Source organism: Gossypium raimondii, chromosome 13 (assembly GCF_025698545.1).
Source record: "Gossypium raimondii isolate GPD5lz chromosome 13, ASM2569854v1, whole genome shotgun sequence".
NCBI lineage: Eukaryota > Viridiplantae > Streptophyta > Magnoliopsida > Malvales > Malvaceae > Gossypium > Gossypium raimondii.
In genome coordinates, this window is record NC_068577.1 from 7,423,484 (window position 1) to 7,490,906 (window position 67,423).

Consider the following 67,423-nt stretch of genomic DNA (forward strand, 5'->3'; position numbering starts at 1 on the left):
TTCGGCTTTTGCCGTTCTACAGTTACAATGGCGTGGTTACACACTTGATGCGATTTGCGGATTCCCTTTGTTCCGAACACTCTTATTTCAAAAATCAATGATCATCACACCCTTGGTCCCCAGGCAATGTGCCAATCAGCCTCGACCACCACCAGTTAGGAATGGAAGCAATGCAGGTTGGAGAAAGCGACGAAAACCTTGAAAACCTCACCGATCTCCCATCGAGAATAAGGAACAAATGAGATGATATATATCTCTCCACAACAACAACCTCCCAAAATTCCAATATTCTCTCCTCAAATCTCTCCAAATATCCCTCCTCAATTCTCTCTATGACCAGTTCAAACTCCATTTAGCAATATTTCAATCCAACTCTACCACCCATATGAATTAGGCAGCAAAATAAATACTCCCTTTCTGATGAGCCACCACTCAAACCTTAGACCCCATGTACACTCCACACACCCCTTACCACTAGACCAACAACTCATTTGTATCATATTTTAACCACAATAATTTAAGAACCAACTATCTAGATCCAAGGATTTTATTCACTTAAAATAAAAATTTTGCATAAGCCAAGGGCTTGAACCCTTGACTTCTCAGACAGTTCCAATCACTCCTAAATCACTTAACCACTGAAGCAGACATTCATTTACGTCACTTCCTTGCACAACTAAATATTTATGTGCAGTCTCCTAACTGTTCCCTTGTTCAAAACATATTTCTTCTCGGCCTAAAATTCAGGGTGTTACAATATGTTTTGGTTGGAAACATGTGAATAAGTACTAAATGTGTTAAGTTTCCAAAAACAGGGGCAATGTCGCGACCATAAGATCCCGACGTCTCAACTTAGTTCGATAGTGAATGGCGTCACGACGTAGAGGTGTTTGACATCACAACGTGACTCACTGATTTCTGTAGTCGGAACGAGGGACTTATGAAGTTGCGATATCAACCCAAGGTTTTAAAAGCTTTACAAATTGGTCCTAATTCAACCTCGGGTTAGCAAAAGAGCTTTCATAAGCTTATATAATCCCTAGAAATGAATATGTTGCATAGTATGAATGTGAAATTGTACTTAACTGCATATTTTTATGATTTTATGATTCTTATTTGATGTTATTTTCATAGGTAATGGCCATGACATTCCACAACTCGGACCTAGCGACCAGGTCGGGCATAGGGTGTTATTCTAATACTCGTTTTTTAGTGGTATCGAAAATGGTAGTTTCGGAACCTCAATTTTGATGTTTGAGTCCAAAAATATTATTATTTAATATTTTCTAGGTTAGTATAAAAACATATTAAAGTTTGGTCCTTTAATTTTGTCAAATTGATAGTTAATTATGGTACAATGACTAAATTGTAAAGTCTATCATTATAGATTTTAAATTGGTCAAAGGCTTAAGAACTTATAAAGTAATTAAACTAAGGTCTAAAATGGAAAATAAGCCATTTTAAAATTATAGTGGATGGTTTGGTAGGATATTTGTTAAAATAATATTATAATTATAATTATAATTATATTAATATATGTATATAAAATAAATACGAAAACATAGAAAGAAAGAGAAAAAATTTCTCTTTTATTTTTCATGCACTGAACCCTTCATTGTTAAGGAGAAAAGAATCAGTCTTAGGATTCTAAGCTTTAGTCTCTCAATTGGTGAGCTCAATTTAGTCATTTTCTTGTAATTTCTATATTTTTGAGCTCGTGGGAGCTTGATTTAGCTAGCCCATGTACCAATTTGCAAAACTGTTAAGTTTTTAAAAGTTTCCATTAAGGAGTTCTTAAATAAATTGGAGTTAAATTGATAGATTTTAAGTTTAAAAGTGAAAATAGACTAGTTTTTTAAAATTTAATTGCAAGTTTTTGAACTTAGGGACTAAAGTGTATAAATTTTACAATTGATATGAAGTTTCTATAATTTTAGATAATATAGGGTTATAGAAAGATTTAATTGATATCGATTTCAAAATCGAAGCTCAAACTTGAAAGTTATGATAATTTTAGTTTTAAGGACTAAATTGTAAAAATTGCAAAACTTTAAGGGCATTTAAGTAATGAAATTGAAATGTTCCATGCATATAATTGAACAATATAAGATGGTTGAAATTGATAAATTGAATTGAATTATTGTATAGATTGGGATTTGAATAAAACAGAGGATAATTGGAGAAAAGATAAAATTATCGATTAGTCCTTGCACATTTGACTTAATTGCTGATTTTTTCAGGTAAGTTCATATGTTATGAATGTATGTAAATTATTATATATTTTAATTATGAACTTGTGTATATTTGATTAAAATTTGAATTGTTTGCAATTTGGTACAAAAGGTAAGATATAGACTAAATTGTAAAGAAATGATTATATGTGCTAAATGTACCTGAGTGTGTGTAATAAAGGATAGGATACGATTGCCATGCCAATAGGATTATTTGTGCATTGGAATGGGATATATATGATGGTATGGTGTTTGTGATTGTGCAAAGTTTATTACTGATTATCTCGAAATCCAACATTTGTTACGGATTACCGAGTTTTATGTCTCTACAAAGACCCTGATGTGGTGAAGGGACGTGTTGTTGTACAATTATAGGAATGATAGCCTACAGGCTTTGCACTACGGTACTTTAGTGTGGTTTAGTTACTGCTATGATGATTAAAACATGGCTTTGAAAATGTTAATTGCTTTGTTAAATTGTCATGCTTTGGTAAATAATTGAGTTGAGCTTGTGGCAAATGAATTGGTACAATTGGTGATGAATATAGTATTGGTAGGTTGGTATTTGGTTGGTTTGAATGACATTTAGACAATGTGGCAATAGTTGAACTCATGTTGATTTGATCTTGTTATGTGTTAGTAAAGATATGGTGAGTATGAAATGTTAAGCATTTGGCATGCTTTTGGTGTTGTTTGAATCATGGAAAATTGGCATTGAATGGTATTATAGACAGGTTTGTTTAAATGGTTTGGTATATGTACCATTTGGTTCATTTTTGGCCAAAACAGCATGTCACATCACGACATCAAGCGATGGTCGTTGTGACGAGCTTGAACTCCAGGCCATGACGTGACGAAGAGCCCATTTAGTCAATTCAATATGTTGCGTCACGACATCAAGTTGAAAATTTGAAATTGTTGCAAAGTGGTCCTCGTTCGATCGAGTTAACTTTAAAGCATTTATGGGCTCGTATAAGGCCTGGGAAAAGTTGTACATGAAATGCAATGTTTGTAATGCTATTTTCTACATGAATAATGATTTGAAATGATTATTTTACTATGAATTTGATGGAAGTTGCTCCGACAATGACTATAGCATCCTATAGCTCAGACACGGCAATCGGGTTGAGCGAGGGGCGTTACTGTTACAGTCTCGTTCAACATTGCTTTGATTTGTTTGCCCTTTGACCTCATTATTGGGACTTGAGGTAGTGTAAGCCCATCACATCCATGGGCCTGAGATTGGGCCTTGAGTGTATATATGAGCAATGGTGAAACATGTGGAAAGAAAGGTTCCAAGCATGAGGGAAGTTGGAGTAGTGGACTAGAGGAGAAAAATGAGAATTTTAATTTGATTTGGATCGACCAAAGGTAAGTACCCTTGGATTTTCAATATTTTCCTTAATAAATATGTGACTTTAGTAGAATAATTAGTGTAATTTAATAGTTGAAATGAATAATTGTGTTTAGAATGGAAAGTATGGCTCAAAATGTTGAAGTGAGTAAGAAATCTTGAGAGTTGTTAATAGATAGATTTTGTTGAAAATAGGTGAAAATGTGTTAAGAAAATGCTATGTGAACTTTGGTGGCATGGTATACTGATGTTTTTAAGTGCTAAAATATTAAATGCCATGAGTAAAATACAGTAATTTGATACAAGGAAGCAATTTAGCGATAAAAATGAAAAATATGGTCATAAAGTGGAAAATAATGTTTTAAATATTATAATAAGAATATTGTAGAATGGATATCCTTAGTGTTGTAAATATATTAGGTGATGTATTTGGCATTTACTAAATGTTGGCTAAGTGAAAATTTCATATTAAGATAAGCATATACGAAAGTGAAATGGTGACATGATCACCTTAGCATCAATTGGAAATGTCAATAAGAAAAATGCATGCATGTGTGTATGAAACTATGATGTGATTTTCAATGTTTTTAATTGTCTTGACAAGCGATTACATGAAAAGCTAATAAAGTGATAGTGGAATAGTTTAATGAGTATTTAAAGGTGTATGAATGAGTTATTATCAAGTGAAATATCTAATAACTTAGTAGAATGGCTAAGGTATAGTTTGTTGGACAAAACACATTAGCAAACAAAAAATATATATAAACAAACAACTATTTATACAAAATAAAATAAAATAAATGTATTTAAAATATCAAATACGAAAAACCAATAAATAATATTAGAAAACCGAAAATCGAATAAAGAATCAAATTTTACTAGATGTTGAGGCTTGTTTTACACAGTTTCCTTAAAGCAGATTCGACCGCTCCTACGATACTTGGAGAAACGTTGGTCGACTGTCTCCCAGGATATAACAACACGATGATCGGAGCAGTAGCACCGCTGCAGAGATCAACGAACAAACAATGCCTTTTTCTATCACCAAACGTTGGAAAATATGGAGAGGAAAAGAGAAGAATTTTGGAGAGAAAATAATATCGGTGAGAAAGATTGAGATTGAGCAAAAAATTCTAAAGAAGTCTTAGCCTTTTATAGGCATTCAAAGTGGAGGAATTTTGGAAATATCCATGTATAAGGAGACAAAATATGCATTAAAGGGGAAATTAAATCAATTTGATTAGAATTAAATCAAATCAGGATATATGTCCTTTTAAATAAGATTTTGTATACATTTGCTGAGGAAAAATAAAATTCGTGTTTGGCTAAAATATCCGTAGGCCCATTTTGAGCCCAATCGGTCTGAACATTTTGCGTCGCTCACGTCGTGCGGGTGCACACCAACCCTGAGAGGTTAGGACCTACAGCCCCCTACGCACGAGGCAAGGTTTCAAGCTTAGTCATTCAATCACCCTTCAAGTGGGTTCTCATATATATACACATCTCACACTTGGTATTTAACTAATGTGGGATCTAAGCTTTTCTTTTCCTCAATAAGTATTTCCAACTAGCTTACTTTGAGCATCAATTTCTCATTCATCACTCAACTATTTTGAGCATATGATATACCATTGTAAAAGTCTCATGGAGTAGAATATAAAACCATAATTTTATGATTCAACTCTCAACCTTTACCAATTAAGAATATGCCTCAAAGTTTCCATAAATTACAATTTTTCCAACAATCCCCCACATGAATGAAAATTTGTAGTTTTATCAAAAAACAACATTAACTCGATGTGGTGATAGAATCTACAATCGATAGTTGCGTAGGATAGGTAGGTATCCACCCTTAAACCTTCCCTTGTGAAAGTATATTTACTTTACTAGCCGACCCAGTAGAAATGATGTCCTTGAACCATTCTCATGGTTATGTTCATATAGCCGTGAACATCTCCTAGTTCTGTAAGAGTTTGAAAGAACTATGCCTCAATAGTCTCCTCAAAGCGGCCCCACTTCACTCTCACATAGGTGACTTATGTTGTTCGGCTCACCGAAACACACAATGGTCATTAAAAGCATTGCTTAACCTATCTCATTTTTTAGTCACTGTTTACATCATAGGAACAGATTTGGGATAAGAACCCCTACAGTGGCTTCACAAGGTCTATGCAATTAGGTTGTCCCTTTGAACCTAGATCTTGGGATCTCTAGTCAACTAGGTAAGGTTTTCCTTCACATAACGCCTTTAATTTCCATGGGCTTTATCCCCATTCCTTTTAATGTTTTATCAACATGATCTCGATTTAAACCTTTAGTTAGCGGATCTGCAATGTATTTTTTGATTTTACAAAATCAATAGAGATAACTTCATTTGAGATCAATTATTTTAACGGTATTGTGTCGACTACGCATATGTCTCGACTTACCATTATACATTAAGTTAACAAGACACCCCCACACTTTCAAGTGGTTTGTAGGATGGTTTTCTACCTTTCCCTGACTCATATGGTGTCTTGTCTTTTCTTGTAGGGCACCTTATTTAAAAGGTAATTAACTCATATAGAGTAGGGGTGAGCAAAATTCGATTCGACTCGAAAAAATCGAAAAAAAATTCGAATTTCGAGTTAAACGAATCGAGTTATTCGAGTTAATCGAGTTATTCGAATCAACTTGAATTTTTTTTTTCGAATTTCGAGTTCGAATCGAGTTGAGTTTTCGAATTCGAATAACTCGAATAATTCGAATAATTCGAATATCCAACTATAATATTTTACAGTTTTACCCTAAACTCCCAAACTTTTTTACTTTTCCCTCAAAACTTTTACTCCTTCTCACTTTTCCCCCAAAACTTTTACTCCCCTCCCCTCCCAACCCCCCAATCTACCCAAAATCCATTTTCCACCAAAATTTTACTCTTCCATTCATTTTTTTTTCAAAATTTTACTCTCAAAAACCCTCAAAACCTTTTATTTTCCCCCAAAATTTTTACTCCCTCCCACTTTTCCCCTAAAACTTTTATTCTCTTCCCATCCCACCTCCCATCTACCCCAAACCCTCCCCTCCAATTTTTTTAATATTTTCCTCCAAAATTTTACTCCCCTATTTACTTTCCTCAAACTTTTATTCCCAAAACTTTTATTTTCCCCTAAACTTTTACTTCTCACCCTTTACTCTCAAATAAAAATCAAAATTATCCAAAAAATCACTAAACATAAATAGTAATAATTTTATTTATATATACTATTTATATTATTAAATTAAATTTCACGTTTTATATTATTTATATTATTGAATTGTTTAGTCATATTGAATATTTATATTAAAATTGAATTCTTAATTATGCCATAAAATATTCGTGTTAAAATTTTATATTGGTATCAATTTCAAATTTTATTTTAAAATAAATTTTATTAAAAATCATATTTTTATATTTAATATATTTTTAATTCCAAAATACATAGTGACAAGAATCCGAAGATAATTGAAACAACTAAGCAAACAAATAAGCTAACCAGTATATAAAAAATTAATAAATAAATTATGAGGTGATGAAAGTTAATAAAAAATTTGATTAAGGTGGACAAATTTTATTACGATGGGTGACAATGGTTACAAGGACCCAAAATTATTTTTTAAAATTTAACTCGAACAAATATATTCGATTCGATTCGATTCGAATTCCATCTCACTCGACTCGATTCGAGAAAACTTCAAATAAATTTAGGATGATAAAATGAGATTCGAAAACTCGATTAATTCGAAAATTTTCGATTCAATTCGATTCGATTCGATCGAATGCTCACCCCTAATATAGAGGCTCCCCCACATTTCTGTGATAATCCAGAGCTTCCTAGCAATGCGTTCATCTTTTCCTTTAGAGTCCGATATTTTCGCTCGACTACTCCATTTGAGAAAAGTATGGTGGTGTTACTTCATAAATAATGTCTTGTTGTGTACAATATTCAAATGGTTCAGCATATTCACTGTAACACTCCCTAACCCTAAACTGTCACCAGAACAGGGTTACGAGGCATTACCGGACATATCAGATAATTTACAAATAATTCTTAAATAAATAACAAATATATTAAAATAAAATAATAAATTCATATAATATTTTACTCATTGACTTCATTCATTTTTTTTAAATTTCGGCAGCACTTCTACTTATTTTTACATAAAACCCCCTGCAATTAAAAACCATATAATTTTCAAATATAATCAAATCAACCAATTCATGTCAGATTCTCATTTTTTTTCTATTCTAAATAAATTCTAATCAAAATCAATCAACATAATATCAATTTAAATTTAACAATGTACTAATTAAATAAAAATAGATAAACTTCTTTCATTATAATTCATAAACTTATAATACTACTAACATTTTTAACCATTTATATTAAAACATAATAACTTTTATACACATCCTATGTACATGCCACACTGCCAAAAGAAAATATACATCACCAAAGTTATGCTGAAGTCGGGATTGATCTGGATGCTGAACTGAAACCTTTGACTTTTATCGACCTGCGCACGGAAACAATCGTACGCTGAGTATTTCAACTCAGTGGTATTACCATAATTCAAATTATAATAATAACAATAAAACATAAACATCAAACATACAAGTTTAAGCTCAATTTTCATATTTCAACAATAGCAATTCATCGATTAATATCATATATCCACAATTTGAACTTGAACATATCATGACCCTTAGGTTCATTCCTCAATCTCATATAATATTTCAATTCACAATTCAACTTTTTCATCTTATTTCAGTAGTTCGATTGATCAAACTCATTAGGATTATCATTTCATTATTTACCCCTATTAACAAAACTCGGACTTTGGCGGATACACGGATCCAACCAAACACACCAAATTGGCACCCAGTGCCTCATCGAATAGTTCGAAGCAATAGTTGACACCCAGTGTCTCATCAGCAAAGCCGAAGAAAGTTGGTACCCTGTACCTCATCGAATCTATCCGAAGAAATATAGTGACACCCAGTGTCTCATCGACTCGAGGTCAAAGTATCCCTAAACTCTTCCAATCCTATGGCATGCCAACTATATCCGACTCAGCCCGACTAGTTAATAGGGTATTTAAATCACATATAACCCTAATTCAATCACAATTTCTCACATTTTCAATTCAATCATTTTTCCACCTTTCAATCAATAATTAATCCACAAACTCACACATTTTCACAACTCAATACATTTCCATTCAATTTAATCTCAGTCACAATTCGATTCAAATTCACTTCCCGCTTTCAATCAACAAACAATTCAAATATTAATTCATATCAACTATTCAATGTAATTCTCACTCATCTTAATAATAATAATAATAATAATAATAATAATAATAATAATAATAATAATAATAATAATAATAATAATAATAGTAATAGTAATAGTAATAATAATAATAATAATAATAATAATAATAATAATTACCTCACATTTCCTTTACCAAACACATAAATTAAAATTTAACATTTAATAATAAATAACTTGAATTATAGTAATACAAACCGTGATTTTCTCGAGTTTACTCCTCGATAATCTTCTCTTTTCCCTTCCGTGCCGATGCTTCTGGTTCTTTGCTAGCTACGAAAATAATAATAATTTATACTATTAATTTCAGCAGTAATTATGATAAATAATTGAATTTCTATTCAATTTCTTCCTTATTCTCAATTTAATCCTAACTAAGTTCACTTACTTTCCTAATTCAATTCACACTCTATTTTTATTCAAATTTCATCCAAACTCAAATGTAACTATTAAAATTTCAGCATATTTTCCTAATTTCGAATTTCCTCAATTTAATCCCTAACACATAAAACTTATTGTTCCTTTTACAATTTAATATTTTTCAATTCTAACTTGAAATTCATTCAATTAAATCTCTAATTCCACAATTTGTTCAACATGAACCATGCTTAAAAAAAACTATAAACTTCCAAAACCTCAACTTAATTTCAACAAAACTCTATTCTAAGGCTTCTAAAACATCAAAATTAAAAGAAAAGGACTTGATTGACTTACCAAATTAAAGCTTAAATCCTTAAACCCTAGTTTTTCCTTTTTCTTTTCTTTCTTTCTTTTTCCTTCCCCTGTTTCGAATGGTCTCTGTTTCTTTTCTTCTTTTGTTTCTTTTATTTTTTTTATTTTATTCCTTTTATGTATTAGTTAATAATAATAATAACAATATATTATAATAATCATATAATAATATTTTATTCACAAATATATTTTACTTAAATTATAAGAAAATGTTTTATTTTATTACAAGTGTGTTTTATATATTTTACACATGTATTATTTTATCACCATACAATTGGCACCATTTAATTTATTTATTTTATATTTAATTACTTAATATTTATAAATATCTTTATACTTAAATTTTAAGTAATCATACATTTATTTACAAGTGTAAAAATATATGCATGACACATGTATAATTTTACACACTACATTTATTTATTTATTTTTTCTTAATTTATTACAAAATATGATGATAATAATAAAAATAATTACAATAATAATTTAATTAAATAATTTAATAAATATCTATTTAATAATTAATTATAAGTATTACAAATATATGTATTTTATTAATACATTTGCACTAGATCATCACCATACATTTGTCTTTATTTTATTTATTTCTTAATATAATATCTTAACTTTAATTAATATAATTTATAATGTTTTAATTAAATAACATTTTATAATATTAATCAAGAAAAATCTAAGATTTTTTCCATGTATTGCCGCCTAATCTTAAGCCATTGGCTTATTTACCTATTTAGTCCCTTTTATTTTCTTTTGATCTATAATTAAACTTTTACCCTTTATTCATTTTAATCCTTTTTCCTAATTACTCTTAATTAAGCTAAATTCACCTATCTAAAACCTAATTAAACACACAACTAGTCTAGTAAATATTTCTAATAATTATTTTTAAACTCAGTTTACTAAGACGGAGGCCCGATATTATATTTTTCCGATGCTCGTGAATTTTGGGTCATTACATTCACCACCACGATCATATCTCACCATCTTAATATTTTTATTAAGTTGGTTTTCAACTTCTTGTTTATAGAGAATATATTTCTCTATAGCATCGTCTTTTCTCTTAAGCAAATATATGTAGCAATATTTTATGTTTTCATCAATGAAGGTAATAAAATATTTATTCCTCCTCTCGTTTGAACAAATTTTAAGTCACAAACATTGCTATGTATTAGATCAAGTGGTTTTTGACCTTGTTAAATTTGCCTCAACACATGTTTCACAATTATAATTATAATTATTGTGAAACGAAGGAATGTGCAATAAGTTAATTAATGTACGTAAAGTATCATAATTAATATGTCCGAGCCTACTATGCCATAACTTAAATGACTTAAGCATATAAACAAAAAAAAAAGTAACATTTTTATTCATAGTTTTGCTTTTACATATATTGCATTTAGTTTAATACATATCCCCTTCCCACAAACATTCCCCCTTTAGAAAGAACATTCTTATTCATAGTTTTTGCGTATGTTAGGCATATAAATCCATATCAGACACTTCCTTGGAAATTTCTTCTACAGTATTGGTCTTGTTAGCTCTAACTTTTTTTTTTGGATCCTACAGTCGGATGACTTGTGCCCCCATCTTGTTGCAATTGAAGCATTTTTCTTGAAATTTTTGCTTCTTGGAAACGCCACCTTTTGGTCCCAGTTTATACCCATTTTGAGGTTGTTTTCCCTTCTTTAAGTCTTTATTGACTTCTACGATGTTTGTCCTAGCACCATTGTCATTTGCTGCTCTGTTGAGCCTTTTTTCCGTACCTCTATTGTCTTCTTCAATCCGAAGTCTGATAATTAAATCTTCCACTGACATTTCCATTCTTTTGTACTTTAGGTAATTCTTGAAGTCATTCCAAGCAGGAGGCAGCTTCCCAATAATGGCTTCCACTTAGAAGGATTCACTTATCATCATCCCTTCAGTAAGAATTCCGTGAATGATTACTTGAAGCTCCTGCACTTGATTCACAACTAATTTAGAATCAACCATTACAAAATTCAAGAATTTAGCAACTAAAAACTTTTTAGCTGCAGCATCTTCGACTTTGTATTTATAGTCCAATGATGTCCATAATTCCTTAGCCTTTTTCTTAACACTATACACTTTGTAAAGTGCATCCGATAATCCATTCAGGATGTAGTTTCGGCATAAGAAATCAGAGTGTTTCTAAGCTTCAACAGCAGTGAAAGCAGTAACTTCATCAACCTCGGCCTCTTTAACAGTAGGAGGGTCATCTTTCAAATTTTTGGTCAAGTTCAACATGGTCAAATAAAACAACATTTTCTATTGTCAAGTCTTGAAATTCTGTCCCGAGAATTTTGCAGGTTTCTCGTTGTGGCTTACAGCAGCCGCACTGACAACACTGAGTTTTGGATCGAAGATTGTGTTTGAACCAAAGCTTCAGATTGCGAATTGACTGAATTGGTGGGAGTTTCCATTTTCTGTTAAGAAACAAAACCAGAATCAGAAAAATTATCAACTCTTTTTAAACAACAGGAATCTAATAAAACTCGAAACAAAAGTTTATACGGTTTAATAAAAAATACAGTAAAATAATGCACCAGGTAGGTAACCCTAAAAGAGAGGTGGTGCACTCAGCATGCTTAAATACAAAGTCTTTCAAAGAACCAATCCTAGACATGCATTCTCATATTGTCTTTTTAATTCACCGTTGATAAATTTCCTTTTTCTTTGATGTCACAATTTTGAAGCTATAATTTAAGCTTTCACAATTTAAAGCCACAACTAAGGCCACAATAAATAGAAAAATTTCCCTTTGATTTATTAAACGGCAGAATTAAAAATCTGAAACAAAATCAAAATCAATTTTATTAAACGACAGAATTAAATCCTGAAACAAATTTATTTGATTAAGTCTTTGTTTGGAAACAAAATTAGGATCGAATAAAATCTGTTAAACGGCGAGAATAAATCTCGAAACAGATTATTCAATTTAATTCTAATTTGGAAACAAAATCAAAATCGAATAAAATCTGTTAAATGGCGAGAATAAATCCCGAAACAAATTTTATTTCATTTTAATTTCTCTTTTGGCAATAAAATAAAAATTGGAATAAAATATGTTAAATGGCGGGAAAAAATCCCGAAGTAGATTTTATTTAATTTAATTACTCGCTTTTATTTAATTTTAATACTGTTTTAGAAATAAAATCAAAATTGGAATAATACATGTTGACGGTGAAATAAATCTCAAAATGATTTTATTTAATTTAATGTTAATTTTGGAAATAAAATAATTTTATTTAATTTTAATACTTGTTTTGGAAATAAAATTAAAATTGGAATAAAATCATTAAACAGTAGGGATAAATCACAAAATATATTTTATTTAATTTAAATACTGTTTTGGAAATAAAATAAAAATGGAATAAAAATCATTGAACGGTGAGAATAAATCTTGAAACAGATTTTATTTATCTTTAATTCTCGTTTAGAAATAAAATCAGAAGTGGAATAAAATCCGTTAAACTGCAGGAATAAATCTCGAAACAGATTTTATTTAACTTTAATTTTTATTTTCAAATAAAATACTTTTTTTTCTTTTCTGCCTTGGTGTCTCATTTGTCTCGGATTAGAGAATTGCAAAATACTAAATTATGTCTTAAGGTTGATGGACGAAACACGTTAGCGAACAAAAAATTATATATAAATAAACAGTTATTTATATAAAATAAAATAAATAAAATGTATTTAAAATATCAAATACGAAAAACCAATACATAAGATTAGAAAACCAGAAATCGGATAAAGAATCAAATTTTACTAGATGTTGAGGCATGTTTTACACAATTTCCTTAGACGGTGATCAAAGCCGTAGCACCACTGCAAAGATCAACGAACAAACGATATCTTTTCCTATCACCAAACGTTGGAAAATATAGAGAGGAAAAGAGAAGAATTTTGGAGAGAAAATAATATCAGTGTGAGAGACTGAGATTGAGCAAAAAAATTTAAAGAAGTCTTAGCCTTTTATAAGCATTCAAAGGGGAGGAATTTTGGAAATATCCATATATAAGGAGACAAAATCTGCATTAAAGGGGCAATTAAATTAATTTGATTAGAATAAAATAAAATCAAGATATATGTACTTTTAAATTAGATTTTGTATATATTTGCTGAGGAAAAATAAATTTCGTGTTAGGCTAAAATATCTGCAAGCTCATTTTGGACCTGACTGATCCGAACAATTCACATCACCCACGTCGTGCAAGTCCCCCCTTGCGTGCGAGACAATGTTTCAAGCATAGTTATTCAATCACTTTCATATATATACACATCTCACACTTGGTATTTAACCAATGTGGGATATAAGTTTTTCTTTTCCTCAACAAATATTTCCAAGTAGCTTACTTTGAGCACCAATTTCTCATTTATCACTCAACCATTTTGGGCCTGTGATATACCGTTATAAATGTCTCATAGACTAGAATATAAAATCATAATTTTATGATTCAACTCTCAACCTTTATCAATTGAGACTATGCCTCAAAGTTTCCATAAATTACAACTTTTCCAACACAGTTAGCATGCCATAAGGACTAGTGTGTGTGCTTTTATTAGAAAACAGTGTTTAGTGCGAAGACAACGATGTATGCCTTATGCCATAACACATAAGTGTCCAGTACAAGCCCCAAGTGTTTTGGTTGTGCTGGTTGGATGCACTTTTAGTGCAAATTAGCTTATTATGTTTTTGTTGGAATCACAAATATTCGAGTCATATTTTACTAAGATTTACTTGAGGTGAAGTTTTTAAAAAAGTTGTAACAATAAATTATGTTAATGAATATACTCTATCATAAATGTGACTTAAATGAGCGAAACTATAGAAAAGTGAAACCGCAGGTTGAATCAATGATGACAAGTGTTAAATGATTTAGTCACAAGGTGAAGTAAAGGATTAAAACGGTAATAAGTGAAATTATATGTGAATAAAAGATAATAATAAGGTACTAAAATAAAATTTAATATTGAGATGCCTTGTAAGTAATTAGTGAAGAGAAATTTCGTAATACTTTTGTTATCACCTTGATTTAGTAAAGTGAAATGTTATAGAGGCCAGATAAAGAGTGTTTAGAGCCTTGGTCAAGAAATGATAAATGAATGGACCTAACCCCCCCTAAATGAGCAGCATAACGTGAAAGAATGACTAATTGATTATAAGTAGATTCATATGACTAATGGAACGAATGACTTTTAAAAAATAATATATAAAATCATTTAGAGTTTCTATAAAAGATTATTATTTCTATCTTTCGTATAATATATAGTATTATATATAAATAATATATAAAATCATTTTCAACTATCATCCATCTATTATGAATTTGTTTTCAAATGTCAAATAAAGAAATTCTAAAAAGTAAATAGTGAAGAAATTGACACCTATTTATAGGATAGTGCCAATGCAACATATACATGACATATCATTGCTATATATATATATATTCCTTGGATCAAAAATCTACCATACAAATGGCCACCAGTTTCTAGCAATTACATCAATGGCTGCTCACGAAGCAGTAACTTGAGCCAACCAAGGAAGCAACTTTTGATGAACTAGGTCAGGTTTGTCATCATGGGGGCAATGCCCTACACCTTCCAACATATAAAGGCTTACATTCGACGATTTCGAAGGTAAGGAAGAGAAGTACTTACCTACAGGCCCATCTATAGGGGTGAAAGGATCTTGATCACCCCATAAAACTAGGACAGGTAAGTTGATTCTCGGCATCAATTGCACAGGGTTTGGCCCTGGTGGACCAGTTATAATCGAGACAAAGGCATCGAGAGCACCTTCATCGTTTGCTGGTCCATTGATGATCTGCATTGTAAAAGAACATTATTATCAAGTTTCAATGGTTCGTGTTAATAAGGAACCGTCGGCGGTAACTCAAGGAGATTGATTGCTGTACCTCAACTAGTTCATCATCAACGGACTCTTTATTTCCATAAACAGATAACAAAATGTTCCTTAGATTATCTCTGCATTAAAGACAACTGGATGAGTAACAATGAATTTCAGTACAGGAAAATGGTTGAACCGAATGGAATACCTTTGCTTGGCGCGCTCAAAGACGGCCGTGGCGATTCGTCTTTGCTTCAATAAGAAATCAACCAACCAAAGCAAAGGTAAGAGGAGTTTGATCCTCCAATCATCAACAATTGCCTTGTTGTTCATCCCACCAGCACAATTCAACAGCACAATCCCTAGAACCAGGTTTTGACTAGATTCTTGTTCCACACAATATACATGAGAAATTTGTAAGTGGAAACACAATCAAACGCGAGATCAACATGGAATACATGATACGCACAAGAGATAATATTTAGCATGGTCCGGTTCTGGTTGCCTACATCTAGGGATAAGAGAAAAACTCCACCATAAACATAAGGATTACAAAGAATTCAGAACACCCAATGGACAAACACTAAACCTGAGCCCCAAAAACATGCCCAGTTTTCTATGTTCCCTAGGTTTATGCACATGGAAACACATCATCCCATTAACCCGATATTTTACCAAGCTCTTCCTCACGACCCTACAAAAGTCATTCCTATACAAACATGCCACAGAAATTACCAAACTCTTCCTCACACCCAATAGACAAGCACTAAACTCGAGCCCAAAAACAAGCGCAGTTTTCTATGCTCCCTAGGTTTGAACACTTGAAATACACTTTACCCCATTAACCCAATATTTTACCAAATTCTTCCTCACACCCCTACAAAACTCATTTCCTATACAGAGACCCCATAGATATTACAAGAGATGATTCGGTTCCGGTTGCCTACATTGAGGGATGAGGGAAAAAAATTCCACTATAAACACAAGGATTACAACGGGTTCAAAACACGCAATACACAAATACTAATCCTGAGCCCCGAAACAAGCCCAGTTTTCTACGCTCTCTAGGTTTAAACACATGAAATACACTTTGCCCTATTAACCCAATATTTTACTAAACTCTTTCTCACAACCCTACGAAACACGTTTCCTATACAAATATGCCATAGAAATTACATCTATCTCATAATTCTGACCTAACATCCTATTGCTTGATCATCAAGAAATCTTATTCTCTAAGATTTCTTACATGATATAAATATTTACGTATTAAATAAACTTAATTAGCAAGTAATCATTGATAACTAATTGCTAAGTAGAATTTGGTTCGATATCTAGCAATATAATCATCAAAAAAAAATTATATATGGATTTAAACTATGTTTTTTAACTACCTGAGGCAGCTATCACACAAGCAAGACTTCCCACAGAGTTTCCAATCAACACAGTAGGCTTCTGAACAACTTCATTCAAGAAATCTAGTATCAACTGTGAACAATAATATTGAGATTAGAAGGATTAATTTTGATTACAACAGTTAAACGCCATGTTATTGTGAGCTTGGGGTGTAGTGAAATATACCTCAGCCCAAGCTTCCATGGAATATGAAAAACCTTGGGGCTTATCTGATGCACCAAAACCCAGAAGGTCAATAGCATAAACAGTGTAATCCTGAGCCAATGTGTCAATATTCCTACAACAATTGTTAACCCAGTTCAAATACTGCAATCATTTCAAAATAAATGAAAAGCAACGATATTTCCAGTTTGGGTACCTCCGCCAATGGGGAATGGAGGCACCAAATCCATGAACGAGAAGCAAAGGAGGGTTGGTAGAAGATGAGGAGGAAACAAAGTAATTGATGGAGTACCGACCTTTCCATTGCCACTTACTGCATTGCTCCTTTATCTGACTCACCCCTAACACGCTGACACGAGACTCGGTGGATGGGTCAACATAGCAAGTGATGAAACTACGGTTACCAACACCATAGCCACGACCGAGAACGGGAAGCTTGTTACCGTAAAGGTGAGGGAAAGCAAGTCCTGGTCTGAGTCTGGGTTCTTTAGCCGTCGTCCGCGGCAGCGAATGCGGCGGCCGGAGACAAGCCGCCGCCACATCATGAAGAACCGTGGCAGCCGCCATCTTTATGCCCATCACTCAACTGTTTGTTATTTTTGTTCCACTCAAATTTCATTCCTTTGCCATATGGGGGGAGTTGTGTGTGGTATTGGTTGCATTTGGACTTCGGATTGCTCTCACCTCTCACTATCTTCAACACTGTTTTAAATTTTACATAATTGATAAAAGCTAAAATATTTAGATATTATATTTTTTTTTCGAAAAACAATTATTCTATTAAATTTTAGTAATCTATAAAAAAATATTTTTTATTGACTTTTTATACAATGAAAGCTTACATTAAATTACTTTTATTTTCTAAAAAGAATATATATTCATACATTAAACAAAAATAACCAAGTTTAGTGTCCATTAAGTTTTAACTTGATTAGTATTAGTATTGTTACTTGAGTTCGAGTGAGTTAAATTATTAAAATATTAATCAAAAAATTTATGAGATGATAGTTTCATATTCTCTCCCTTATACTAAAATTTATTAAATTTTTCCTTAGTATTGTGGACTCTCCCATTCAATATTTTAATATACCAAAATTTCTAAACTTATACCAAAATTATTTGCAATTTATCAAAATTTCTAAAGCTTTTACTAAATGTCACAAACTCAACCCATTCAATATTTTTAAGGATTTTCTTTAGAATTTTCTATCTACCTAACTTTCTAATGATGTACAATTTTAAAGGATTTACCAAAATTTAAAGGTTTATGAAATTTTAAAATTCCTAAATATTTATCAAAATATCTAATGTTTTATCAAAATTTTAAGATATTAAAAAATATTAAAGTTTTCCTTTTAAAGTTTTGAACTCGATCCATTCAATATTTTGGCATACCATAATTTTAAAGTTTATATCAAAACTCCTTACAATCTACAAAAAAAAAAAACAAATTCTATACCATACCAACATTTTTAAAGATTTACCAAAATTTCTAAAGTTTTTCTAAGAGTTTCAAACTTGACCCATTGAACATTTTAATACATCATAATTTCTAAAGTTATACCAAAATTTCTATGGCTTTTCTTAAGAATTTTCTATATACCAAAACTTAATTGTACTTACCAAAATTTCTAAAGCAATATCATTTCTAATGGTTTAAAAGATAATCTAAGACTTGTTATAGAAAAATTTAAGGATTTACAAAATTGCTAAACATATATTAAAATATCTAAGGTTATATCAACATTATCAAGGGGTTTATCAAAATTTCTAAAGCTTTTCCTTAGGTCTCGAACTCGACTCATTCAACATTTTGGTGTACCAAAATTTCTAAAGTTAACTTTTGATAGGATTTACCAAATTGTTTCCTCAACCCATGCACCAGTGTTATACCTAAATTTCTAAATACTTATAAAATATTTAAAGTTATAGCAAATTTTTAAGGATGTATCAAAATTTTAAAGTTATATCAAATTTTCTTAAACTTTTACTTACCCATTTAACATTTTAATATACCAAAATTTTTAAAATTATACCAAAATATCTACAACTTTGTTAAAATTTTTAAGGATATACTAAATGGTTTACCAAAATTTCTAAAAGTTTACTAGAATTTCTAAAGTTTTTCTTAAGGGTCTTACACTAGATCCATTCAACATTTTAGCATATCAAAATTTCTAATTTTACACTAAAAGAGTTTACCAAAATTTCTATGCATTTTCCGTAGAATTTCTTCTTACACCAAAATTTGATTTTTTTTATAAAAGTTTTCAAGAATTTACCAAATTTTTTTAAGATTTACTACTATTTTTAAGATTATACCAAAATTTCTAAACCTTTTCCTTGGAACTTTTGTGTACCAAAACTTGATTAATCTTACTAAAATTTATAAGGTCACACCAAAATATCTAAAACTATACCAAAATTTCTAACGATATACAAAATTTTTAAGAATTTGCTAAAACTTTTAAGGTTATACCAAAATTTCTAAATTAGGGTCCCAAACTTGATCCATTCAACATTTTGATATACCAAAAATTTAAATTTATACAAAAATTTCTTAGGACTCACCAAAATTTCTAAGAATAGCATTTCCATAGGATTTATCAAAATTTTCCTCAACCCATGCGCCTGTCTTTTTATAAGTTATACCAAATTTCTTAAGGCTTTACCAAATATTTTAAGGTATATTTTAAACTTTTCCTTAGAGTCATAGATTTACCCATTCAACATTTGGGTATATCAAAATTGTTAAGGTTATATGAAAATTTCTTAAACTTTTCTTAGGGTCCGAACTCGATCCATTCAATATTTAGTATACCATAATTTTTAAGGATTTATTGAAATTTCTATAATTTTTTGTATACCAAGATTTTTAAGAATTTACCGAAAATTTGAAAGATTTATCAAATTTTATGAGGGTTGCCAAAATATTTTAGGTTATACCAAAATTTTAAAAGAAAACCTTAAGAGTGTGTTTGGACGAAGAATCTTAAAATTTTGAGATTTTAAAATACATTTTAGAATTCATCAGTTCAAAATGCTAAGATTTGCAATTTTTTGTTTGGATAAATAATTGATTTAGAAAAGATTAGGTTAATGGAATTTTACAAATTAAAAATAATTATAAAAGAGGAATAATTATATTAAAATAAATAATATAAAAATATTCAATTTGGATATCATTATATTCGTAAGAATTTATAAATAATTTTAATAAAATAAAATTTAAAGTATATACTATAATTAAATTAAATAATTTTTGAAGTTTAAGTTTTCATCTTATAGCGAAATTATGTGTACTTAATCAAATAAAATTATGAGGAATTTTTAAAAACCACCTTTTAGATGAAATTTAAAATGAATTTGAGCAATTAAAATTCTCTATTGAAATTTACTCATAAGTTTTGAAATTCTCCAATATATTTACCCAAAAAGTAAATTCATTTTAGAAATTTGAAAACCTGGATACAAATTAAATCTCTCCTATAAATTTCTCAACCAAACAAACCATAAAAAATTGATATTAAATTGGTAAAAGCTTTCCTAAGTTTCAAGCTCGTTCTTGACATTTTGAAGCCTTAGTCATAACAATAAATTAGATTCCTTTTAAAAAATTTTAAAATGTAAATACAATAAAAGCTAAAAAAATTTAGGCACCTGAGAGATGAAGCATTTATGGTGAAAATTGAAAACCCTAGGCATTTAATAAATTTATTTTAATCTGAATTTCTTCTTTTTTATATTAAAAGTTGAAAAAAAATATTTTCTTAAAGCCCTTCTAACTTTGGGCCCTGAGCGATTACACTCTTAAACAATCTGCAAAGTCTACTAAATTATTTTTAGTAGAGTTTTAAGATAAAGTTGCAAATGAAAAAGAAAAAGTGAAGAATTCTATTCATTTGTTGTTTGTTTTAAAGTTTTAGTCTTTTCTTTTCAAAGGTAAACACAAAGAATTTGAGCTAAAATTTAAAACAAAATTGGGTTGAATACATCAAAATTAAAGAACCATCCAAAACTTTAGCTACATTTGGTTTAAACAATTTCAATCATCCATTTTTAATGAATAGTAGCAATTCAATCAATATCTCAACTTTTAGTACTGGTCAAACAATTGGATTATTCTTTTAGTTTGATCCATTAACTCGATCTTATTATGAAAACTATGATTTTAAAGGTTGAGTCGAATTGGACTTAAGTGTGATATTAACATAATATAAAGTATTATAAATGTGTTTGTGGGTCGAGTCGAGTTATACTTAAGCATGATATTAACATAGTATAAAGTATTATAAATATAAAAACAGGCCGACTCGAGTCAAGTTTGGGCCTTGAATGTTCAAGTTTGAGCCTAGCTTATATTTTGAATGAGCCTAATATTTTCTCAAGTCCATTTTGGGGCTTAATATTTTTTCCTAAATCCTCCCAAATTTTGGGATGACCTTCGAACTTAGACGGATAGCCTGTCTCATAAACAAGTCTATTTCAGATTCTCATCATCACTTTGTTTTGTGCAAATTTATTAATTTGTTCTTGGTTTTATCAAATCAGCCCTTAATTTTAGCTTTATGAAATTGTCTCAAGGTAGTGGCTCTTAGAATGAAGTCAAAAAAAAATTTAGAAGGAAACAAAAGGGCAAGGCTCCTATTTGTCCTCTTTAGAACCATCCTCAGCTGTTTTGTTTAGGCATGTTGATTAATTATTTCCGGATGTGGTGGAGTGGATTGGTGCTTTTTTGAGGTAATGGAATAGGTTGGTGGAAGTAACTTCTTAGAGGGGCGTTGGAGTTTGTGTTACGAATGGTTCTTTTTTATACCTAAGGGTGAGTTTGGATGGGCGGTGCGTTTATCTGCTATTAGTGTAAAAATAGCGGTAGCGGTGAGATTAGATACTGTAGCGATACTGTAGCATGAGACAAAAAGTAAACTAAACGCACAGCACCGCACCCAATCGTCCATCCAAACTCACCCTAAGTCAATATAGGTGTGATGAAGGAGAAAGCAAAGAATTTCAATAAAAGTTTGAGAGACTAAAATATTAAAAATACTATAGAAGTAGAAAGATTAAGATTCAAGTTATTGAAGAGTAGAGAGACTTCATGCATATAACTGTGATATTAAACCTCCAATGAAATTTTAAAGTGGTAAACACTTTTTAGACTTGAACTTGTTATCAAAACTTAATACTTTCTTTTTGCACTTTTAGCATCCATTATTGTCATGTTCACTGATCAAATCGAGTCCAGATCCGATTCTAAAAAAAAAAAATTAGACTCAAATCTGAACTTGATTCCATCCATCCAAATAGTTCTTTGTATTGTCTGAAAAATAATTTTTAAACTAATATTTATATTTTATAATAAAATTTAAATAAAAATAATTTTAAAATTATTTAATTATAATTTGAACAGAATCAAGTCAAATTAAACAAGGTTGATCTAAAGTAAACCGAAACAGACAAATGACTCAGCCTATGAACAAGTCTATTGTCATGAAAATTTAAGCTGTTTGTTTTGGGTTTTATTTAACCATGGGCGTTTCTAGGGGTTTGGTAGGGGACCCAGCCTCCCCTAAAATAGAAAAATTTTCAGTTATGCACTTTAAAATTTTTATAATTTTAAATTAATAAAGGTAAAATTACACTTTGGCCCCCTAAAAATGATAAAAATTTAATTTAATCATTTAAAAATATATAATATAAACTAACTAAATGGTAAAATTATATTTTTACTATAATAAAAATTACAATTTAATTTCGATCTACTAAAAAATTTTTGTAACTCCACCCCTACATTTAACCCAAACAATGAAGTACCCTTCGAAGCAAATTGCATGGAAAAAATAAACTATACCCAAAGTAAAGCGAGAGGGGAAGGCGACCAACCCCACGAGGAAGTCTAATGCCATGGAAAAACGAGTCGTTTGTGTTGGGGTCTCGGTGGTTTAGCGTAAACAATTATTACCCTTTGAAATTGCACGAGTTCAACTTCTCGCTCTCCTACTTGCCTTTGATCACGGAATCACCATGAATCTCTATTTACGTTTCTTTAAACTATAACTCACCCTTACCCCCTTTTTTCATCTAAATTCAGTCCAATTTATTTCTTAAATAAAACAACAAACTTTTTTGTGTATTTCATTTTTATTTTTAAAAAATTAGGTAAATTTCTTCAAATTTTAATGTCAAGATTTGTAATTATCCATCCATGAAAAATAAAACAAAATAAAAGACAGGTATATTGAAAGCACGCAATGAAGCATGTTATGTATGACAGAAGGTTAAAAAAGAGAACAAATGAAGGGTCATGAGATTGCCTAGGGACACTCACAGTCACGTTTAAGCGCCAAATGACAAATTGATCAATCCTTGGACCATGATTTTTTATTTCAATCATTGTGAGTGCTTGTTTAAAATTTTTTTTATAAAACTATAATTTTGATATTTTATTAATTTTTAGAACACCTCAAAAATGAGTCTTGAAAATTTTTAAGAATTAAACTGTGACCCGAGTCATGAACAACTCTACCTACAATGTAGTTGAGACATTTTAGTTTTTCAATATTAATAGTATGCCAAATTTGAAAATATTGTTAGTTGCAGGTTATGTATAATGATAAAATTATTTCATTCTACAGCTTAAAGTTATGCGTAAGTCTAATCATATTCAACTAATAATCTTAAATTTAAAAAATTCATCAACAACAATCAATAATATTATTAATTTGTATTTATCAATAACCATTATAAGTTTAAAGATAAAATTAAATCAAAGTTTAAATTCAGATACTAAAATCATAATTAAATTATCCCCCAAAAAAGGTTATTGTCTGGCTCTCTTGGCAATGTTCTTTTATAGTGACAGGAATAATGGAAGGATCCTAATGTACACATTCTCATGCTGATGCCACTAATGAATGTGACCTCCATTTTCCTTTATCATCATCATCATCGTTTTACCCTACCTATAGTTGGCATCTCTTGGAAGCTTCACTTTCCTCCTCATTTACGTTAAAAAAAAGAAGCATGCTTCAACCTGTCCTATACATATATATATGAGTTCATATATAGTTGAAGATACAACACTTTGCTTCAGCCTGAAGGATAATACCTCCTATGGCTCCTTCATCATCAACCCTTTGTTTTCTGTTTTTGTTGGGGATATTCAGTTCTACTTTTACGTCGTCGTTCACCGAGATCGGGGCTCGAGTCGAGGGTTCGGGTAGGATTAGAAGGAGGACTCTGATGGATAATGGGCTTGGTTTAACTCCACAAATGGGGTATGGATGTGTTGTATGATGTCCTATTCTTATCCTTTTTCTCCTAATCTCATTTTGTTTATAAGTTCAAAAGTATAGTGAATGGTATTCTAATGAGCAGGTGGAACAGTTGGAATCATTTCCATTGCGATATTAATGAGACATTGATCAAAGAAACTGGTATTTAGACTTTCATAATATACTTTTTCTTTATTATATATTTTGTTGATTCCTTTATTCATTTTAAGTTCTGATTACTTTAGGTTATTTATTAATATCATTATGGGTTTGAGTCGTTGTTGTGCCGATAATTATGAAATAATGAAATTTCCTTTGCTCTATGTTGCAGCTGATGCAATGGTCTCAACTGGTCTAAGTGCCGTCGGCTACATCTATATAAATTTAGGTGATAAATCGAATCCAAAATTTGATGTCAATTAAGCATTCCAACATAAATCTTTTATTAACACACCACTGAATTAGTTGACAACATTATGTTTCTTTTCCTCTCAAAATAACATTAGATATTGCTTCACAACATTGGTTTCAATTAGTTTCTTATTGAACCGATTTGCTTGCTCAACTTAATCAGATGATTGTTGGGGAGAACTCAACAGAGATTCTCAGGTGCCATGTTCTTAACTCTGGGGCTCTTTTGATTCTTAAAAACAAATAAAAAGCTGTGCAGTGACTAAAATGTAAATTTATTTTTCCATCAGGGAAATTTGGTTCCTAAAGCTTCATCATTTCCCTCTGGCATCAAGGCTCTTGCAGATTATGCTCATAGCAAAGGGCTTAAGCTTGGGATTTACTCAGATGCAGGGTAAATCCTTTTTCATAAATTGAAATGGTTTACTTCTGATTTTAGTCCCTCTATTATGCTAAAATTTGAAATTTAATCCTTCTAATCCAACCTAATTTACTGTGGCTAAAGTAAGGACATGAATTGTGTTATTGTTATTTAGTCACATAATAAATTCACATGTCAGTCTAATGTTTAAAGCTTAAAAACAATTTTATGCAATCACTTTAATGATAGCAATTAAAGGTGCTATCAATTTGAATTTACTAATAATTAAGAATAAAGAGATCAAATTATATTTATTCCAAATTAAAGGAGGATTTTAAATCTAAATTTCAGCATAGTAGAAAAACTAAAATCAAAGGATGAAAGCTTAGACTTTCATACACGAGGGTGACTTTTTTAATGAATTATTTGCATTTTCAGGACTCAAACTTGCAGCAAGACCATGCCTGGGTCCCTAGGACATGAAGAACAAGATGCAAAAACCTTTGCCTTATGGGTATACATGATTTTGTTTGCCTTATCTTGTCATATTTATGTTATTTTTCGTATTATGATTACGTTTATATAAATATGTTAATAATTTATTTTAGGGTGAATTGCATCAAACATCCTCAAGTTATGACTTAGATTTTATAATAAGTCTTCAAACTTTAAAATGTCCTAATTAAGTCCTAGAAGTATAAGTACTATATTAATATGGTTCTTCCATTAGCTTAACAGTTTGATATTAATAGCAGCTCAGATATGACCTGAAACATATTTAAAGTATATGTGTCTATTACATAGACAAGTTATTAAAATTTATGTTAATTTTTTGACTAGGTTAACTTAATAATACCATACTCAAGGGCAAAGGAGGGAGCAAGTAGCACCCCTCCTTTTCGTATTTTCTTGGAACTTTTCAATATATATGTATTTTTGCATATGTACATTTATTTTGGCCCATAAAAGATATATATATATATATATATATATTAGCATTGTTCTTAACTTTTAGAACTTGATCAAAATATTTCGAATTTTGAATGGCTAATTTAAAAAATTGTCATAATCTTTATTGATGGTGGTGATAGGGAGTGGATTACTTGAAATATGACAACTGTGAAGATACTGGTGGCTTAAGCCCAAAGGAAAGGTAATTTTACATTATCTGAATGATGAAGCCAGGCTTTATCCATTTGTGCCCATCATTATTTTAGAAATTAGTCCAACTTTAGTCATCTGATTTTTCAGATTTAAAAATATAAGTTCAATTATTAACACCGTCAAATTTGTTATAATATTTGCAATTGCATTTAAATTTTAAAATTTGAAAAATAAAGAGACTAAATTTCAAATGTACGAAAAGTATAAAAAATTTAAAAAATATTTCAACTTTATTATTATTTTATTATGATACGTTTGGTGGATGGGTAGGTACCCAAAGATGAGCGAAGCATTACTTAACTCAGGGAGACCCATGTTTTTCTCTTTATGTGAATGGTTAGTGATGAATGAATAATATATTTTCTTAAGCAAATCAATGGTTAATGCCTAATTAAAATTTCTAAGGGGACAAGAGGATCCTGCAACATGGGCACCAAGTATAGGGAATAGTTGGAGAACAACTGGAGACATTGAAGATAACTGGGACAGGTATGCACCTATGCATTAATTGCCTTATTTTAAATATTTTGGCTCCAATTATTGTTTTCAGTTTTATAGTTGGAGAACCCCCTAGAGTCCTGTAGCCACAATGAATCCTAAGTTTTTGGGGGTTTACTTAATTCTTTTTAAATTAAAGGTTTAATTAAAATTTTCAAAAAAATAAGGGTTTAATTTAAAATTTTCAAAATTTGAGAGGATTAATGTAAATTTTCAAAAGTTTTAAAACTTTTGGAAGGCCTAATTAGAATTCTAAAAATTTGAGGTGCCTAATTAAATTCTTTTAAAAATTTAAAGGGTATAAATTAAAGTTTAATTTCTAATATTGTTTTCTCCATCCAAAATACTCAAATTTGAGACTCTACTTGAGAGATATCGAACTCTTTATCACACTAACATAGTTAAAAATTGCATTAATTGTACAATTATCAATATATGTCAAATTATAGGAGCTAAAATTTCAAATTAAATATGATATAGGGATGAAAATCGTACTTTGGCCAGCATTTAGCTCAATTTTTATTTTTATTTTTGGATTTTTGTCTATGTTATTCATATTCAAGTATGTGAGGCCTTCAATATGAAATTGTTTAGGTCAAGAAGAAGATTTAATTTTAACATTTTAAGTAGTATGTCTAAATCTCAAAGTTTAACAAAGCAGAAGGACTAATCACATATTTTTCAAAAGATAATATCTCATAACGACTATAACTGTGCCTTAGTATGACGGGAATAGCGGATCAAAATGACCAGTGGGCTTCGTATGCTAAACCGGGAGCTTGGAATGGTATGAATTTGCATGTGATAGACTTATGCTCTCAATCCTTATACTATTTGCATATTTACAATTTAAGCCCTCAATTTTTAATCATTTTCTCTTTTAATTTAAAAATTAAAGTCCATTTTGATGCATCTTTTTAGTTGGATTATGTGGCAGTTTTAAAAAAAATAAATTTGCTTTGTAGCCAACTTAAAAAGGGAAAACAAACATTAACACGGTCAAAAGGCAACAATTAAAGTGAGATATGGTGTAATAATGTTTGACATGGATTTTTTTATTAAAAAAACACTTATCCCATTCTTATAATCCGGTTTAAGGTTTTTGTTTGTTTGTTTTGTAACCGATATGATGGGTGGAACATGGATTCATCCAACGGTTGCAAAAGTCTCATTATCACCTTTTCATTCTAGGCCATAAATTGCAATGGATCTCACCGGAAAAAAATTCTACTGTAGTTGGCACCCAACCAAAGAAAAAAAAGGTGTTGATTTTCACTTTCTACGTCTTTGAAAGTGAATTTATTTACTTACACACATGTACGAGCAATTTTTTTTTAATCTGTCATGTTCAATTTTAAATTAAAAAATAAAGCATACTTAAATCATTACATACAAATAAAAGGTAAAATTGTAAAATAATAGTGTTTTATTTGAAAAAATGATTGAAATTAGAATGATGTGAATCAGATCCCGACATGCTGGAAGTAGGCAACGGAGGCATGACGACGGAAGAATATCGGTGCCATTTCAGCATATGGGCATTAGCTAAAGTACGTATGATTTAAACTTTAACGGATTTATACGACTTAATTCGTATCAAACTCATAAATATCTCAAATTAAGTTTTTAGAATTACTCCTTCTTTGATTTTAGTGCTTCACACTTCCTTTTTGTCTACACTATTTTGTAGGCTCCGTTGTTGATTGGCTGTGATGTGAGGTCTATGGATAATGTGACATTTGAATTGGTAGCCAATAAAGAGGTTATTGATGTCAATCAAGGTAATTTTTTTTTTTTAGATTGAGATTAGAGGGGTTCATAGATATGATCAGATTGAGTTTAAATCGGGTTTATTCATGATATTAATATCATGTATAATTGTTTAAATTCGCTTGATTCTAAATATGTGTCTTAAATTTTGCACAAATTCACTCAGATTTATAAATGATTAATCTAAATTTATTTAAGTAGATACATATTTTTAAAATTTTAGAAAATATAATTACTATTGTTTAATATTTGATATTAATATATATATCTTTTATTACTATTGATTTTTTTCTTTTATTAAATCTAAAATTCACAATTTAATATATTTTTAAATATGTACATTATAATATAAATTATTTAATATATAAAATAAAATAGAAATCATAAACTTGAAAATGTGCTAATTCGAGTCAAGTTTAGGCTTTGATTATTGAAACTCAATCTTAGCTCAAATTTTAAACGGGTTTAAAATTTTTTTCTAAACCAAACCTAATTTTTTTTAATTTGACTCTCTAAAAAATTAACGATAGCAGTTGAACAACTCTATTTGAGACCTTCCGATGTACAATCATTTATGTTGGACTTTGATTAATTTTGAAACCAAGTCAAATTAAAATCTTAATAAGATATAAAACTTTTTTTAAAAGACTTAAAATTAAATTTTTATTTAAGAAATATCGAATTCCTTATCATCTGATTAAATAAGGGTCAATATTGAACAACTAATTCCACATTTTGAAATAAACTAAAAAGCAAACACTTCAAGTTTGTGACCAAAATCTTTGTACTTTCTAGATAAACTTGGTGTTCAAGGTAAAAAGGTGAAGAAAGAAGGGGATCTTGAGGTAAGTTTCATTCTCATTTTTAAATTCATGTTTTTGGTCTAACTAAGGATTTAATCATTCAATCATGTTGATATTTATAATTTAATCTTCCTAATTTAATTAGACATAATTTAGTTTATTTTATTTATATCATATTAAGGAGAATATTTGATGTATTGTCGATGCATAAGTCCTATTTATCATTGGTGAATAATAGCATGATACATCATCATTAAATAAAATAGAACATATCGAATAACTTATAAATAAATATTAGTAACTTCATTTAAACATAATTAAACAATAATTAATTATAAATAAATTCTAAAACCCAAAACCCTTAAACTTAATATCATAAATTCGAGAGTTATTAATATTTATTTATAATAGTTACGTTTGATGTTTAATTATATTTAAATAAAATTATTAGTACTTATTTACAAGTCCTTTATATTTTTGTTTAATTTAATGATGATTTGTCATGTAATTATTTATTGATGATGCACGAGACTTATGCACTTGGCAAGATATCAAATGTTATTCTTAATATTAATGGTAAGTTCAAATTTGATAACATTGCTAATTGTGGTTGTCAAAATAATAACATTGATTTCTTTCTCTCGTCATTTGATCACAGTTAAAGTCACACGAAAATTTAATTAATCGTGTTTAAGTAATAAAAGCTACATGTGTGAACGAAAAATGCTTAAACTTGTTTAAAATTTTTACATTAATAAAATAAAATACAAAAATATACCAAATTAGAAGAATTAAATCTCAGATTTTTTCTTCAACAAAATTTGAATAAACTTTGTGTTGATTTTGTTTCTGACCTAACAATTCCTATGGGAAATGATTTTCCAACATCAAATTGAAAAATCCAGGTATGGGCAGGCCCATTGGCTAACAATATGGTAGCTGTGGTGTTATGGAACAGAGGATCTTCCTCAGCAAACATCACAGCTTATTGGTCCGATATAGGCCTTAAGCCATCAACGGTTGTCGATTGTCGAGACTTGTGGGCGGTGAGCTTCCCCATCGCTATCATTTTACAACTTTTCATTTAGCCTTTTATATTCTTAATCATAATCAACCTAGTGTGTTGTGTCATATTTATATTCCCAAGGTATTATTTTTTTAAGTTTCGATTTAATTATCTGCTGTTAGTGTATAAATAACGGTAACAGTAAAATTAAATATTGTAATGTGAGATAAAAAATTAACTAAACGTACCGCATCACACCCTATAACTTATCCAAACCTACCCTTAATCATTGTATTAAAGAGTGTTACATTTTTTAAATTTCATCATTGGCTCTAAGGACAACCTTACAACACCCCCACTAAAAAAAATTCATACATTAATGAACAACACTGTCCACGACTTTTAAAATATAGAGGTTATCTAGGCATATTTAATATCACTTAAATTAGTTTTTTTTTAATCTTTACATTATGAGTTTGATGATTGGATAGTTAAATTTTTTCATTTATCATGCTAATAATGTGAATATATTATCTTTTTTTAGTGTCATTGCATTGAAAAGTACGACATTATTAAAATTGTATCTTCGATTCTAAAGAAAGTTTAGAAACTATCTTGAAGCCACTAAAAAATAGTCACGTCGTTTTAAATAGATTAATCCACAATTTCTAGGATATAGAGATCATGTGAGCAAGCATAGTTTCAGGGTTTGAATCACCCTCTATACACTCTCCCTTTTAGTGTCATTCAGAGGAGTTTTTAGACTCTCTTTAAACAGGATAAAACCTTAAAAAAGTGGGATTTATATGGTGTTGGACATCAATAATACTGGATTTATCTATTAGCTAGATTACTGTTTTGAAATGAACAGCATTCGACGGAGACGGGTGTTGAAGATGAGATATCAGCGGAAGTGGATTCTCATGCATGCAAAATGTACACTTTGAAACCACATACAAATAGAGATCGGAGTTGAACAAATAGATATTTTGGTGAAAAGCGAGTTCAATTATAGCAGGCATAAGCAGCAGGACATGTTGAGAGACCATGCATGTTCTTATGTATTGTGTGATATTTTCAATGGAAAAAGAAATAATTTTTTTTAGACTTTTTAGTATCCGATGCTCACATTAAATCTGGACTAAATTCAAAATTGAGTCAAGTTGAATATCTAAACGGAGCCAAAGCTCACTTAATTGTAATTTTTTTCATCCACAAAACTTAAATTCTAGAAATTCTTTAAAAGACAGGAGAATCACGTATTAAAAAGGAATTCATTCAATTTTTGTATTTATCTTGAATTTTTCCTTATCCTTCTAAAAGAAACCATACATAATAAAAAATGGTTAATTTTATTTTAGGCACAATGATTTATTTCGTCCTCTAATTTTTTTAAAATATTTTAGCTTTTTATTTAAAATGTCACTTCTTTTAGCATTTAAATTTGTGTTGTTTATCAAATCATCCTCAAAATAGATGAAAAATTAACATCTATTAACTTTGCTGATGTAGCATACATATGGATTGCCGTTAGCAATTACTTATTTTTAAATATAAAAATTTTAAAAGTATAAAATTTATTTTAAAAAATTTAAAAAGTATTAAAATATACAAATTTTATATACTTTTTAATTTTAAAAATTAATTAATTGCTAATGTGACATACACATCAACTTCCATGAGGATACCACATCAACAAAATTAATATAAGTTAATTTTTCATTTACTTTAGGATAATTTGACAAATAATGCAAGTTTAAGAGTTAAAAAGACAAAAATTAAATAAAAATTAAAATAAATTTTCTAAAAATTGAAGTACCAAATAAATTATTATACTTTATTTTATTTCGAAATAAATTCGAATCTTATTTTAAATTTTAGAATCTTAATTGGACCTGGAAAAAAAACTTAAATCCACATGATTCAGAATAGCAATTAAATATATATTGTAGAAACAAAAGATTCCGTATTTTCTTGTTTCATCCATTTTGGCCACCATGACCTTAAATTAAAATTTTTATAATAATTGTTTAAGTTTTAAAAATAGAAATAAATGTCGATTGATTTTTATTTTGATTGGTATGGGTATTATTGTAAATTTAAGAGGACGTGAGTTCGAGTGCATTGAAATATATTATCCTATTATTAATAGGTTAGGGAGGAGTTATAGATAATTTTAAATGTTATTTAAAAAATAAATACTATCAGAACTTATAATGAGATGGTTAAAAAGATAAAATAAAATTTTCAAATAAAAAAAGAGAAGTCAAAATTGGCTGCGTTGGGAAGACTTGCAAATGCAGCATTTCTTCTCAATTTTCTTTACTGCTCCAACTAACAAAAATGCAATGTAATTTATTGTTATTAGGGTTAATTGCATTATATACCCTCAAACTATGATTAAGATTTTAAATTATTCTCAAACTTCAAATCATTGTAATTAAAATTTTAAAGTATTAATATCAATATCGATCAAGTTCTTCTGTCAACGTAGACATTAATTTGTTGTTATCTGTACCTCTCTTAATAAAAATCTCACCACCCTTACCTCGTTGTATCACGATATTACCGACTGTGACCTCACCAAAAGCAACACTTTGACAACTAAGAGTAAGTGTTGGATCTTTCCTTGCATGTACTATACATGGGACTTCGCCTAGTCCATGTATATTTCATAATTACCTATCTAGAGGGTTATTGTGCTCCTTAAATGGTCGACACAATGAGAGCCGTGCTATACACGTGTAAGATCTAAGGTTGAATGATGGCCACCTTCACTTATAAATATTCTTCTTCCTTCTTTACACACACATACACATATAGAGAAACACCTCTTTCCTTCTCCAGCGACTTTCAGCACTCAACTATTGTGTGAACAACCAACTCTGCTGCCTACATGTCTTATCTATTAACACATATAATTATTATTTGAAAATTTTAAAGATTATGTGTTTCTATATAATTACAAATTTAATCCCTAAATTGACAAAAAGATTATAATTGTTTACTAATGCTTTGGTTATTTATTAAATATTTTAAAGATTGAAAATTGAGAACGTTTAGCACAAGTATGATATTTTATAATAAAAAATAATGGAGCAATCATATAGTAGTTGAATAAAATATGCAAAAGAAAGTGAAAATGGTAGGTTCTCATATTTGACCAAAGATAAATTAAAATAAAAATAAGAAGAGCCCAAAAGGCAAAGGTGCTTTCTTCAATTTTAAGTTACAATCAACGAATCAGCTTTATCCAAACCTAACTCTTTCCGGCAGGAATCTCGATTCGCCGCCGTAACCGCCGCCGCCCCCGCTTCCTCCTTCCTCTTCAGGTGGGCTTCAATAGTTCCGATTCCCATTTCACTCTCCAAATTATTCTCAAATTTCGATTAAACCCAGTTTATTTTTAAACTAAAATTTGAAATTCACGAGCTGATCTGTCAGATTAATCCTACGAATCGCTCTGTTGGACACACCACTGACCGTAATTCGAGCTCCCATCGTCATCATAAGGATTAAGAAGAAAAAAGAGAGATTATTTTATGTATGTTTCCATATATTTATTTCTACTCCGTGGTTGTGGAATTTGTTGGTGACAATCACGGAGCCGAAGCGCCTTAAAACGGATATGCAGAGCAGTGGGAACTTGTCAAGGAGTAGTAACAGTCCATCAGTGAGAGTGCCGTCGTTGTCGCCGCCACCGCAGTCTCAGCAGTCGTCGAGGCGGCTCAGCTTGTGCTCGCAAATAGCTACTCATTCCTCCCCGATTGTGTTCCCGGAGAAACGTACTAAGAAGCCCAAAGCTTTCTCAAAACGCAGCGAAGCCTCTATCACGGACGATCAAACTGGTAATAAATCTAAAAGGGAAGAGCATCGAATCGATATTGGTGGAGGGGATGAAAAATCTGATTTGCTTGGTTATGTAGTTTACTCAGGGAAGCTCATTTTAGATAAGAGAAAGAATGTCCCAGATGATAATAATAATTCCACCGTAGAGAAGGATTCTTCTAATGATACAGCCAACGAGCAAGCTGTTGCTGCTAAACTGACTAGCAAGGCATTGGTTTGGGGTTCACATGTATTGTCTCTTGATGACGTTGTCTCGGTAAATATTTCATCTCTGCAATAGATCATTCCAATGAATAAGGTTTAATTTTGGGTTTTTGTTTGCAATCATCCTATTCAGTTTCTTTTATCTTGATAGGTATCCTACAATGTTGGTGTTAGACATTTCACCGTGCATTCTTACCCTCTTAAAAAGGGTGCTTGTGGCTTTTCGGCTTTTATTAAACCAAAGAGAAGCCAAAAGGATTTTCGATTCTTGGCTTCTAGTGTAGAAGAGGCGGTTCAATGGGTTGGTGGGTTTGCAGACCTGCAGTGTTATATCAATTGTTTGCCTCACCCTTTAGTTTCTTCGAAGAAGCAAGCTTCTTCTGAATTGTTTCCGATGGATACTCCACCTGAGCTCGTGTTCAGATGCAAGAATCCTCCAAAAATGCTTGTGATATTGAATCCAAGGTCAGGTCGGGGTCGTTCTAGTAAAGTTTTCCATGGAATTGTCGAGCCAATATTTAAGGTATGTTCTGTCTCTTTTATCTTATCAGTTTATATAAATTTTTCTGATTTTCCATGTTATTTATGGATTTGAAACTTTGGAATCACTATTCAGTTGTCCTTGATCATAATTGATGTTGCTAGTCTGTAGTTCTCTTCCTGTCCACCTTATCCACCCATAAGATGAATAAAATCCATAATATAATTTTCTCTTAGATGAACTTGCATTGATGTGTCAATGCATCTTATGATTGTGTATGCTCTTATTATTAGTTTCTCGGATACTTATCTTTTCTTTGTTTTTTTAAAAAATAATATAAGAAATACCAAAATAGTATATTTTGTCAATTATTTACTAAATATCACGAAATGAATAGTGCAACATTTTCTCTGACACTAAATCACCATACTGAAAGGTGATTTAACCCTCTCTTTTTCCAATAATGCTGATAAAAAAAAAAAAGAGAATGGTGTAGGGAGGGACTGGAAGCCGAGTGAGGCATGCACTGGCCAGTCTAATTGGTGCCAGGGAGGGGTCATTTTGTGCCTGTGAGGGGCAGAGAATCTCTGCTGCCTCGGGGGCTAAATCGACTACCCTTTCCTGGCTCCCTTTTTGACCTGCATTATTGGGAAAAAAAAAGGCTAAATCGCCTTCTGGTATGGCGATTTAGTGTCAGAAAAATGTTGCACTATTCATTTTGTATTATTTTGGTACATAATCAACTATTATAGTAACTTTTTTTTATGTATTATTTACCAAAAAATCCTCTTTTCTTTTGTGGCGCGCTTTATTCATTTTTCTATAAATTCTTGCTTCTTTCTTTAGTTCTACGTCTATTTTCTTTTCTCCTGTTATTCTTATAGTCAAGAAGAAACACAGACTTTAGGCTGTATTGATTTTTCTTGTTGTAAATGCAAACCGTGACAGCTTGCTGGATTTAAATTGGAGGTAGTCAAAACAACATCTGCAGGCCATGCTAAAAAGCTGGCATCTACTGTTGATATCAGCACGTGCCCTGATGGTAGTACTGCTTCAAAATTTAACTACTTATTCTAGCTTTGTTTATGTTTTTGATGATTGTTATCATCATCTTACCTGTTAATATGAATTTAGATCATTTTACTTACTTTCAGGAATTATATGCGTTGGTGGTGATGGGATTATCAATGAGGTTAGCCATTTCAACTTTAGTTAAATTCTGATTCATGTTTCATATTTATTTATTTTTCTAGATAACCTGTTGGTCAATTTTCAAGAGTGTAAGCAGAAATTAGGGGCCCGATATTGTTTGAGGTGCAAGAAAAGTACTTGCTGGAGCAAAATGGTGCATAAAATATTGAACATTAATAAATTTAAATGATTGTTCTGTGTCTAATAAATTTCTTAATCTATTTCTAAGATTAATCGCCTTAAGCATCATCATCAAATGAAAACTCCATGTTTCCTTCACTTTTAATGCTCTCCTGAATGATAACCATCTGCATCCTGCTCCTTCTCATTGTCATCTTCCTCTTCAGAAGTTGATATGAACTTAAAACCTTTGAACTGTATCTCGCTTGCGTTCTAGTATATTTCCTTCCAATACCTGCAGTACTTGCTACCATCTGATTTTTTATCTCCATTATAGGGACGGGTGAGTATTTTTTTGATATTGGAATCATCGTATTGAGTATAAAGCTCCTATATTCTTTGGGTGTTTAGTTTTATTAGGTTCTCTGCTGATGTTTCTGTTTTTATCATTTAATTAGTTACTTTATCTTGGTAAATGTGTAGGTTCTAAATGGTCTGCTTAGTAGAGACAATCAGAAAGAAGGAATTTCTATACCTATTGGAATTATACCGGCAGGTTCTGATAATTCATTGATTTGGACTGTTCTTGGAGTTAGAGATCCAGTCTCCGCAGCGATTTCTATTGTGAAGGTAATCCTGCTTGGCATTCAAGATGAGATTTGCTTTGTGTGCTGATTATTCTGTCACTCCCTTTATAGATTGATTTGTAGTGTTTTTCAAAACCATATTGATCCATGTGTCTGAAATTGGTTAAAAACACCTTGATGGACCCTAACGCATTGTGAATACCATGATTTTCTTCTTATAGATGTATCAAGTTCCTACTTTCCTTCCTGTTGCCTACAATTGAGCTCTTGTTGGTTTCAGGGTGGTCTAACTGCTACGGATGTTTTTGCTGTTGAGTGGATTCAGACTGGTCTTATTCACTTTGGGATGACAGTCTCCTATTATGGTTTTGTCAGTGATGGTATGTATTGGTAATATGACGATATATCCTTGTTAACAAAATAGAAATCGGTTGGTTTCGATATCCAGTCAACCTCTGTTCTCTTGAAATGCGTTCAAGATGCTTCAATGTAACATATCTTGGCATCATGCGTTCAAAGATGCCTGAATTTAGAGTGTGAGTTACACCTACTGACTATGAATTTCCTTTTAGAACGTTTTGAGCATTCATCCTCATATATGTTGCACTCATGTAACCTTTTAGAAGAGTGTCTGATTTCCCTTTTTGTCTTTTTTGAGTTCCATGGGTTCAGGAAAAAGTTATTTCTGTACCTCATCCTTGGCTGTTTTCCCGTTGTCATATCATAAGTTTGTGCCTATAATTGAAATTACGTCAGAACTACTTCTAGACTAGCCATCTTTACTGCTTTTGTTTGAATCTATTGGCTGTAAGTTGCCTAAGGCACATTAGATTCAGGAAAGGCATATATAGTGTTCGAATGAAGAAAATCTTTTATGAGTGTATGTATGGTGTTGCATAGAGTAACTCCTCCGTATTTTATTATCTTCTAGTGTGGGAATGATGAACTGTATGTTTGTATCTTTTTCTCATGTCTTGCAGTCTTAGAACTATCTGAGAAATATCAGAAACGATTTGGTCCACTGCGATATTTTGTTGCTGGCTTCCTAAAGTTTTTGTGTTTGCCAAAATACCACTATGAAGTGGAGTACCTTCCAGCAGCCAAAGAGGATCGAGAAGGTAAAATCTCAACTGATAGGGAGGTAGTTGACATGTCAGACCTGTACACCGACGTTATGAGAAGGTCAAACGCAGATGGCATTCCTAGAGCCTCTAGTTTATCTAGTATTGATTCAATAATGACTCCTAGCCGAGCATCTGTAGGTGAGATGGACACTTGTAGTAGCACTCATGCCAGCACAGAACCATCTGAATATGTGCGTGGCCTTGATCCTAAGGCTAAACGGTTGTCGTTTGGGAGAAACAATGTAACAGCCGAGCCTGAAGTTATTCACCCTCAGTTACCACCCTCAACAACTCCAAACTGGCGTAGGACCAGGTCAAAATCTAGGACAGATAAAGGATGGAGTGGATCGACTGCAGCACATGATCCTTCTAGATGTTCTTGGGGTAATGCTGCAACAAATGATAGAGAGGATATATCTTCGACATTGTCTGATCCAGGTCCAATTTGGGATGCTGAACCAAAATGGGACACTGAAGCTAATTGGGATGTGGAGAATCCAATCGAGTTACCAGCGCCACGAAATGATCTCGAGTCAGGAGCAAAGAAGGAAGCCGCCCCAAGAGTCGAAGATGAATGGATTGTAACTAAGGGGCCATTTCTCGGCATCCTTGTGTGCAACCATGCATGTAGAACCGTGCAGAGTTCTCAGGTGGTGGCTCCAAGAGCTGAACCCGATGACAACACCATGGATATGCTCTTAGTTCACGGGAGTGGGCGACTCCGGTTGATGAGATTTTTTGTGCTACTACAGATGGGTAAACACCTTTCACTGCCATATGTTGAATATGTCAAGGTATGAGTGTAAAATTTCCTTTACTCCATGAACAATCTTATATTCCGAATACAGCAACTTGGTCATTGCACCCATAAGAGTCCATCCAAGTTCAAGATTGTTGTTACAATTGTCGGTGCAACTGGACCAGGTGCTTTGATGAAATAACTATTACTGGTTTGAACATATGTTTTGCAGTTAGTGCTCTTACATAGGGATAGTTACAACATGATATTTAATGGGTGTTTTATATGCACAAATATCTACATCTGATTTAAACCATGTAACTATAGCTTCCATTAAAAATGGCAGGTAAAATCTGTCAAAATTAAGGCTGGGAAACGCACGCATAACGGTTGTGGCATTGACGGTGAGTTTTTCCCCCTCAATGGAGAAGTAGTGTCATCGTTGCTTCCGGAACAGTGCAGACTAATCGGTCACTTCCGTGGCCATCATGATGTCTGATGAAGAGATTTTTTATTTATTTGAAATGTTCTTGTCATATCTAGAATGCAAAAGGCTCCCTACAAGACTCACGGCTCTGTGAGTATGCGGAGTATGCTTAAGACATATTTTGTCTGAATATTATATTATATCACATGTGAAACCCCTCCCATTTGTGCCATTAAACATGCAATGAGGGTTTCTGTAAATTTTTATTTTTGTTGGGTTTTTGTGTATCTGTTGCTTTGTTTAACTCCGTGGTCTTGTTTCTTTCTGTGTGGGCTTCTCAATGTATGGAAAATTCATTTCTTGTTTTTCAGTACCTTCTGCTTTGCTTATATACATACATATTGCTTTGTTAACTTTTAGTCTGGGTAACGGCAGGGGAAGTTCTACTCGATTAATTTGATTTATTTTATTTCAAACAAAACAAAACAATAAATAATTCAAATTAAAAATAATTCCAACTCAGAAAATTTGATTCACAGATTTGAATGATTCATTTTGGATTAAAAAAATTAGACATAAGTTGGCATTTTTTTTTGTGAATTATAATAACAGGGCAAAGTTTAAACAATAAATGTGATTAGTACGGCTCAAACTCAAGTTACATTTGAGGCGATGAACACCTTAAACTATTAAATCATCACATGAGTTCATAAAAGTTATCAGTAAGTAAAACCATTTTATCTAATCTTATCTTTTAAAGCATGCGAGAACAAAATCTTTTATTATACTATTAAACAATTTATTAAAATTGTTAATAGGTTGAGATTTTGTTATGCATTTTACTTAGTAGTATTTAAAAAAATAAAATATAGATAAACAAGACATGGCAAAATTTCAATATCGTGAGTTTATTGCTTTTTTTTGTTATATGTAACTATATAAGAAAACAATGCAATTATCCGTCTTTTCAATGTAGGTATTGACTCATTTTTCTTAATTTATTATTTATTTTATTATAAAAATTACAAAGAAATTATATAATTTTATAGAAGTGTAATATGATGATATTCGTTATATTTTAAAATTTATAGTGAAATGTTGTATTGGTTGAAAGAAAGTTTCGATTTGATATAAAAGAGAAAGTTGCAAACATTGGGATTCATGATAAAAGATGATTGCATGAATCGAAATAAGCTTGAAGTTCAAAGTTAAACTCCATATTACATGCATACTACTAATGTATACGTTACTATATGGGGATGTATATTGCTACAAAAAAGGCCTCGGTTTGATAATAAGAAAGAGTTGCAAGTGTTAAAGATTCGGAATAGAAGATGACTGCATTAATTGGGATAAACTTTGGGCTCAAAGTTACCTACATACTACATGCATTCTACTAACGTATGCATCAAGAAATAGATTTCTTGAGTTATAAACTAGTGGGACTATATATTTGGGTGAACTAAATTTATATCTCATTCTGGATATGGAACAATCTTGAATAAACTCCATCACTTGTTGATATCAGTGTTGAGTGTGAACCAGTCTCCACAATCTCACATTTATCCATCACAACAATCACATCTGAGTTCACAACTATGGATAACCTATGTGCAACTATGATCTGTGTGGGATTTGAAATGAACCTACCACAATTACCCTTTCTTCGATCTATCGATTCCAGGGCATTTACTACAGTTCTTTCAGACTCTGTGTCGATTGCACTTGTCGCTTCATCGAGAAGCAAGATTCTAGGCCTCTTTAGTAAGGTTCTAGCAATGGCTACCCTTTGCTTTTGACCACCTGAAAGTTGACACCCTTTGTCCCCAACTAGTGTGCTGTATCCATCAGGCAAGTTGCTTATGAACTCATGTATGTTTGCTTCTGTTGATACCTCCACAATTTCAGCCTCGGAAGCTTGTTTGGCCCCGTAGCAGATGTTGTCTCTTAGTGTGGAGCTGAAAAGAAGTGGCTTTTGTTGCACCAATCCAATTTGTTTCCTTAATGTTTTTAGATTGTATTCTTTTATATTCGTTTCATCAACGAGGACCCTTCCTTGGTTTGGATCATAGAACCTTAACAAAAATGGCTAGCACAGATGACTTGCCAGCTCCACTTGGTCCAACAAGTGCTACTTTAGTCCCTGGTTCAATTTGTAAACTGAAATTGTTAAGAACAGTTACCTCTGGCCTTGACGGATAGTTAAATTTGACGTTTTGGAATTCAATTTTCCCTTTGATCTTCTTCAGCTTTGTATCTTGTGGTGCATCTGGTTCAATTTCGATTTTTCGGTCGAGGGTTTTGAATGCAGGAGTTAGGACATTGATTGTGGAAATGACGGTGGGGATCAACATCCATAGTTCTGTGATTGAAGGTACAGTGAGGGAGAAAATCTGGTAAGATCTTATACCGTCTTCGAACCGTGATTGGTGTTTACTAACCAAAATCGTTGTATACCATAAAGCAACAGCATGAGCAATGTTCTATATAGACAAAGGGAAAAGCCTTAAATGATATCATATTTAATACTTTCTTTCTTGCTTCTTTTCATTGGTTCTTCTAAGGACATCCTGGCTTTCTCCAGTATGTGTTCTTCATGGCAAAATAAGGCAATAGTTCGTATATTGGAAGCAAACTCAGAAGCAAGGGCAACAACTTCACGGTGGGTAGCAGTAGAGTCACCTGCAAACCCTTTGGCAGATTTGGCCTGAATGAGTCCACCAATGAAGTGGCAAGGCATCACTGCCTAAGCTACCAGTGCCATTCTCCAATTAACAATCATGCTAACAACCGTTGCAATCAATATCGAGCAAATGCATTAGACAATAACCGACATACGATCGAAAATTATGGTTTTGACCATGGAAATTCATTGATGACCCTTGAAGTAAGTAAACCAACATTGTTCTTAGGTTTCTTGAACCATGCTAATTTGTTTCGTAGTATGCCTGCCTGATTTTAATGCAACAGATGTTAGTATGTGGGATGATAGTGAAGTTTTTTTCAATATTGTTGATGACATAATTAGTACCTAAATATAAAGCTTTTCTGATATTTCCCATGGTCTTTTCACCAACCACTCCATAGAAGTAATGCTGCAGGGCATGCATGAATAAAGCAAGCAATCCTATTAGAGAAAAGGCAATCGAATACCTTCCGACTAGCTACTTTGCATCTTTGTTGTAGTATGCTAATTCGGCTATTATGATGAAGAATCCGAAAACAAGCTTCGAAACACCAGCAAAAGCTGCTGCTATGGAACCGGTTGCGATCTTTGCAAGCTCTCTTTTACCTAAGCCAAAACAGATCCTGAAGAATGTATTTGTGTTTATTCTCATTTTCTTTTCCTTAGAAGAATATTCACTATGATTTTCCTTGTGATATCGTGTTTCCTCTTCCTTGATGTCTAGTGGTGAAAACTGCTTATTGGTAGTAAGAAATTATTTAGTGAATTCAGTAGCCCTGTGTCATGTTCCATACATTCCAAGCAACTTGATAATTATACAAAGACCTATTAGATTTTACTTATAACGATTTAGACTTTGAACCTACCTTGACTCACGAATTTGCCCAATGTTCTGAATGCTGAACAAATTCTTATAGAACTTGCTAGATTCTAACAAGCTGCGGTGTGTTCTAGTTTCTGTTACTTGTCCATTCTCCACAACTGCAATGATATCAGCATTGATAATGGTTGACATCCTATGCGCAATTAGGATAACAGTCCTCCCTTGCATAACCTTCTCCAAGGCATCTTAAACTAGTTTCTTCGACTCAGAATCTAGTGGACTTGTTGCCTCATCGAGTAAAAGAATAGGAAGGTTCTTTAGAATAGCTTTTGCTATTGCAATTCGCTGGTTCTGTCCCCCGGATAACTGGACTCCTCTTTGGCCTTCCGGTATGGATTTTACATCACAACATAGGGCCTGAAACATTGTAAAGTAGTGAAAATAGAGGCTAGATGGATAACCTCGGTTGAATATTGATTCGAAAGTTGAGTGACAAACATATGTGCATTCGCCATTATTGCCGCATCCCAGACTTGTTGATCGCTTGCATCCATGTTTCCTACTTTGATATTATCCTTGATGGTACCTGCAAAGAGTGATGGTTCTTGGGATACTACTACAATATTCTTCCGAATGAACTTCAAATCGAGATCCTTGATGTTATAATTGTCGATGAGGATCTCCCCTACAAAGTGTAAGCACATTTCATTAGATCAAAACTATGTTTGCATGAAAACTTCAGGCATTTGCATAAAGAACATTGCACTACCTTTTTAGGGATCATAGAACCTTTCAACTAAGGAGATAATAGTACTATTTCCACAACCACTACTGCCTACTATGCAACCATCTTTTCTACTGAAATCGACAGTGAAAATCCTTCAAGGATCAGTTTTTCTGGCCTAGAAGGGTAAGCAAAGTATACATCTTGTATTTCGATATTGCCATCGATCTTCTTAACTTTCTTCTTCCCCTTTGAACCATAACTTATAGCCAATTTTCTTTAGATTACCTTAAAAACCTCATACCCTGCAGCCTTTGCTTGATTGAATATTTGTATGTCTGGTGCAACAAAAGTAAGTGATCTGCAAGTTTAATGAAGTTGGTATTACATATATACATATATTGAGAAATAACTTTGTTCAGGGTCTTTTCTTACAGGAAACTGAAGAGAATGCTCATCACCGCGGCAATTACATTACCTCCTTTGGCTTTCCTAGAAGTGACAATAATGGAACCAACCCATATGATCAAAGCCCAAGCACAAAAGGTCACAGATTGTAACATACCAGTTCCAACTCCTTTTATCAATGCTTCACCTTTGCTTAATGAAAATTGCTTCTCCAAGATCTCAGAGAATGATTTGATCGTGGAATTCTCTCCGAGAAATGCAAATACTATTTTTATTTGAGAAATAGTCTATGGCACATAAACATTGCATGTTAGTAACAGAGCAAGTAATCATCTTAGCGGTTAAGCTCAAATGCGTGGAACGAGAATGTTTTACCTATTCCACCATCGATGTAGCTTCCGATATGTAAATTGTCTTAGTAGCTGAAATCTCATTCATTTTTTTAGTGTAGGTAGCCCTAGTCACAAGAATCGTAGGGGCCACCACTAAGATAAGAAAAGACACTTCCCAACAGCATATGACAGCAATAAAAATTCCAGAAAAGAATGTTGCAAAGCTTGAAAGGAAATGGCCCATCTGAGAGTCAAAAGTGCTCGTAGCTTGAAAATAAAAATTCCAACATACATACATACATACATACATACATACATACATACATACATACATACATACATACATACATACATACATACATACATACATATATACATACATACATAATTTATCTAATCTACCTTATCTCCTATTGCATCTTGTATGATACTCATATGATAACTTATTGCACTAATAATTTTCCCACTTGTTATTTTCGTATCAAACGCTCCGATCTCCTGGCTAAGCATTGCTTTGAAAAATGCTAACTGTAATCGGGCCATTTTTCTTTCACTTGCATACATCCATCATCCAATCTCTACAAAAAAAAACTCAAAAATCAAGGATAAAGCAGTAGAAAGGAGTTATAGGGAGTCCAAGTACCATACAAAGGGAATAACATGTATATATATATGTATGCATGTGACTAAGATGAGGGAAGATACCTAGTACACCAGAAGAGAATGTAGCAAAAGCTATGTACCATACAAAGGGAACAACCTACAAAAAAAATCATATAAATAAAGTGTGTTCTTTTTTTCAAAACTTTAAGCTGGTTTCATGAAGTTTGTGGATGTATATACATACTTTCTTGAGTGCTTTAACCATGGCATCAATGTCAACAGTGTTATCCACAAAGGCATTAAGGGCTTTTCCAAGCAACAGATACCCAACTGGTTGAGCCATGCCATGGATTATGGAGCCAAAGGTCCCTAACGCCATTATAGTCCAATCAAGTGTATCTGCATAGTTGAAAAGCATATAAAATGGTAAAGCTTCATTAACAGCCTCTACATTTACTTCCTTTGTCTCCTCTTGTACATGCATGAGTTCATGGGCTTAGGGAGCCATTGGCACGTACGTATGACAGGTGTTGAATCTTATAAGATATTATTTGAACTCTATCTCAATGATTAGATTTATAATACTAACAGTTGTTAATGATATAATGTATTATTATATTATATTGAAGAAAGAATATATGGTGGATATGCTATTAAATATATAAGTGTGAGTTGTGTTTATTATTGGAATAATCCCATATTTATGTTGTTTTGCATGACATGGCTGTATGAAGCATAAAAATACATTTAAGATTCCTAATGCAATTCCAGGTAGACCCATAAGTGATTGGAAAATATTGAAGTAAACAAAAGGGAATATTAATATACGAATATTGGGATTAGTTGACTTGGTAAGACGCTAATAATCGAAGGCGGTAGGCAGTAGCCTTCATTTTCATCCATGCTACACTTTGTTAAAAAGAAAACGGATCCAAATAACAGAAATAAAAAATAATGATTGAGCCGAGTATGAAAAATTGTTACGAGATGGTCAACCATGCATTCGCAAGCACATATGGTGAACTGCACAAATGGTGAACAGTCCAAGTGCGAAGTCACATGGTGGACTGTCCATATGTGAACTGTCATGCGGAGAGTTCTTATACGACAGGCTTAGAGGATTGTCTAAGCACATCAGTGAACTGTCTAAATGCTAGCATATTTGCGGACAGTCAAAGTTCAAGCTGTTCAACGATAAGGCGAACTATAGGATGAAGTGCTAGCTGGCTTCTTAGAGTAGAAAACCAATGTTTTTAGTTTAGCCTTTTCTTCAATTCTTTTGTTAAGATACTTAGTTAGGTACAAACTAAGTTGGTAATGACTTCATGTGTTTAGGTGCTGATTTCAATAATCACTTTGTGTACAAATTAAGTTTTCCTATTTTCAAGATGTTAGTTGGATTAGTTAAGTTCTTGGAAAGTCAAAATGATATATATTGTAATCTTTTGAAATGAAAAAGGAGAGTGTTATAGATAAATTCATCTTGTTGATTCTTTGTCTCATTTTTTGCTTTTTTTTTCTTAGTCTCAAAACACCAACACAAATTACTCTATATCAAAAAATCCAACAAAGCCAAAAGCAATAAGTAAGAGAGAAATGGATCAATTTATTGTACATTGAGCTTTCGATCGTAATTTTTGTGCACATAACTTCATCAAGATTCTCAATTTCTCTCGATGGAGGCTTGGTTAGGTACTTTAAAGTAGCAAGGGGAGTGAGGCAGTGACATCCACTCTCTCTCTATCTCTTTGTATTGTCTATTAATGTTTTAGCAAGACTACTTGATATAGCAGCATATCAGGGATTATTCAAGTTTTTGTAGCGATTTGATTTTCAATGGTACTAGAAATGCGATTTCAGAATCCCATTTCCATAAACCGAGTTCGTAAATATTAACTATAAATATTTATGAGAAGAATATAAAAATATATTAAAGTTTGATCCGGTAATTTTTTTGAACTAATAATTAATTAAGGCTTAGGGACTAAATTGTAAAGTCCAATCATTATAGAATTTTAATTGATGAAAGGCTTAAGGACTTGAATGACAACTAACCAAAGGGCCAAAATGGTTAATGAACCATTATAATGCTAAAGTTAATGGATGATGGTGCCAATTTCCATTAGTTATAGTTAACATGTAGATTAGATTAATTAAACTATGATTATGTTAATTAAACTAACTTAATTAAGTTATAATCTAACTATAAATATATAAGGTTAGTGAAAAGATGTCATCTTCTTCTTCCACCATTTCTTTTTCCATCCAAATGATGAATTTTTCAAGACTTTTGGCCATAATTTGGTATGCACTTTCAAGTCTTCTTTGTTTTTTTGTTTTTTTTTTGTAATTTGTATGAAATTGAGGTTATAAGAGTTTGATTTAGCTAACCCATGTACCAAATTGTAAAATTGTTAAAGTTTTAGAAAATTTCCATTGTTGATTTCTTGAAGAATTAGACTTGAAATTTGATAGATTTTAAGCTTAGAATATAAAAAGGATTAGATTGTAAAGTTAATTTAGCTTATTGCTACTTTGTTACGTTAGAGATCAAATTGAATAAATGTAAATGTGGTATAAAATTATGATAGAAATAGATAAAATAAGGTCCCTAATGAGGGCATATGAAATCAGATTTTAATCCAAAGCGAAGAATTGAAAGTTAAGCTTATCTCAGGTTCAGGGACTAAATTGAATAAAATGTAAAATTTTGGGGAAATTGAAAAGTAAATTTTGATAGGATCACGCATAGCATAAAATTGTATAGAAGTAATTGGTATTTATTTGTATATAAAATAATTTTTTAGATCAAGAATCAGACCGAAATATAGTTAATCGAAGAAAAGCTAAAATTACGGATTAACCCTAAATTGTTCACTCTTCTCATATTTTAAATAGGTAAGTTTATATGAAACTTACTGACTTATATTCTATTATGTGTGAATTGTGTTTGATTTCATTTATATGTTTAGATATGTTAGGGACCAACCCGATTAAGCAACAAGTAACAAAAATAGCGGAATAAATTGAGAAATTGAACACACAAATTTAACGTGGAAAAACCCCTCCAAAGAGGCTAAAAAACCACGGGTAAAGATAATTTTACTATAATGGCAAAAGAACGAAGAGTACAAAAGATGGATAAAACTAAACCCTAAAAACAAAGAACCCTCAAAACGTAAACACAAAATTCTCTAAATGTGTTATGAGTTCTAATATCTAATGGGTGTATTTACTAAGATTGTAAAAGAGCCTATTTATAGGCTAAATTCATATGTCAAATAATAATAAAATAATCTAAACTAATCAGTGTTTGACTGAAACAAATAGATAGAGTTTAACTAAAAAATTCTTTCTCAAATTTGACTGAGAATAGGAGTCATACTTAACAAATCTCCACCTTAACTCATATTTCCACAACACCATCTTTGCCAAAGCCCGCCACGAGCCTATCTTGAACTATGCAGGGAATTAACTGAGTCGAATCTGTGATTAGAAACTGGAAGACTTCTAGCCTTCGACTTGTACACTGCCAAATCAAAACTAACCCGGGTCTGATTTTCACGAACACAAGGTTCTAACTTTTCAAAACTCGCATCCAAAAGAGAACCTCTCTTCAACGAAATGGTCATACATTTTCCCTCCTATGACCAAGTTGCCTCCGCCCAAACGAGTTGACTTCGATCAGAATCAGACGAGGACGTCCGATTTCACCGGTCACTGTAGAACCTTCCAAAATATAAAGACTGCCAGTTCTTTTACCTTTTAACAAAACGAGAGCTCCATGAGATACTTTAACATCGCTCGACTCGATATTGATTTTGCATCCTTTCAAGTCTAAAATACTCAAGGAGATGAGATTCTTTCGTAAATCAGGTACATACTTGACATCTGAAAGTGTCCTAATTATCCAATCGTGTGTCCTGATTTTAACAGTTCCAATACCAACTACCTTACTAGATGAATCATTTCCCATGCGCACAACTCCACCTTCAACAGAACAGTATGTAGAGAACCATTTTCTATTGGGACACATGTGGAAAGAACACTTGGACGTGAGCTTGGAGTTATCGCTCGTTGACACTAACAAGAAATCATCACCTCTTTCATCTGCCAAATTAGCACTAGCTACATCTTCCTCGTTACTCTCAGCAGCTCTTTTATTTCACAGTTTATAACAATTTGCTTTGACGTGACCTAACTTTTTACAATAGTGACACCTTTTGTCTCGTTTCTTTGATGCTACTAAAACGGAAGCTTGCCTATCTGCCTTGCTATCCAAATGAACCTCATTGTTGAGTTTGTCTCTACTCAACAAATGACCCTTCACATCTTCGAACGAGATTTTGTCTCTGCCATAAATCATGGTCTCACTGAAAGACTTGTATGAAGGGGGTAAAGAGCACAATAATAGCATAGCTTGATCTTCATCATCAATATGAACCTCAGCATTCTTTAAATCATTTAAAAGAGTAATAAATTGACTGATGTGATTTCTAAGAAGCTCACCTTCATTCATGCGAAACGTAAATAGAAATTGTTTCAACACTAAACGGTTAGCCAAAGACTTAGTCACATAAAGAGTTTCTAACCTTTTCCACAAGGCGAATGAGGTCTTCTCCATCAATGCCTCTTGCAATACCGTATTCGCAAGGCACAACTGGATTGCAGACAGGGCCTTTTCATCAAGCTCTTCCCATTCTGTTTTATTTAGATTCTCAGGTTTTTTCCCGGTAACAACCTTTTTCAAACCGGATTGAACTAGAATTGCCATCATCCGAACTTGCCACAGATTGAAATTTATCTCACCATCGAACTTCTCAATTTCAAACCTTGTTGTTGCCATATCTGAATGGGCTGATATTTAAACTAGCTCTGATACCATTTGTTAGGGATCGACCCGATTAAGCAACAAGTAACAAAAATAGCAGAATAAATTGAGAAATTGAACATACAAATTTAACGTGGAAAAACCTCTCCAAAGAGGATAAAAAACCACGGGTAAAGATAATTTTACTATAATGGCAAAAGAACGAAGAGTACAAAAGATGGAGATAAAACTAAACCCCAAAAACCAAAAACAAAGAACCCTCAAAACGTAAACACAAAATTCTCTAAATGCGTTATGAGTTCTAATATCTAATGGGTGTATTTACTAAGGTTGTAAAAGAGCCTATTTATAGGTTAAATTCATATGTCAAATAATAATAAAATAATCTAAACTAATCGGTGTTTGACTGAAACAAATAGATAGAGTTTAACTAAAAGATTATTTCTCAAATTTGATGAAAATATGAGTCATACTTAACAAGATATAATTAGAATCTAGTGAATTTGGCATGTGTGACTTGAAAAGGACTAAATTGAAAAGTCACAATAATATTTACTATTATGAAATAGTACAATGTACAAAATGTAAAAGTTGATTGAGTACATAAATTATAAATGAAATATGTAATATGGTACGGGGATTTATAATGACTTATCTATAGAAATGATGTCTCTGTGAACTTTGCAAAAGGTTAGGATAGGATGCCATTAGGGTTATATACGCGATTGATTAGAGATTTTACATGTTTTAACGAGGTAGAGCGTTTGTTGCAGATTCTCGCGTTATACATATTGTAGGTTTACCTCGAACGGGTAACCTCGATATAATGTCAGCTTGTGTGAACAACTCTATTATAATGTCAGCTTGTATGAACAATTCTGATTTATTGTCAGCTTGTGTGAGTAACTTATTCCCGTATATTAGAATCCTTTTTACTATAGTTCCATCGGGCGATATTCAATTGAATAGAAATGGAAACCTTAATGTGAATTGAAAATGAGATGGTATATGTTGATATTCGATATGTGATATGTATATGATTTCATTGAGTATATAATATCTTTAATGTGCATAATATTTCTCTTTTTATATAAGTATGACTAACCCATTTGGTTGATAATGTGGATATGTACCAATATGTGTCAAGAATAACCACTTCGGATTGCCTAAATGTTTGATATGTTATTATGCTTTAATGGATCAAGGTAAGCATTCTTAATGTTTACTCTGGTTGTTTTTCCTTCCCTGCAGATTGTCACATTGCGGAACTTGTCGAGCTGGATCAACGGAGGAACACACACTATCCAAATATGGTAGTTATATGTTCAATTTGATTATAAACTATGTGACATGGACATAAGGACTCTTAGTGTGCAAATGGTCATTTTTGGATATGATAGTCTTATGTAAGTTATGGTGATGTTTGATTATGAATATACCATTCGGTATAAAACTTGTAGTGCATATTTTGATTAAGCTTGATGATATGTGATTGATGAGGTTACTCTTGAACGGTTTGATATGTTTAGGCTATCATTTAGCCTATATGAATTGGTTGAATTGAGTTGATGATTTGGAAAGGGTAAGTTAAATGTTAAACATGATTATTGGCTTAGAGTGTGCTTAGATTGAATTATGTTAATCACATTGTTTTGTCAAGTTTCCAATTAGTGTAATGATTATGTTTTGAGATTGGAAATAGAAAGCATTTGGCATGGATAGGAGGAATGGAGTTGAATATGTTTAAATGTTGAATGGTTGGGTAGTATGATATAGAATGGTTGGTTTAAATGATTGAATGCTTGAATTGGTTGTTCATTGGCTTGGCTTGAATGAAACACTTAGGAATGGCTTGAAGTTAATTGAATTAGGTACCAAATGTGTATTTTGTCAAAGACAAGGGCAATGTCACGATCACGAGTTCTTGACGTCACAACGTCGTCTGATAGGGAGTGGCGTTGCGACGTGGATGTACAAATGCATGTAACAACTAGGTTTTAGTTAAATTGGAATAGTGGTTTCGGAACCATAAATTTGAGGTCAGAAAATTATTTTAATATTATTTTTGGTATTTATAACATGTGATTATATATATGTGAAAGTTTCGTAAAAAAATTTTTACTGTTTGAATGCTTAATTCGGTAAAAAGGACTAAATCAAGTAAAGCGTAAAAGTTGTGTTCTATAAGCTAAAGGTGTCTAATAGCTATAGAACATTAAAGTAAAGGTCTTTAAGTGGTAAATTGACCATAAATGAGATAGTGGAAGATGTTGGCTTGACAATTGTGTAATTATTAAAGTTTATAAAGGTTAATTAAGTAAAATAGTAATTAATGTTAAAAATAAACAAAACAAAATTATCATCATCTTCCATTACCATCTTCCACCGATTTTTAAAAGGGAAAGAAGCCATTTTTGTGCTAAACATTTGGCCAAGCTTGTAAGTTCAATTAGGTATGCGTTTTTGTCCTATTTTTTTATGATTTCTATATTTTTGAGATCGTTGCTTCGTGTTCTAGCTAGCCCATGCCCTAATTTTTGAATTGGTTGATGAATTTGTGAGTTTCTATTGATGATAGCTTGATTTTTTTGAATGTTGATGATTGAAAATGAATAATTGTTGATAGATTAATATGTTTTGTAAAGTGATTTTTGACAAAAATGTCAAATAGGGATTAAATTGTGAAATATGCAAATTGAGTGGTTGAAATGTGAAATAAATGAAAGTTTTGGGCTGCTAGGGGCACTATGGTAATTCAGCCAAGCATGGGTCTTGTTGAATTTTATGAATTTTGTGTATTTGTGAAATAGGGACTAAATTGTAAAAAATGTAAAGTTTTAGGGCCAAAGTGAAAATTGGCTTAAATATGTGTTTTTGGACTTAATTGAATGATTATATGATTAAATGAGTTAATTTTGAATACATATAGATCAAGAAAAGAAGAACCTGGAATTAAATCGGGGGAAAGGTAAAATTATCGAGTAATCTATCTGATTCGTCAATTCTGAGTACGAGGTAAGTTCGTGTGTAAATAATGCAACATCACATTGTTATGTATTTAATGTTTTCATATAGCATGAATTGTATAATTGCTTTGTGAATTCGGTTGATGATGTTCCAATATCGATTTGAGATTTCGTGAAGACCATAGCTGGGCTATTGGCATTGATTTGAGATTTCGTGTAAGACCATAACTGGGCTATTGACATCGATTTGAGATTTAGTGTAAGACCATAGCTGGGCTATTGGCATCGATACGAGATTTCCATGTAAGACCATGTTTGGGACATGACATTGGTACGATACATTATGTACGAGTTTTCCCAAGTATCCTTACTATTCCAAGTGGTTCAACGGGTAATCCAAAGATTATGTCAAAGAAAAGACAAGATATGATCATGTTGAAAGGATATAGGTATGTACGAAAAATTCATGAGTAATGAACTCGATGTATATTGGACATTTTGGCAAGAATGTAAATGAGTAAGTCATTCTTATGAGAATGATCTTGTGATGACCTTGTGATTATAGGTCTATACTTATGAGGTATAAATATGTGGTAAATTTGATTGATGATTGTGTGAGGCTTTTAGGCCAAATTAAATTGAGACATTATATGTTTAAGTCTTTGTTGTTAATGTATAGGTGAAATTGGCCAATGAATGACATGTAAATATATGATAATGATTAGCTATTGGAATAGCTAGTTATGGATATGCTTTGGTGTTATGTGTGTCAAAATAAATGTTAATACACAGAAATCATGAAAGAGTAAAATTTGCAATAAAATAGTTTTGGACAGCAGCAGTTGTATAACTTTGAAAAATCACCAAAAATTGTGGGAATCGCATTAGAGGTTGAATAAGAAATGAAATTAAAGCTTATTGAGACTAATTTCACATAGATTTCACATAGAAGAAACGATGTAAGCAAAAAATCTTATATTATGAGATATTTTAATTTTTGTGAGATAATGTCAGAATGATTTCGGAATCCCCTGTTTTGACTTTGGAAAATAATTAAAAATTGTATAAAAAGAATTATGGGTTAGAATTTATATGATTAAAATTATTAATGAGTCTATTTTCAAGAGAAACAAACGGGAACATCATCTGAATCCCATAATAAGAGATAATTAATTTTTAGATAAGAAAGGTTGGAACTATCAGACAGCAGAACAGAGACGACTTTGAAGAATTAACTGTACTTATTGGCTAAACCAAAAGTTCTGAAAATTTTATGGTAAGAAGATATGTGAGTCTAGTTTGGGGAAAATCAAGCAGATCTTAATTTGGAGTTCTGTAGCACAAGATATAAATAATTTAGTGACTATGACTCGAGTAGACAGCTTGATGTGAAATGAGTAAATAATGGAACTATGTGTAATTATGATTGTATTATCTTGAGAATATATTGTGAGGATTGGTAAAAACATGTTAACAGATTGCTTATTATTTACATACCAACTTACTAAGCTATATAGCTTACCCCCTTTCTTTCTTTTTTCCTATAGTGTCACAGATACTAGCTCGGGTTGGAGATCGTCAGAGATTCTATCACACCATCAAGCTATTGATTGGTATCAACGTATTCTAGCATTTTAAGTTTATGGCATGTATAGGGGCTCAGTCATTTTGTGTATGACTTATTATGTTTTGGCCAAATGTTTTGGCTTGTAATGTTTAAATGTTTGATTTATGTGTAGCCACGTAACTTGACTTATATTGGCTAATTGGTTGTAAGCCTATATATATATATATATATATAAATATATATATATATATATATATATTAATTATATGTCAAAGTTTGGTGATGTGAGTTGTGTTTGCATGATACATGATGAGTTGTGGGACCCTCATTTGTTGATGACGTCATAAGTAGAAAGTTACATGGGCGTGTCCCGAGCCACATGGGCGTGTGACCCTCTAAAACATGAAAATTTTCTTAGTGTTCCAGAGTTTTCGGTTTAGTTTCGAACCACTTCCAACGTATGATTAAGGCCTCGTAGGCCCTTATAAGGGACGGTATGCATGTGTATAAATAGTTTTAAATTGAATGAAATTTTATGGCCTGATTTTGTATGGTTGCTTGTGTTAAGACCAGTAATGCCTCATATCCTGTCCCGGCGTCGGACACGGGTAAGGGGTGTTACAGTGCATGTCATTGCGATGTGACTCTCTAAGTAGGTAATGTTGTGACGAGGAGGTAACAAAATCGCTACGTCGACCAGGAAATTTTTACAACTTCACAATTTGGTCCTGGTTCAAGTTCGGGTTAGCATAAGAGTTTCCGTAAGCTCGTGTAAGATCCAGACTTGATTGTATATCACATTATATGTATGCTTTGCTTGTATTTAAATGTATAACGACATAATTTGAGCAAATATTCGATCGTTTTTGCTCCAGGAACAAGTGTAGCATTCTGTAACTCAGACCTGACGATCGGGTCGGATAAGAAGTGTTATAGTTTTTTACCCAACCTGAACATGGCAGTCGTTTATGTTGAAAAAAAGAAGAAAAATTTGAATCTGTGTAAGTCTTTTTCATGGTTTTTTCCTCTTAAATTGTTTTATTTATAATATTATTATTTTAATAAATAAATTTCATGTTAGGAAATGAGAAAAATATCTATTCATTTATTTATAAATATTTTTATAATTTTGTATGTATTTTTATCGAAAAATGAACTTTTAAATAATTTTTATTTTAAAAGTTTTATTTTAATTTTAAAATTTTAGGAATCAATACTAAATTAAAAGAATGTGTAAAGTTTGTGGCTAAGTTTGTTGATTTTTTTAGATTTAGGACTAAATTGATAGAATCAGTAAACATTAAATGGTTAAATTTGTTATTGTGCCAATAAAAAGCCACCATTTGTGATTGAACAAAGGAGTGACCAAATATTAAATCTCAATAAAGTTAGTGACTAAAATAAAAAAATTAAATCTCAATGACAAAAATAAAAATACGCTAATAATTGAGTGACTATTTTATAATTTACCTTTATCTTTATTTTAGTTTTGAATTATTATTTCATCTTATTTCTATTTAAAATGAATAATTACATTTTAACTCTATAAAAATAGTTTTTATTAATAAATTTAGGTGGACACATTTCAGCTTCAATATAGATAGGTTTAATGAAGGAACATCATTAGTTAAACTAGTTAATAATGGGTAAATAATTTAGAGTTCAATTGGCTGGTCGGGTCTGGTCGGGTCGGATCGGTTTGGTTTGATTTTGTTTTGTTTTGTTTTGTTTTGTTTTGGGGCAATTTGGATTTACTCAACTAGGGTTTTAAAATTTTTAAATTATTTTAGGTCAGTTCAATTTTGAATTAGGGTTCATTTGAATTCGGTTCTTTTGGATTTTTCTGATGAAGTCATTATAAATTCAATTTTAAAACTTTCAAATCATTTTAGGTCAATTCAATTTCAGGTTGGGGTTCATTTGAGTTTGAGTCTTTCAAAATTTTTGGTGAAGTCACTATAAACTTAGATAATTTCGGGTTCAAATTATTGACTTTTTATGATCAAATTAAGTTGATAGTAAGGAATTTATCTGGGAACATTGATGAACTTTTGCGGTTCATGAAAACCTTGCATCATAATTTTCTTGTTAGAGGCGCTTTTAGCTTTAATGATTTTTTATTTTCAAAGGAAGAGATATATGACAAGGATTGTGATAGACAATAAGAACCCATTCAACCAAGCAAACAAAAAAGAGTCAAGACATGCAGGCCAAAGACACGACTCACAGATAGCAGTGGACAACGTGAACACAATTACAAAGTCTTGTTGACAGACCACAGCCTCCAATGTGACAACTTGTGATGGATCGAAGCTCGAGAAGAACCACTAAGTTTCCCGCTCTCAAGTAGAAATTGGGTCGGTATATAGTGTCTAAATGACCAACATTTTCAACTCAAATTATATGAATTTATCTGTAATCTTAAAACACAACGATAAACATCCACCAAAAATTTTCAGGTCATCCAAGCGAAGTTTTTCCTTTAACAAAGTTAAAGCACAATAAAAGATCATGAAATCAACATAAAAGGACTAAAAATAAAAATAAAAACCCCATTTTGAAAGTTCATCAATGGACGCTGCAGAACCCAGCAATATCATCACTTCACTACACAGATCTTAATAACAGAGGCAGCACCAATCCGGTGAAGTGCAAGAATGGCATCACCAGGCTTGCATAGCCTCTTCTTTGTAGCTGATTTCATTGCCGCTTCTAATATAACCTCAGTGGATTCGGCATCAGTTGCCTTGGCTGACCCTTCTGCTAGTACCGGAATCAAGCCCCTGTATATCAGACTATGCCTTGCCAGCCATTCATCGCTGCAGGACCAATTGAATGAATCCGTTGTCAATACCGGAACAACCACTGATAAGATAGGAACGGCTGGTCTGTACTTAGCAACCAGCTTGGCAATTGTTCCACCGCGTGTTAGAACAACGATGAGTGTAGCTTTAGCTTTGTTAGCTGTTCGTACGGCTGAGGATGCGAGACTTTCCAATGGGCTCTTCGGAAGCAGGGTTGATCGGATCATTTCTTTGAAGATCCCACCATAGTCGAGGGAGGATTCTGCCTCTATACAAATTTGAGATATGATTTTTACGGCAAGCTCCGGGTATGCTCCGGCAGCACTCTCTCCGCTGAGCATGATACAATCAGTACCGTCGAGGACAGCGTTGGCAACATCAGTTGCTTCAGCATGGGTTGGCCTTGGAGACTTGATTATAGACTCGAGCATTTGAGTGGCAGTAACAACCGGCTTGTCTGCTAGGTTACACTTGTATATCATCATCTTTTGTGCTAGGAAGATCTTCTCAATCAGAATCTCCATTCCAAGATCACCACGTGTAACCATAAATGCATCAGTCTCACACAAGATCTCATCGAAGTTAATGACACCCTCCTGGTTCTCAACCTAAAAAAATATCAATAACCATGCAACATATTAGTCTAAAAGGAGAACTAAGGAAGATTCGTCGTAGCCAATGAAAAACATGTCAAAGATGGGCAATCGGAGGCATCGAAAATTTGAAAATCAGTATACAACATTAGAACAGTAAAACGAACAACTAAAGATAAACTTAAGTTGCTCCTCACAGGCACAAATCAATCAACCTCGGTCTTCTTCTCTTAAGATGAAATTCATAGAGACATTCAATGATCACATAAAGAAACTAAATAAAATCTTATCAATGATCGTAGTTCAACAGTGAAACAGAAACAAGATACCTTTGACATCAATTGAATCTGCTTGGCATTGGGACCAAAAACCTTATTGACATTAACAAGATCAGACCCTTTGCGTACAAATGAAAAAGCAATCATATCGATATTGTTGGGAACTCCCCATCCTAAGATATCTTCCTTATCCTTCTCTGTGAGCATGGGAAGATCCACCACAACATCGGGAAGGTTGACATTTTTCCGTTCACCAATCATAGCAGTATTCTCACAGTTCCAGCAGAAGGATCACATTCTAAAACTGTTAGTGTGATTGTACCATCTGCACACAAAATGGTGTTCCCGGGTTTGAGATCAACAACCAACTTTTTGTAGCTCATTAAGATCATATTCTCATCCCCCTTGATATCATAATAAGTTGTTATTGTAATTTCTTGGCCCTCTTTAAGTTGAACAGGTTTCCCATCCCTTAAGAACCTGGTTCAAATTTCGGGACCCTGCCACAACAGAGCAAATCAAACACAAACTACCATCTCAAAAAAGGAAAATACAGAAGTTAGAAGAGCTGAGAACAAAGAGAAAAGAAAACCCAGACATTCTTATGACCTACGTTACTCGGACTCGAACTCAAACTCAAGTGTATGTATCTTACACTGTTATAGTTAGGTTTTTCTAAGTTTTTTCATGTATTTAGAGGATCCTTGGAGGTCAGATCGTATCCCAATCAATCAAGGTTGCACCTAGGCGAGCCTGCATCTTAGCTAGAAAACAAAACAGCTTCAAACCATTTCGGGCCAAGGCCATTCAATCCCACGCACACTGTGTGTGCCTAGACGCGCCCATTTTTGTAAGGTGATAGGCATAAAAAAAAATCCCGCCTTATTGAAGTTCGCCTTAATTTCTTTTAGATTTCACTTTTCTTCATTAACCATACCTCTATCAGTAAGAAAGGGATAATATCAAATTTTATACTTATGGAGTATTCAACAGATATAAGCCACAAAAAAATCATGCATATTTACTAATAAAAAATATATAGACAAGGGTTTCAAGCAACTAGAGTTTAAGGCTAAGGAAAAAATCAAATTACCCGAACCAATTTTTATATTTTATTAATTTATAATTAACTTTAATTTTTATGATTTAAAAATAAACATTCTAGGTTTAAAATAACTTAAAAATTCTATATAAAATTATTTAAAAACTATATTAGATTTATTGATTTTTTAATTTACTTGAAAAATAATTTTTAAAAGATTTTAAAAACTAACAAATAATATCCAAAAAAAAAGTCCAAGGAACCCAAAATCTAAAATTAGTAAGAAAAAACAAAAAACCAAATAAAAGGAATTGGATTATGATGGATGGTTCAAAAAATCTATTAAACTGACCTGAACTCACCCTAAATAGAGTGTGCCTTGAACCCTCTCATAATAGTCCCTTTATCTAGTGACACATTATCTTTCATTTGGACTTTAACAAACAAATATCCATATAAGCATGCTTGGTTACTAAAAGTAGAGAATCTCTAATCCCCGTTCAAATACACAAATAATGATAAAAAAGAAAGTAATACAACTATGAGATAGTGATGGGGTAAAGGGGAACCTTGGTGTCAAGCATGACGGCGCAGAGGATACCGGTACTTTGCATGGTAGCCCTGAGATTGTTCAAGGTCTCCTGGTGATATTTATGGCTGCCATGGGAGAAATTGAAGCGACCAACTTTCATGCCCGCCCTCAGCAGCTTCTCGATCATGGGTACCAATTGCGATGCCGGACCCAGATTGCAAACGGTTTTGGTTTTGGCGATACTGCCATCATTTGGCAGCTCCTTCAAGATCCCATCAATGTCGATATTCGCCATTTCCTTTTTGATTTGCTCGAAATAAAAATCGGCTCTGCTGCACCCATTATCAATTAAAAAAATTAAAAGTCATCAATGAAAAAGATTGGGGAAGAAAACCCAGACAAAAGGAACATTGAGATAAACAGAATGGGGTTAAGGTAGGATTGGTGAGAGAGATCAAATGAGGTAAAAACAGAGATGGGTTTTTAAGATATGTATGTATAAAACCATATGAACAAATTACAAGGAAACAAGAATAAAAATAAAATTGCTTTATGTTGAGTTCAATTGAGAAATGAGATATTATACGTTATAAGCCAAAAAAGAGTCATTTTGAAGAACAGAACAGTGAGGAGAGTGTGAGGTGGTGTGGTGGCTTTTTATAGTATGAGAGAGGACTGCAGGAGGAGTTTAGAAAATGGAAAGTAAAAGGTTTTATATCTAATTTAACCCTTCAATTATACCTTAGTCCTTTTCAGATTATCAATTTTGTCCTAATTTTAAAAACAATATTATCTAATAAGAATGTGGCATAGTGGGTAATAGATTCTTACTTCATTAAATGAAATAAAATTAATAGTTTAAAAACAAGAGCTATAAGGATGGATGTAAGGGACACGTGGTGGTAAGTGGCCCATTGGAGATTTTGTAAATCTTTGGATGTAGTAATTTAGAACCTAAATTACGATCGAAGTGGTGAACATTTCAACTATCATATCAACATTCATAATTGTAAATTTGAATGCTTTAATTACTGTATTTTTTTAATTAAATTCATTTTAATATTTAAATATAAATTGATGATGTGTCATATAATCATTTATCAAACTTTTACATTTAGATAATAAAGTAAAAAAGAAAAAGGTGTTCGTACACGCGGTGGATGGGTTTCCCCTTTTGCTTCCTTTTTGTCCCTCTGTGTGGGCAATTTTAATTTGTATTATTCATTTCTCCCCCAAAGCTTTTAGCTTTTAGCTTTGTTCTTTGCTTTTACTTTTTCTGATATTTCCAACAACAATAATCTTAGTAATTTATCCCACTTTTGCTCTCAAATAATCTCTACTCATTTCAGCTTTTTTTAAGGCTAAACAAACTATTTATCCCTTCACTTCTATTTTTTCCCTTACATCTCATTTTACTTTCAATTTGTTGGCATTTAATAAAATGTAAAACATGTCACATTTTATTGATATTTTTTCTATTTTAAGTATATTAGAATGAAAATGATACTTTAATATCAAAGTATGATAAAAAATTAAATATCAAAATAAAAAATCAATATAGTCTGAGAGATAAATCATGACTTAAAGATCTTTTTTACACTAAAATATATTTCAAGTTTATGTAATTTTTTCATATTTTGAAATTTAATCCATAAAAAATGTAAGTTCAATTGTTAACGGGGAAATTACCAATAAAAGCCCCTTTATTTTTAAAATTATTGAAATGGGCTAGGTCCTAAATTAATTACCGGAATGAGCTAATTTCTCTCAAAATGCGTCCACGTTAGCGCGTTGTTAGGGGATAAAGCAGGAAAACACTTCCTTGAGGAAGCGTTTTGTCCACGTGGACAGAAAACGCGTCCTTGAGGGCACGCTTTGTGTCCACGTGGACAAAGTGCTTCCTTGAGGAAACGTTTTCCTCGTGTCTGCTACAGTACCGACGGCTATTTTTTTTACCGTTGGTAGCCCCCAACGGTAAAAAAAAACTATAAAACTCACCCTTTCATTTTTTTCACACTTAAATCCTTTCCATCTTCAATCTTTCAATATTCTCTCAAATTCCTCTCAAATATCTCTTTAATTTTTTTTCGAAAAAGCTCTAATTTTATTTTTTTTAAATCAAAAAAATTAATCGTGTTAGTAATTGCCGGAGAATTAATTCATCTCGATGATAAACACATATCCATCGAACAAATGAAAATGGTAAGTGTTAAATTTAATTTTTAAATATTATTTAAGATTTTTTTCATTTATGCAATTTTAAATAATTTTTATTTTATTATTTCTTATAAAAGTTTGTAGATCGGATATTGCAATGCTATATCTGTAATATACCTGGTCCTCCATCACCATAGATAGAGAATTACCTGCAGGAAGCGTGTTTTTGGCACGTGGCGATAACAGGCTGGGGGTGCAAGTTGGACTCGAAACTCATTAGTGCGTTGATAGAGAGGTGGAGACCCAAGACGCACATATTCCATCTTTCATGTGAAGAGTGTACTATCACTTTGGAAGACGTGAATTTGCAATTGGGATTGCCGGTGGATGGGTACACAATCATCGGGTCCGTTCAATCTAGTGATTGGGGAGCGGTATGCTACGAGCTTTTGGGTGCTATTCTGGATAATATTAACGGAGGTCGGATCGAGATGGGCTGGTTACGAGACACATTCCTAGAGCCGGATGATGATTCTACTGAACTAGAAAGAATACGATATGCTCGGGCATATATTCTTGAGATAATTGGAGGTTATCTGATGCCGAACTTGTCACGAAACCTTGTACATCTGAGATGGCTACTAAAACTTGTTGATTTTAGAGCAGCTGGTGAATTTAGTTGGGGGTTTGCCGTGTTTGCAACATTGTACCGGGATATGTGTGGGGCGACACAACCAAATAAAGCGAAAATCAGAAGTTACCTATCACTACTGCAATCATGGGCAAGGTTTCGCTTTCCATTTTTACTTCCTCGAGTGGACCACCCATACACATTCCCACTCATAATTAGGTAAATTTTATATAAATTTTATATTAGATTTTACAATTATTACGTAGATTTAAAATATAATCGTATGCTAAAAATTTATTTAATTAGGTGGAACCATTCCGCAAGTTATGTTGGATTACCTACCTCTCTTGAAGATATATGGCTTCTATTAAACCAACGATCAGAAGCACAAGTAAGTATTAAATAAAATAGATATACATAATGAGATAGTTGATTCGTATTTAGTATTTAGTATTATGTATATAACAATATTTCCATTATGTTCATATAGTTTCAATGGACACCATACGAGGATCTGGCAATTCAGGCAGTAATTCCAGATAAATACTTGCAAAATCCGAACGCTTGGCTTGTGAATGTTCCATTGGTCAACTTTGCGATCGTGGAGATGTACCAGTCAGACAGAGTATTACGGCAATTTGGATTCCAACAACCGATTCCCTTGGCACTTGAGGTGTTAGATGATCATCACAGAATCGACTTACGGTAATTGCATACGGATTGGCCGAGATTCTGGTCACATTATATCCAAATGTGGAAAGACCGGTGTGATTATATACCTACTCGAGAACCGATCATTGTTCTAGAGTTAACGTGCGTATTAGAATACATGCCATGATTTAGGATCCATGGCAAGCCATTTTTACTGTCGGAAGAGGAGAGGTGGCGGCAATTGCGTGTCCAAAGGGAGCGACGTGGCCCTTTAAATCTAAGAAGAAAGGACCACGATGCAGGCCCATCAACAACGCCCACACAATTACTCGACCCATCAACAGCGCCCATACAATCACCAGGCCCAGCAACAACACCCACACAGTCACCGAGCCCGACACTTCAACCGACGACGCCCATAGTACAGCCTTTTCAGATGATGCCAAATGCGTATCCTAGCCCATTTATGTATCCTAACCCTTATATGTTTCCTTTTTCTAGTCCTATGGCAGGTTGAAATACATGGCCCAATTCATCTCTATTTTAGATTACTCCGAGTGGACCGCCGATCTGTAGGCCGCCATTACACGAGAGATCACACGAGGGGCCGTCGGGGAGCTCTTCTTTTTACCAATCCCCATCATCTTATGGGTTTCAAACACCTTCGCCATTGGTAATGCAAACACCTCCGCAGTCAGTATTCTATCAAGGTGGGTCATCCTCCCAACACCGGCAACCAAATCCCCTACCGGAGGAATCAGAATCCCTGCCAGAGCAACCACAACCCCCGCCGGAAGCTAGACAAAGGAGGAATCCAGCGCGTAACCATCGACGACCTCCATGTGGCACTGAATCCGGCGGGCACAGACATTGATTTTTATTTTAATATATTTGTACAAACATTTTGAATATTTTTATATTATTTCATGTAATAAAATAAAATGTTGTTTTGAATAAAGTAATTGTAATTTACTTTTATATTTTTAATAAAATAGAAATTCTTTTAAATAAGGTAATATTTTAAATATTTTATATTATTTCATTTAATAAAATATAAATAATAAAACATAGTTTTTTTACAACAACTATCAACTATTGCGATTTGGACATGATCTACTTGTATGGCCTGGGTTCCTACACCATCCGCACAACTTCTGTTGATTGGTTGTTTCTCGGATATCCATATTGTTATGTATTCTAGTCGAGCAAGGTCGACCTTTTGGTTTGCGACGCAATTCTCTATCCGGTAATAGTTTAAAGGGAGCAAGTGATACAGACGGACACTTACGTTCATCTAGGGCCGGTGGGAATACGTGTCTCCAGACGTTGTACATGTATTCTAATTTGTACACTTTGTTAACATAGCTAATGGGATCCAGACGGAGATTCTGACAAGCTGCAATTACATGAGCGCATGGATAACGAAGTGTGTCAAACATCCCACAGTCGCAAGTCTTATTTCTCAAGTGTACACGATATTGACCGCTAGTAATACCTTGGTGCGGTCTGTCAAACTCTGTCACACGAAACCATAAGTTGTCTCGATCGTGACACACTGTGTGCATGGTGTTCGCCCGCGCCTTCACCTTGTTAATTTCTTGCAATACATTCTTGCACCATACATGGCCTCCCTGCATTTGGCCTGCATTGCTCGCTGCTCGTTTTAGAAATAACGCCGCTAAATGAAAATATGTCTCTCGCACAACCGATGTTATCGATAAATGGCGCATTCTGTTTAGAATAGAATTTATGCATTCAGCCAGGTTTGAGGTCATATGACCATATCGTAGGCCACCGTCGTATGCTTGTGCCCACTGTTCGAAAGGTATGTTACAGAGGTAGTCTACGCCTTCGCCATTAACTGAATGCAAAACTGCCAACATCTCATGAAAACGATCTTTACTTATTTCATACCCTGCCAATATAAGTTCATAGCGAATATTACATACCACTATTTCATTTAGAATAAATTCAAAATGACAAATGAAATTATATTAATAGAGACTAAATACCCATGTTGGTCACTTGTTGTCGTTCACTTTTCGATGGATATTGCTTGTAGTAGTTGGAAGCAACGTGCCTTAGGCAATACCGATGGTGTGTGCGCTGCCAAAGGCTTCCCTGTCGTTCAATTGCAGCTAGTATTCTGGTGCCCCATTCCGAAATAATGCAGATATCAAGTTGAGGGCACACATGCCTCCTTAACGTAGATAGAAAGAAATCCTAGTCATCAGCTGATCCCCCGGTGTTATTGCAAATGCAATTGGAAGAATTCTCCCACTGTCATCATGTGCCATTGCTAGCAATAGTCGATGCGTATATCTACCAAACATAAAGGTACCGTCAATTTGTGCTAATGGCTTGCAGTATAGATATGCGTCTCGCAATTGCTTAAAGGTCCAGAACAGACGTTTGAACACTTGGCATCCACAGAGGAATCAGTTGTTGTAGTATGCATGTTCCGTTTCAAGGTCTGTTATGCAACCTGGGATGTATCTCTCTAGCACTTGACACCACTGCCATATTTCATTATATGAAGCGTCCCACCCACTATACATCTTCTCCAACGTCTTCTGCTTAGCTATCCAAGCATTGCGGTAAGAGGGCGTGTACCCCATTTGGCTACGAATATTGGTAATTAAGACCAGTACTAAAGTCCTAGGATCTGCCTTCACCGTGGGTAGTATTAAGCTAGCTAACATAGTTGAATCCATCTTGGGATGATCTTGTGAAATACCTGTCAACAAACTACGTTAAATAATGCAACATTACACAATAATAGTATTATTCAAAAACCCTAAATATTGTACCTGCAGGATACGTATGTGGACCTTTATACTTTTTTATCTCTCACAACCCTGTCATTTTCCTCAACGAGGTGTAGATTTTCCATGAACATGTACTGTATTGTACTGCACACTTCGCATCAAACTTATCAGATTTGGATTTAACCACGTGGTAGTTAACGTCGTTATTGATGTTATGTTGTTTTAATGCTCCAAGAAAACTATCCTTATTAGAAAACTCCTTACCAACTTCAAATTCACCCGAATCCAATAATGAACTTGTACGATCACGCATTATGTGTGGTAGATTTGGAAACTCTAACGCATCATCTGCAGATAGATCGACAATATGCATGTGGGCTGGAGGCGAGTATGCCCTAAATCGTGAATCTTCTTCTTCATCTGAACCCCCTTCAATATCTTCAGGTTCGGTTGGAATAAGTTCCGGTTCAGAAAATAATGTAACTTCTGCACCATCGGGGCCGGGCTCTCGAGGTGGATCCATATCGGACTCATCTTTTAACCCACCATCATCTACAATGTACGAGGTCCCCTCATCGATGAACGTCGTAGGGAATACATCTTCCCTTCTTTTGGGCATTTCATAACGTCCCCAATTGGATATAGATTGCCAAACACTAGAAGTTGATGCCGTTCTCCAGTACGTATTTCCAGCATCAAACATCGACCCACCGAGGTGCATGTCCCATCCATTGACGGAGTGTCGTGCAGGGGTTGTGTATTCCATACTGCTACCAAACATGGGCGGTTTCGTGTTTTGTAACCCACAACAGAGTGTTAGGCAGGGGTCGTGTATTCCTCTCGAACAACAGTCGCAAATGCATCATTTGGCGATGCAAATTGTACATATAACTCAATATAGGGTGCTCCACTAGCGAGATGAGTCTGCACTATTGCCTCAATGATGCGTTTTCTGTCCACGTAGACAAAGCGCTTCCTTGATGAAGCGTTTTCCTACTTTATCCCCTGACAACGTGCTGACGTGGACGAGTTTTTGGGGGAAATGGCCTATTTCGGTAACTAATTCAGGACCTAGCTTATTTCGGTAATTTTAAAAATAAAAGGGTTTTTATTGGTAATTCGCCCATTGTTAACATCATTAAAATTTTCCCGTTAAATTTAGGTTCATTACAATTATTATTATTTTTGTTATTTATTTATCAAATAAAAATATATTTCAAAATATTACACCAATAAATTTAGTAAAACAATTGTAATAAGATTAACACTTAAATATATTTTTGAAATAAAAAAAACAAATTCCAACTTATAAAACTCACTATATTATAAAAGTCTAAATAAACACGTGATGAAATTCGGAAGAACAATAACGTCCACAGTCTCATATTTAAGTCACGTGTGAATTTAGTATTTTATATTAAATTCTTTTAGATATATTTTGATTTTATTGTGATTGTGTTTTTCACAAATCATATAAAACTAAAAATACAACATGTAAATATATTTCTTGCAAGAAAACTTATAAATATATATATATATATATCAACAGGGTAGATATTTGGTACATAGGATAGTTTATTTTGACTTTTAGTGGTTAATATTTTAATTTTACAATAAATAAAAATTTTAAAAACTTAGAATGGGGTAGTTTTAAAATAATATAAGTCAAATTTCAAACTTTGACTTCTTATTAATTTAAATTCATAATAGATAATTTCTTTTTTAAAAGAGAGTATATTTTGAAAGCCAGATAGTAGTAGTTTTAAAATATACTTAGAAAATTTTGTTAATTAGAATATTTAAAATTATAAAATTAATATTGAAACAATTTGACCCAAAAAAATTCAATTATGGCAACTTAAATTAATTGTGCTTTTGTACATGA

The 67,423-nt window shown here is 32.5% G+C and overlaps 3 protein-coding genes and 2 pseudogenes across 5 annotated transcripts; 2 read left to right on the top strand and 3 right to left on the bottom strand.

Annotated features, from left to right (window-relative positions):
* Positions 1-15,002: 15,002 nt before the first annotated feature.
* Positions 15,003-17,832, bottom strand: LOC105784047 (pheophytinase, chloroplastic). Its single transcript, XM_012609821.2, has 6 exons — positions 17,330-17,832; positions 17,137-17,248; positions 16,950-17,043; positions 15,764-15,941; positions 15,623-15,692; positions 15,003-15,531 (listed from the first exon to the last, which is right to left on the bottom strand). The coding sequence occupies exons 1-6, from the start codon at positions 17,710-17,712 to the stop codon at positions 15,220-15,222; spliced, it is 1,149 nt and encodes a 382-aa protein (XP_012465275.1). The 5' UTR covers positions 17,713-17,832; the 3' UTR covers positions 15,003-15,219.
* Positions 17,833-24,100: 6,268 nt separating this feature from the next.
* On the top strand, positions 24,101-31,525 carry LOC105784022 (alpha-galactosidase). 2 transcript variants are annotated; one of them, XM_012609776.2, is made up of 15 exons: positions 24,102-24,410; positions 24,511-24,569; positions 24,739-24,795; positions 24,982-25,016; positions 25,109-25,212; positions 25,618-25,693; positions 26,271-26,332; positions 26,614-26,679; positions 26,749-26,832; positions 27,564-27,628; positions 28,309-28,391; positions 28,532-28,622; positions 29,407-29,456; positions 30,320-30,460; positions 31,292-31,525. In XM_012609776.2, exons 1-15 carry the CDS (start codon positions 24,247-24,249, stop codon positions 31,394-31,396), a joined length of 1,242 nt encoding a protein of 413 aa, XP_012465230.1. In that variant the 5' UTR covers positions 24,102-24,246; the 3' UTR covers positions 31,397-31,525. The 2 variants fall into 2 exon arrangements, with proteins under 2 accessions (XP_052481918.1, XP_012465230.1); XM_052625958.1 differs by lacking the exon at positions 26,614-26,679 and having other exon boundaries at positions 24,101-24,410.
* Positions 31,526-33,568: 2,043 nt separating this feature from the next.
* Positions 33,569-39,515, top strand: LOC105783094 (sphingoid long-chain bases kinase 1). 2 transcript variants are annotated; one of them, XM_052626373.1, is made up of 9 exons: positions 33,569-33,752; positions 33,865-34,525; positions 34,625-34,996; positions 35,903-35,996; positions 36,109-36,146; positions 36,749-36,895; positions 37,133-37,232; positions 37,833-38,732; positions 39,062-39,222. In XM_052626373.1, the coding sequence occupies exons 2-9, from the start codon at positions 34,049-34,051 to the stop codon at positions 39,079-39,081; spliced, it is 2,148 nt and encodes a 715-aa protein (XP_052482333.1). In that variant the 5' UTR covers positions 33,569-33,752; positions 33,865-34,048; the 3' UTR covers positions 39,082-39,222. The 2 variants fall into 2 exon arrangements, with proteins under 2 accessions (XP_052482333.1, XP_012463741.1); XM_012608287.2 differs by having other exon boundaries at positions 33,572-33,752; positions 37,833-38,770; positions 39,062-39,515.
* Positions 39,516-40,610: 1,095 nt separating this feature from the next.
* On the bottom strand, positions 40,611-45,202 carry LOC105781350 (ABC transporter B family member 19-like; annotated as a pseudogene).
* An 11,266-nt stretch (positions 45,203-56,468) lies between these two features.
* LOC105783766 (pyruvate kinase, cytosolic isozyme-like) lies at positions 56,469-59,952 on the bottom strand (annotated as a pseudogene).
* Between the last annotated feature and the right edge of the window lie 7,471 nt (positions 59,953-67,423).

Coding starts and splice junctions, on each gene's coding strand:
- LOC105784047 (XM_012609821.2), bottom strand. CDS start 17,712: ATGGGCATAAAGATGGCGGCTGCCACGGTTCTTCATGATGTGGCGGCG. Junction 17,249..17,329: donor TCCATTCCCCATTGGCGGAG/GTACCCAAACTG, acceptor CAATTGTTGTAG/GAATATTGACACATTGGCTC. Junction 15,942..16,949: donor TTGTGTGATAGCTGCCTCAG/GTAGTTAAAAAA, acceptor GTGTGGAACAAG/AATCTAGTCAAAACCTGGTT.
- LOC105784022 (XM_012609776.2), top strand. CDS start 24,247: ATGGCTCCTTCATCATCAACCCTTTGTTTTCTGTTTTTGTTGGGGATA. Junction 24,570..24,738: donor GACATTGATCAAAGAAACTG/GTATTTAGACTT, acceptor TCTATGTTGCAG/CTGATGCAATGGTCTCAACT. Junction 28,623..29,406: donor GGTTATTGATGTCAATCAAG/GTAATTTTTTTT, acceptor TGTACTTTCTAG/ATAAACTTGGTGTTCAAGGT.
- LOC105783094 (XM_012608287.2), top strand. CDS start 34,049: ATGCAGAGCAGTGGGAACTTGTCAAGGAGTAGTAACAGTCCATCAGTG. Junction 35,997..36,108: donor TATCAGCACGTGCCCTGATG/GTAGTACTGCTT, acceptor ACTTACTTTCAG/GAATTATATGCGTTGGTGGT. Junction 36,147..36,748: donor GTGATGGGATTATCAATGAG/GTTAGCCATTTC, acceptor GTAAATGTGTAG/GTTCTAAATGGTCTGCTTAG.